Genomic DNA, 72,089 nt, shown 5'->3' with positions numbered 1-72,089 from the left:
GGTCCAATTCCATGCTGATTACTGTCCATCTACTGTTGTTTTTGCCTCCGTAAATCTCTCTATGTGGCTTTACCCACGACCACACGCCATGGAGCATTTACAAGCAGAAACACTCCTATTAAGGCTGATTTATTCTTTTGAAATTGCAAAGCTCTCAGTGGATTACTGTGCACCATGCATTAAGGCTTGTGTGTGGCCATGTGTCTGTGCTAGGGCATCTGCAGTTGACTGTGACCTTGCCTATAAAGGCCACAGCCCTCAGCGTCTGGGGGGAGTTCCACTGCACATGCCTTAACCAATTATCTCCTGACAACATGGAAACAGCAAGGGGACATTTTCACCAAACCACTCTCTCCCTCTTCTCCCTCCCTCGCTCTCTCACACGGATGTTTTCAGAAAACCTCCCCTGACAACATGAGAGAAAAAAACACACACCTCACTTGTTTCTTCTCGCATCTCCCCTTCACAGAGAGAATATAGTAGGGTGAGTCACGGGCACAGCCCAACAAGAGTAGCAGGAGGAAACAGAGAGGTTTACCGGAGAACTGGTCTTGATTCTGTCCTGAGCTGCTGGAGGGGTATTGACACAGGAACTGACAGACACAGGCTTCTCTGGAGGAAAATGAGCAGCCCAAACAAGATGAGGACTCATACAGTAAAGTCATTGGTTGACAGAATGATGAAGTGGAACGCAGAACAGGTTTTTATGCACCCAGGCAGGTTAATGGACTTATTTTTTATTTTTATTATTACAACAACCTGACAGGGGTAAGCAGGATCGGTGAGGTGGCGATGGGATGACAAGGGTGGTTCCCATCGCTGCTATGCAGTCCTTGAATGCCCCTGGAGGGGCTGGGCCTTTCTCCCAGTGGCCTCCACCTCCATGGTTATTATTCCCCATCAAACCCTAGACTTGACACACTGTCTTGGCTGAGTCTGGGCTGCGTCTGGGCTGCGTCTGGGGCGGTTGTACCGTTGAGGTCTAGAGGGTCCGTCCAACAGAGCTCTGACAATTGTAGAGCTCTGTCTACTGCATGCAAACCATGGATTTCCATGTCATTTTCATTGTCAGCTAATTTTCCAGAAATGTTCTGACTGTTAGGCCTAGTCTATTTTATTATTTAACTTATCTCACATGTTATTATTTTTCATTTATTATTTAACTTGTCTGACATGATGGCTAAAAGGGGAAGGATCCCCTATGGTGGGATTACATTCCAACAGCTTTATGGATTTTCCATCATTCATTAATTTAATTTAATACAAACATAATACATCATAATCTAATTTCATTCTAATCCACCCACTGTTTGTACATCTCCACCTCCAACCCTTACCTCATCAGGAAGACATTGACATTGAAGCCCACATGCAAATATCCCAGCAGGCCTTTTGCATAACCAACACTGGCCACAGAGGAAATGCCTTGCCCAAGGAACAGAAAGAGAGGTGCGTGAAAAGTAGCCACGCGTGGAGGATATGCTGTTCGGGACTGTCTAACCTATCAGTCAAAGTTACATTGGTATGACAGAAAAATAATGTGATACCGCCAAATCATCACAATGAACTCTTGTAAGACCATAAAAGGTATGTTTTCCTTATGCAGTATCATAGTTTGTGACCAAACCAAAAGATTAAAGCCATTGATCCTGTAATGCAGCCGCTCACATGTTTAATCCTATGGACATCTGGACCCACAACACACAGCTGTTCAACATATGCATGTTCACATTCACCCACACACACACACACACACACACACACACTCATAGTGCACACAAAACTCAATACTTGCTCACAGAACAGCTTTACATGGGTTAAGCAGACTCACTTATGTGACTCACGTATGTGATCTGTCATCTGTGTGGCAAGGCTGCCATTGAGATAATGAAAAAAGTCTGCCATTGCGACAATACATGTACATCTCATCAGATTATCCCCTAAACAGAGCATAGGAGACCAAACACTAGGAACGGGAATGAGGACTTGATTAATGCTAATAAGATATTGTAAGGACAAGCCCCAACAAGAATTCCAATGTATCTATACCAGTACTGGTTAAATATGGCAAAATAAATGTTCTATTCATTTTTACACTTCTATGATGTGCAAACAGATGGGACACATTCATCACACAGAGCATCAGACAAAAGTAATTGAAACTAGAAATGGTGCTCAGAGAATACAGACCCTTGCCTCTGAATGCATTTCATGGCATGACAAAATTGAATGGGTGCTAAATTGGCCCATGCTACACCCCTGGTCTGGTAGTTTTTTTGTGTGTAATCCTAGTCCAAATAATTAATGGAGGTGAATGGCTGTGAGGGCAGTGTTTGGGCGCCACGTGATTCGCTGGGATGGAGCTAAAAATGACTAGACATAAATGGGTGGCTGTATTTGGCCTGTTCTGTGTCACCCCCCTCAGGTCACAGCCAGCAGGGAGCAATGCGGTGCACTCCGGGCTTTCCCCCGCACACCCCAGTACAAACCCCATGTCACCCCCACACAGGGAGCTTACTACGTTCTAAGTTTTGTTCTTATTTGTGGACCTGGCCCTCATGTGCTCTAAAATGTAATGGGTTCTAAGGTGGCCGATGATACACCCCTCCACTGAGTTTCATAATATTTAATAAATGGTTTGGTAGTTTTGCGTAATCATAGTCCAAAAAATGAATGGAGGTGAATGGCCATTCTGGCTGTGTTTGGGCAGCCCGTGGACCCAACTCATGATTGGGATCTGCTCCAAAGGGGTTGTATGTTGGACCATGCTACACACTTCCAAGTTTAGTGTAAATCGGTCCAGTAGTTTTTGCGTAATCCTGATAACAGTCATGCTTCTATTAACCCTGTCTCCCTCTCTCCTCCCTAGTGTCTCTCCCTCTTGACCCCCCCCCCCTACCCCCCCCCACACACACACCCCCGTTCCCGGTTAAGGTCCTTCTGAAGTCCCCATGGTTCCCGGAGAGGCCCCCTGCTATCCACATGTCCAGTTCCATCCCACTGTCACCAGCTGTCCCAATCAAGTCTTCACCCCCTTCCCCCCTTTGCTCTCTGCGGTATGTTACTCACTTCTGCTTAGCTGCTATAGCTAGTTTATAAAGTTAGTTAGTTAGCTAGTTTATTATAAAATATTTTCTAGGAGCCTGTTTGCTAAGTGCTTACTGTGTTTTATTATGTAATACTGTACATATATCCTGAATCAAACTACAGAGATAGCTAACATATAGTGGCCTGTCTAGTGTTAGTTTCTTATAATGAAGTAATAATGCCATGGTTAATGCTCTGCAAAAAAAACATTTTCCAGGAGCTCGCTTGATCATCTAGTTGAGAGAAGTCAGGCAAATAAGGAAAATAAGGGCTAAGATCTCTGTAGACTACACCCCCCCCCCCTTTTCTTTTCTCTCTGTAAAGCGCATGTCTATGAAATGTGCTATATAAATAAAGTTGGATTTGATTGCATTCTGAGAGTGTAAGGCTTTTAGAGCATAATTTGAATTGTGTCTGACATGGTACTGAGTTGTTATTTTGTATGATGTCTTGCTCTGTCTTCTTCACATAATAGAGGGTGTACTATTCTAATTCAATGGTCCCCTATCCTGTGTGTCACCCTGGGTCAGGTCAATTCAAACACACACACACACACATGCACAAACACACAGAGCACAGTGACATTTCATGCCTATGGACAGACAACTGGTGGTAACTCCACACATCTGGGCCGGATAGGGTCATCTTCTGTCCAGGCATGTCCACATCTGTGATAATTAAAACTGTCCACATCTGTGGGAGGAAAACCTAGCTAGTCCAGACACACAGGAGCAAAAGTCAACTGTATCAAGATACTCCCTCCAGTGACAATATAAGCTGCTGGTATTGTATGATTTTGTGAAGCCCTACTGGTACAAGATTGAAAATGGAAAATGAACATCAGACTAGAACCGGAGTAGCCTATTTTCTGTTGACGTTGTCATTTAGAATACCACACGATCAGTCTTAAACCGAACAATGATTAACTTGTTAAACTTATAACCCCCGCCTTCCCCCATTCCTCAGATAGCTTACAACAACGCGCAGGTAGAGTTCCCCTAGACAGGGAATTTCAAGGAAATAGCCTCTGGGCTACAAGAAACAGATTCGGCTTCATGGACAAAGTCGAATCCACCTTCGAACTATTCATCGGTGAGTTGAATAGGCCTACTTTTATCTTTTGATGGCGTTTTTAATGTATGGTTTTCGTTGAAAACACACTATCAAAGCAGCATGATTTTATACTGTAGGCCATTTCAATCGATTGTAATTCCTACAATAAAGTTAGTTGAGTTCCAAATATGAGATACGTTGCTGTCGTAGGTGGTTGCGTTTAGCCCAGACACGAGACGCTTTTCCTAAGAAAAAAGTTTACCACAGAGCATTGATAATTGATTCACCCATATCCGCAGGTATGAAGGCGGAAGTAGGCTATCGGTCGGTCACTGACCAAGGTGAAGTTGGTTTGAAGTTGGATATTCAACGTCTCGCCGACCCATTCCCGCTTTGTCGCGGGGACCTCAAATAGACCTTAAGTCGTATTGTCTCATTCCCTCTTCCCTACTTCAACCCGAGGTTTAGCACGACGCTGAAGTTAGAACCCGTTTCTCAGAACCCGTTTGGAATCATCCGGTCCACCTTAAAAAACGGTTCAAATCGGGATTGAATCAAGATTAAAAGAAAACTACCCAAGATGCCACGGGTTCTATGCTACACAGTGGTAGTAGACCTCCTCACAGTCGGACTCGTGGAGTGTCATGGAGCGATATTATTTTGCCTCGTAACTTTTGTCAAACCCCCTGGTTCCAGTCAATTGGATTATATAGGCAACTTTCATTTACAATGACTACCTTATGAACACAAATAACTTAACCTATAGGCCTACATAAACACAATAGCCTAAAACCATGTTTATTTACAATGTATTTTCTTTCATTGACAGCATGCCAAGAGTTAGGCCTGATTCATAGTCGACGTAAACAACACAAGCTATGTTGTGAACGCAAGCTCCAACATGACTCGAGAGCTTGCGTTCTGTGTTTTGTTTTGTGGAAACGCAAGGAATTGCACTATTGCTTGCGTCAAGTGACACATTTCGGCATGACACACGCAAGGACGCAACGAACTAGCGTTGCTTACGCTTATGTAGTTTGCGTCGACTATGAATCCGGCCTTAGTCTCTTTAGCCCTGAGACCATCAGGCAGGCAGCTCAGGAGGTCGTTGAAGGCTATATATTATTATGATATTATGTCTAATAATACATTCGTTGAAAGTAAAGAGAATTACATGCCAAAAAACCCCAGAGAGGACACACTTTGCAGCAGTGCGACTTTTGCCCCTCTCCTATGAGACTTTTGTCCCGCTCGACAGGGACAAAAGTCGCATTGCGCTCGGTCCGTTCTCGCCCTATTTATGTTAAACTCTTATATCCTAGCACGAACATTACAGTTGATAATAGTGAAGGACATGTGCAAGTTGTGTGTCATAAAATGTGGAATCTCTATCTCTATTAATTTCGGAGTAAATCGAATCAAACCAAAAAATGTGAGAAAAAAAGTCTGCGTGCTGTGCGCATGCGTGCTGGAGCAAGTGGGGAAGCTATTTCGTTTCTAAAGACGTTTCTAAAGATCATATTACAGAGGCATGTGAAAAACCACAACAAGCCCTCGCTCTATGTAAGCACAACTAGCGATTCATAAAGAAAACAACCGTTTCGTGGCAGAAAACAACAAGCGCAAGTACAACATGCGAATCAGAGGCGCTGCCCTGACTGACTGACTGATTGAGCGACCGTCTTTTTGGCTGGCTGAACCAAAAGTTTAACGACGTTAGCTTGCGTTAATGTTTCTCCAGCCACCTAAAAGTGCCAGTCAAAGCAACAGCAAATGCAATGAAATATCAGTTAAACGTAGGCTAATCTAGCCTATTATTTATGTAAGCCATGTAAAAAAGGCAGTGATTGTGGTAGAAGACAGGACCAGCAGAGTTGAGGGACAGGTGAGAGAGGAGAGGATAGAGGTTGTTGTGAGGAGAGCAGAAGAGAGAGGAGAAGGAAGGGGACAGGGCAGGATGAGAGATTAGAAAGAGTGATGGAATGAGTTTGCAGTTAAGCATCAATGGGCATCAAACTTTTTTTTTTTTTTTATTAAATAAAACATTCTATCTATTATTCTCACCCCATAACTCAAAATTAAAGAAAGCATATTTAATGTAGGCTAAACATGCTGTTTGAGTATACTTTTCAATTATATGTCTCACCATTTTGTTATTTTCATTCTTTAAAAGTCATATACATACAGGAATACAGGAACCTATAGGTCTCTGAAACTTTTTGGGGGGAGGACGCCCAGACCCCCGCTTTGGTATATAAATCCTCCTTATTTTGGCTGTCTTCAGCTTGGCACCACCACACCAAGAGATCAATTCCACAGGAAACACTGGTTCCTTGTTCAGATCATAGAGAAAAACCCAAACAAACGAGCAAAGGAAAAAGATGTTGAAATTATTAATGAAAAAGAAGATAACCCAAATCATGAAGACACCGCAAAATCAAAAGCCGGGAAAAACTAAAATGCTTGTCTGAAAACATTATTATGTTATTATGTGTTATTATGTTATTATTTCATATTGTATATGTGCAGTAACATCCCTTTCACGGTGGTTTTAAGTGATGAACTGCATAACTTGTGTTCAGTAGAGGTGATAATGGACATTTTATACCTGTGCTACAACTTTCTGGCTTTGTGCTACAGAACTATCAACCCCTGTAGCACCAGTGCTATGTGATAAAGAAGTTAATGTACAGCCCTGGGATGTCCCACGTCACTGTTGAGGGCACCGCAACCGCAGAATCTCTCAGGTAGACTAGGCAGCACTGGCACCCCGAGGGACACCGCCAGCTCTACGTTGAGTCGCTGTGTAGTCATCTCTTTCTTCTTACTTCTCAGTCTTCTTGCGAGCTGAAAGTTTCTAGGAGCAGATGTGCGTGCAGGTGCAGCCCACTTATACAGTGGTGCCCCGGACCTAGTTGGGTAGAGGTCTGTGTATGTTTTTTTTCTTCAGTCAATGTAGCTGGCTAGGGCTTCTCAAGCCAATAGGAGCTTGCCCTGTGGGGCGGAGCTCCACGAAATAGAACTCACAGTTCCTTTTCGTTTCCCAAGGGGCATTACCAATGGGCATAGATTAAATTGCCTCTGAACACAATTAGATTTACAACCAGCCGGAAGTACAATATAAACACATCTTTCTTGTCAACAAAAGCTTTAAGTGTAGTTGTTTGTTCTTCTTTTAGAAAAAATACACCATTCAGTTTGTTTAATATGCTCGTGATTGCGGATTCAACATCATCTGCAGCCATCTTGGTTGTTGAGTGGATTGATCTGGTTATTCACCACCCCATTAGGAAGGACCACCCTAAAGACTTTGGATTTGTTGTGCAATGCAGGCTTTTTTCAATCTCTTAAATTGTGTCCACCCACTTATAGCAAACAAATCTGGATACATGTCTTTAGTTGAGCGCAGCATTTAGAGGCTGACTCATGAGTCTAAACTCATACTATTTTATATGAGTATTTGTATGGTGGTGTTACCCGATCAGTAGACTGATATAGTATATAAACCTGGCCGTATCTTCTCAGCATCCTTAGGTGCAACCCTTGTGTAACACAGGGTGCATGCTTGTGTAACACATGCATACATGTGTTAAACAATGAATTTTACATAAAAATCTTAATATAAAATAGAAGAAGCCCTAAAATCCAATATAACGCTGTGTGCACACTGCAGATATTTTATGTAGCGGATAAGTTACCCAAGTTACAAGTTATCCATTTTGTGTTGAAAAAGAGATGCGGCTCTCGCGAAGTGTATTTCGTTTCCATAACAAAAGTCTTGACTCTACCCAAGTTCAATACATTACAGTACAGTACAATACAGTACCTACGTTTTATCTTGTAGCCAACCGTTACATTATTTACTTGCACTTCGCAACTTTTTGGCTTTTACTGTCATGTCAAAAAGTAGAAAGATTGCTCTGGCTGTAGCCTATTTAGAGGCTGAGGAGGAGAGACTTGGTCGGACTCGATTATGGGTTCACAATATCCTCCGTGCCTGCTATCCCACCTCCGTCATGATTGGTTGTCTGATAAAAATACGCTCCACGTCATAGCGGATTTCTCAAAAAGTTGAACTATTTTCAACTTCAGGAATCCACTCTGGCCAGCGCACAGCGCAAATGCGCCGCGCATTTCAATATCCGCCCACATGTTGATCTTTTCCCATAGCTTTGAATGGAAAATAAGCTGCCGAAATACGCAGCGCATTTTAAAAATACCCATAGTGTGCACGCAGCCTAAAGAGCTATGTCCTATTTCTCCAGTGTGGTAATTGTGCTGCATTCCTTTTGTATCAGAGTTCCGGATTTGGCGCCCAGGGTGACAGCATATCCCAGTGGAATGAGTTCCAGAAACAAAAGGCGAAAAAACGCACAAAAAAACTAATCTCTGTCTAGCCAAGTTATTGTCATTATTAGCTCTACCAGTTGATGACAACAAACTATGCTATTTTGTATATGAACACCGTAGCAACATTGTCCACTGATAGAAGCTGGACAGTACTGTGTGTACGGCTGATTTAATGAGACACAAATAAGACTAAAGCATGGATAAACAGCTTATTACAGCTTTCACTTATTGTTGAAGTGCAGAGTAGCCATCTTGATTGACGTTGATGAAGTCAGGGTTGATTTTTTACCCCGAATAAAATGGCGGAAAACACATTTCATTTGATGACGATTATGAAGTTGAACTCGGGAATCCAGATGTTCCCAATACAAAAGGAACACAGCATACAATTGGTATTGATTTGGAGTCACTGGATCACATGATATGGAAGCTATTTTTAAAAATGCAATTATTTTCTATTTAAACATTTATGTCATATACGGTAAATTAATTACTCAATTGCAATCAAAATAGGTGTGCTACATGAGACCAATTGAGTAACTTTTTCAATGATAATTTTCACTAATATGAGCAAGTTAGCATGATGGTATTGAAAATGACAATGGTTTTGTGTCATTCAAACTTTTATTTATTGATGGTCCCTAAGTGAAAGCCTGCTCTGCGGTGAGCTGCAAACTGAGTAAGAAGAAGCTGGTGGATCCGGAGTGAATGTCTGTCGAATATTCAACTTAAAACCAACTTCACCACGGTGTATCACCAGTCACTGGAAAGGAAAAGAGAGGATTTTTTGATTGAAGTGAGTTTCATCTTTAAGTGTAATTTTCCTCATAACGTAACATCAAAAAGAGTTCATGTGGTATCACATGCTTCTCATTAGGGAGCAGTGCAGCACCAGTAACATTTCCTACAACGGTATGAAATCAGTTTTTTATGTTGATAGACACAATCTGTACAGTAGCTGTTTACAGTGTTGAATATGGTTGATTTTCAGAGAAATGCCTTTTAATATGATCCTGTTAACTATTTCCTAATTATGATGATTGACCTCTGAGTATGGCTGTCGGCTTGAGTTTTCGGTAAGAAACGGTGTCCCTCTTCCATAGACTTATGAGATAAAGACATTCCAGGGCTGGTACACTCTGTGCCAAACACCATTGTTGTGGTTAGAGATAAAGGCCTGGGCGCCGAGGCGGCGTAGGTTAACGTGTCAAAACAAGGCCACAGAAGAGACCAGAGAGACAGTCTTATCGGAGAAGAGACGAGGGAGGGGGGACACTCAAACCACATAAGAACGTTGCAACGAGACCAATGCTTTGATTTAGGTTCAGCCAGCATCCAGACAGGTCATCTGTGCATTAGACATTGCCATGTTCTTTTGTATGTTATACCTTCTGGAATAAACCGCTTTTGCTTGAGACTCAAATCCCGTGTTGCAGAGATTCATTTGGAATACACCTGAAAAGGAGACACTGGACTGTGTGGTATTGTGTGAGATTGGGGCCGTCTTTTATTGAAATCAAAACACAACGCAGAGCTTATCAAAGACAATAATAAAAGACAACGAAAGTCATCAACAGTGGTCTTCAACTGTTGCCTTATCTGATACTAGTTACTGTGTATTCTGTTATATTCTGTCAGGATCAGGATGGGTTAATGTCCACCACAACACACCCTGGCTGTCTAGATGGCATGTTGTCAGTAAACAAAACCCCTGTCCCTGTTTCTGTTGACTAATGCCACAGTAAACCAAAAACAATTCAATGCACAAGCCCCTCCTTGGCCAACTGATTTTTCCAGAGGACTTTCTAGTCTCATCACTTGCATTCTGTGTTACCAGGGAGGTTTGAGTGTTGACGGGATGGCAGAGACGGGTGATTCGGAAGAGATGAAGGAAGCTCCCTGCCTGGAGGAGGACAGGCGGTCCCTCAGGCCAGCCAAGCAGGCGAAAGGGAGTTCCCAGCCTGACGGTCCTGTGAAGGAGAAGAAACCAGGGGTGCTCAAATCATTCAGGGAGAGTTTCAAACGAGCAGGAGAGAAGAGTCCTCGGACACCTAAGGTCAAAGGTGCAATGGAGAGACCCGGGACAGGTATGGAAGGACACAATGTTGACCCTGAAATGACCTCTCCGACGGCGCTTCATCCACCCCCTTCACCGAGTGAGTCCTCTTTAAGTTTTTTTCCCCCACCTCAGCCTGAATATGTTATGACATGAGTTCAGGAAGTGACTTCCCAAGGTCATGGGATGAGGAAGCTTCAAGCCACTGAATTGCAGCGTGAATGAAAGAGAGAATTTTCCAGACTATATCGGAGAACTACAAGGTACTTATTATTTTCACTTGAGGGCGGGGCTGAACCAAACTGACCTTGTGGTTTGTCATCATTACTTGCTAACATTCCAATCTTGATAGATTTTTTGTGGTAAATGTAGAGAACAGCAACAGCTTACAGTCAGACATTTCTGCAGGACAAACGCATGCTTTAATCACTGTTTAGAATAACAGTAATGTTATATGCAACATGTGGTACAATTATTATGACTACAACAGGTTTTGCAGGTGCAGCGGTAATGTGATTCCTGTAGCCACACTTGTATTTGTTTGCGTGTGTGTTTGTGTGAAAAGGAATCCCATTAGAACATTACATTACTGATACAGGGCAACGCCAAAGTGTCTCTCTCTCTCTCTCTCTCTCTCTCTTTCTCTTTTTCGCTCAGGTTTCAGTGCTGGGTCTCCTATGGCTTCCCCCCTGAAGAGTCTCGGTGGCCTCTTTCATAAGAAGGAGGAAGACGCACCAGCCCCCCCCCCAGCCCAGAAAATGTTGCTCTCCAGAACACGCTCAGGTACAGTGGGCTTTTCCACCTACTTCGCAACTTGTTCAGCATTAATCAGGGAGAACAATCTAAACCATAGTACAATTTGGGCAAGTATAAAGGTTCAAAACCTGCGCAAACTATATCATCACCTTAAACAAGCTCACGTTTTCCATTGATTTTGTGCTGGTTGTCCACAGACCCCACCATAACCCTTGGACAATCTCTTATGAAAAAGGGGGAATCCATCCGGCGGAGCTTCCGGCCTGGTAAGAAAGAAAAAAACGCCAAACAGGAGCAGCTCAAATCTGTCGCTGAGGCCAGTGTGGACAAGCAGAATGAAAGGGAGGAGGAGGAGAGGGTAGATGTCAGAGAGTCATACACCCTCCCAGAGATACCCCCCACACCCCTGTCTGGTGAGGCCGCCTCTCATATGCCTGGATCTCATTTTCGAATCTCTCCATCTTTCCTTCTTAATCTTTGATACCCATTTTAGTCCCTCTCTCTCTCTTTCTCTCTCTCTCTCTCTCTCTCTCTCTCTCTCTCTCATGTTCATGTCTATATTTGCCTGGTCTGACAATGTAGATCAACAGAGATTGTATTACTGATGTAATCATCTATGATTTCAGTATCGTGTGTGCGCCTAAAAAGCATTCCGTATATTTGCCTGAAGAACAACAAGCTTACGGGGCTTCCTCTCTTTCCCCTCCTCCTCCTCCTCCTCAGTCATGCAGATCAACACGCTGATAAAGATGGAGGTGCTGGAGGAGGCCCACCTCAACCTGCTGTCCCTGCGCCTGGAGTTCCAGCAGGAGCTGGAGCAGTGCGCAGAGGAGGCCTCCCCTCTGGAGCTAGCCAAGATGGGGAAGGACCTGAGACTCCTGTATGCCGCCATGCGGGACAAGGTGAAGGACATAGTGCGCAACTCCAGTGCCTTTCCATCCCGCAACAAGGAGCTCCTGGTGCACGTGGCCCGTATTATCCAGGAGGAGGAGAAGAGGGGAGGGGAACCTGGTGGCATAATGGGGCCCGGGGGCTGGCGGGGAGCCTGGAGGGAGGCAGTCGGCGAGGGGGTACAGGCCAAGCTAGAGAGTGTCCACCTGGACGGGCGGGAGCGGAATATCTCCTGGCTGGCCGTGCACCTAGGTCTGCTGGGCAAGGCCATAGTAGAGGACCTGGAGAACGTGAGGAAGGACCTCCAGGGTTCATACCCGCCCAGCTTCAGCGTCTTCAGCACGTATGTGAGCTGTTACCACATCGCTGTGGGCAAACACCTTGGGAACCTCGTGCAGCAGATCACAAACCTGAAGGACTACTACGCCCTACTGGACTGGATCATCCACCGCTATGAGAGGTAGGCCTTCTCACCATTCAGCTGTGAGGGAAAATATGTAGTCAGATATTAGCCTTGATAGGTGCCGATTAAGGGCTAATAGAATGAGTATCAGTATTGTTTTGTATAGTACACTTGTAAGATAGATAAGATACTTTAATAAATACTTTGGGGTTTCGGCAGTGGAAAAAGTACAGCAGCAGTGGGGAAATAGATATAATTAAAGCTACATGAGATAACTCGGCACTTTGGCGGCCCCTCTGGTCGTGATAAAATCGGCACTGCGTTTTAAGAACCACATTTCCCACAGTCCCCCACTCACTCACTGTAGTTATGGGAAAAAAATATGATAAACGCATGGAGCAGACTGGATTGGAAGATTGTAGCTACTTGTAGCTGGAAAGATGGCTTCAATGCAGGTAAATACCTGTCTTCTTTCTTTTATGTGCATGTAGTTTCGTTTCGCGGGGGGCAGTGTTTGTTGTCTTCCTGATATTGTGGCACGCAAAACAACTTGTAAAAGTAAAAAGCAACTTGTTTCCACCACAAGATTTCCCGCCAGTGTACTAGTCAGTACATTAAAATTCTAAAATAATAAATTCACAGGGTCTCAAGCAGTCTCATGTCACGAAAAGGATTTTTGGGCTCTTGCTAAGGCCAATTCATAAACTAATATAGCAAGTAAAGGTGAATATTTACCTATTAAAAGTTATCTCATTGAGCTTTAAAATAATAGGTAGATATAATTAAATTACAAGAAAATTACAAGAAAAAAATACAATATGCACAAGTGATATATACATCTGTACAAATCTTATCTGTATAATGAACATGTCTGTATAATAATACTCCAATATAGATACATACAAGCACACATCCACAACACTCAGGAACACACAGGGAGCCATTATGATGAAATGTTTGTTTGTAAACATCTTAGGATAACATGGCAAATTGACTGCAATTATATAGCACCTTTCGACCTTACCGAACAAAGCACTTTACAATGGCCACTAGGAAGTACATTTCCTGGAGAAAATGTGAGGTGGGCTAGCTGCTGCAGCTGTATGTAACAGCTACTGCTAGAACTACTACGGACTGGGCAATCTCCATGCACCCACCGGCGAAGACCGTGCGTCTCTAGCCCACTCAGCGGCTGAATTGTGGGGTCCGTGGTGTTGACAGTGGCGTGGTGGCGAGACTCCGCCCCCTCAGGTCAGAGCTGGTTGGGGACAGTGTACCCCTCTCCGGGCCACCTGCCCACCCGCACCGGTGAAGACCATGTGTCTCTAGCCCACTCGGGCTGAGTTGTGGGGCCCGTGATGTGGATAGTAGCGTGGTGGTGAGACTCCACCCCCTCAGGTCAGAGCCAGTCGGGGACAGTGTAACCCTCTCCGGGCCACCTACCTGACTGCACCGGTGAAGACCGTGTGTCTCTAGCCCACTCAGGGGCTGAGTTGTGGGGCCCGTGGCGTGGATAGTGGCGTGCTGGTTAGGCTCCGCCCCTTTGGGTCACAGATGGTAAATGGTAAATGGACTGCACTTATATAGCGCTTTTATCCAAAGCGCTTTACAATGGCCTCTCATTCACCCATTCACACACACATTCACACACCAATGGCGGCAGATGCCATGCAAGGTGCTAACCTGCTCATTGGGAGCAATTTGGGGTTCAGTGTCTTGCCCAAGGACACTTCGACATGTGGACAGGAGGAGGCGGAATTCAAACCGCCGACCCTTCGATCATTGGACGACCCGCTCTACCACTGAGCCACAGCCGCCCCATAAGGGCTGTGTTCACAGCTAGTCGGGGACAGTACAGTGACCTCCGGGCAATTTCCATGCATCCACCATTGAAGACTGTGTGTCTCTAGCCCACTCAGGGGCTGAAAAGTGGGTTCTGTGGCGTGGATAGTGGCGTGGTGGTGATACTCCGCCCCCTCAGGTCAGAGCCAGTCGGGGACAGTGTACCCCTCTCCGGGCCCCCTACCTGACTCCACCGGTTAAGACCGTGTGTCTCTAGCCCACTCAGGGGCTGAGTTGTGGGGCCTGTGGCATGGATAGTGGCGTGCTGGTTAGACTCCGCCCCCTTAGGTCACAGCTAGTCGGGGACAGTACAGTGACCTCCGGGCAATTTACATGCATCCACCATTGAAGACTGTGTGTCTCTAGCCCACTCAGGGGCTGAAAAGTGGGTTCTGTGGCGTGAATAGTGGCGTGGTAACGAGGCTCCGCCCCTTTCAGTCATAGCCAGTCAGGGACGTAGTACTCCTCTCCAGGCTACCCACCGGCCCCCACCAGTGAAGATCATGTGTCTCTTCCACTTTGGCTGAGTTCTGTGCTACCACATTAGTTATAAAAGGATGCCTGTACCTTTAAGAGAGGCTGCACATGCACACAAATTCAAAAAAAAGTAACAGCTGCCACCACTCTAATCCCAACTGACACTCCGTGACACCACTTCAGACAGCTCTATCACTATAAATGTTATAGCTTATAAATTGACACCATAGGAATCCTGAGAACTTGCAGAACATTTCTATGTATAATATGTCCGTATAGCTTAAACACTGTAGGCATGGCGACAAGTTAGAAAAAGGGTAAAAATGCAAAATTAGCAGCTCAAAAGTTAGTGCGGCACCATATGTTTCAATGGGGAGCGCAGTTGCCAAACAAATCGTCATACCTCAAAAACGGTAAGTCACACAGCTTAGATACTTACATTGTACGAATCAGCACAGTTGTGTGAACATTTTGATATATAATATGTGTGTGAGCTGTCAAAATTGTAGGAGTGCCAGCAGTTTACATAATGTGTGAATATTTTCAAAGCAACTGCTGCCACTACTCTAAAAACATAAAGTTTCTGAACATTCCAAAAGCAGTTTCAAGCAGTTTCAATTCCAAAAGCAGTTTCAAGCAGTTTCAATGGGACAAAAAATAGTTTTAAAAGTTAAATTAAAAAAAATATATATATAAAAATTATAAAAAATCTGAATGGATCCGTTAAAGAACTAAACATTATGAACATTTTAAAGTTTGAATGAAGTTTCTAGACAAAGTATGAAGAAGTAGTTAAGGAGACAAAAACTGGGGAGAACTAGAATAAGAAAGAAAGAAAGAAAGAAAGAAAGAAAGAAAGAAAGAAAGAAAGAAAGAAAGAAAGAAAGAAAGAAAGAAAAATTGTGGGAATATCACAAGTTGGGCTAGCTTCTGCAAGCTAGCCCACCTAATTACACATCTTATGAGAGTTGTAATGTATATGATGTGTCTGATTGTGTCTGATTGACTCTTCATCTCTCCACCAGTGAGAAGATTATGGGGAGCCCCTCGCTGCTTCCGGAGATGGAGGCTGAGAACACAGCCCTGTGTCTGGAGGATGACTTCCTGGACCAACTCAAGGGCAAATACTGCAAAAGAGTACAGGTGAGGGACTTGACTGCACTGCCCTGTACAGAGAGGTCATTATTATTTTACTTAGTCTTTATTCAACCAAGGTAGCAGCCGGACCAGGGGAGACTCATAGGTCATGACGCTTCGCTCAACTAGACACTGAGGACTTTCATCCAGAACCAATCCGTGGAAACAATTTAAGAGTTAAAAAAAACTGCAGTACAGAACCAATCCAAGAGAGTTGGAAAAAAAAACTGCATTGCAGAATCAATCCAAAGTCTTCAGGGCGTAGGTTTTTTCAGGTTTGAACCAATCCAAAGCAGTCTTGTTACCGGCTGTTCTAGCGACAATTTGAATGTAGATACCTCCAGACGTTCGGTAGGCGGAGATCTCTGATTGTCTGGTATCGCAAGACTAGGGTATAGGGTTGCAGGAATTCATATTCAAATCACATGGGGTTTTGGCCTGAGGAGGCAATTCTCGTTGTAACAAAGTCAGCCCATACAGAGATGAAAGGCTGTGAGTCATCTGCTTCACTTGGTGCAGATCATATACACTGTATCACCACAGATCATCTACAGTACTGTACACTGTATCACCACATCATCTACACTGTATCGTCACAGATCATCTACACTATATCACCACAGATCATCTACAGTACTGTACACTGTATCACCACAGATCATCTACACTGTATCATCACAGATCATCTTTGACCTTTTGTCTTTCTGTTAGGAGGACATGAAAGCTTCACTGGATAGGATACTGATACTTGAATACGAGGACATGTGGAAAGAGAGGAAGGCCCCAGAGGCCGATGACTTACACCTAATTTCTGACATTCACATGGATATCTGGATGGTACTGTTTTGTTCACTGATACATAATGACCTTTTCCATGTAAACCATTAACCACAAGGGGGCAGTAGTGGACCAATCTTAATGTCACTCATTATCCTTTCAACTGATATTGTTAACTGTTAAATTCTCTGCAGAAAGTGCAGAGCAATGCTGTGCACTCCAGGAAGATTGATGTCCAGCTGGAGAGAAGAGTAGTGTGCGCCTGCTTGGAGGAGTTAAAACACTTTCCTAAACGGTACGCACAGCAACGAAGAATCAGGAAGTAACCCAGTGACTTACAATTATTGGCTGGTGCTAAGTGCCTGGCTCAAGGGCCCAACAGTAGGCAGTTATTGATGAGAAATCCCTTGCCATTGTTATTAACCTGGCCCGGACTCAAACCAGAGGCTCTAACCAACTGTCTAACTGAGCTCTAACCAACCATCTAACTGGGCTACAGTACTGTACCTACTGCTGAAGAATGATCTGATTTGTTGTTATCAGAACACAACTAACACCAAACACACAAACAGGATATTGCATCTTGTTTTTCAGCTACCATATGCTGCTGGTTTCATTATTATGAAAGTCTTACTTCTTCTATCTAATGGTGACTCACACGGTTGGCTGAATTATGTGGCCATCAGTCTCTAGTAGTAATGTACATTAAGGTATTCTGGCATTTCTGTCCTACATTAACTTTTCCTACTCAAATGTTCATCTCTCCCCATAGATTTGAATCAGAGTTTGAAAAAGTCTGCATCAGTCTGAGGGATGCCACACTGTGTGCTGATTATCAGATAACCTACGTCAACAGCTTCTCCGCTCTAAAGTAAGTCTGGGAAATCATCAGATTGACTCTCATTCCCATATCTCTGACATCACTACACTTCAGTGGAACAGTTCAGTGGCTGGATCAATTTAGACGGCTGGGTGGGTCGGGGGTTGGAGGTCCTGGACTTTCCAGAAACAGGAAGTCGAAGTTAAATCACTAATGATGGTTTCCTCTCAGGGTTTTGTCTCTTTTAAAAGAGAGAAAGTGTGATTGTGTACTGTATTAACGGTAAAAGATCAATCAATCAATCAATCAAAGCTTTATTTATATAGCGCATTTCATACCCAGAGGCAACACAATGCACTTTACAGAGAGCAAGGGAGGTGGGCAGACATCCCACCCCTACATATTCCAGAGGGAAGCAAAAAAACAGTAATCACCCGGGGGCCAGATAAGTGAGCTGTAAAAATTCTTCCCTGACCCCTCTCAATGAGGCGATCGAGCAAGCTCCTGGAGTATGTTTGTCTACCGGCTAAGAACATTTATAGAGCAATAAATAACATTAAATTACATTTTCAGAGTAAGAGAGGCTAATAACATCATAGGAGAGACATGGCAAACATTGGTGTATGTCTGTGTGTGCATAAATGTGCCTGGGCCCAGATAGAGGCAGGGTCAGGGGTAGGATCGGGGTAGGAAAAGGATACGGATGACATCTTTCACATGCTTAGCTGTGAAAGCTTTACATACAAGGTCAGTTTAGACTTGGTTGAAATTAACATTTGTAAAACAAGTCAAGTAGGCTACAGTATTGTAATGCTGCGTTCTAGTTACCTCAGGAACTCCATGTTGTCTAGCTTTTTCTTTACTTTCCCCAGCTCCAAATTCTGACTTCCGCAGAAGCCGAAAGGCAGCATTACACAGACATGCACACTGATGTTCACACATATGTAGTGTTAAGTTAAACATATAAGTTAAAGCCAGTATGGGCCAATTCTGGAGTGTGTTTTTGTCAAGACTTGACAGGCACACCACGTGGTTTCAGGGAACCCAGGCAGCATACGAGAACTACCCCAGTGGGGCCCAACTGGTGTGAAAGTATTCATCCCGTTCTGCCTTGGGGTTGTGTGCCAAAACATTGCTAGATTTCTAGAGACTGAAAAACCTCTTTCAACTATTGTGATTAGCTAACTACTTTGGTTCAAGTCTACATACAGAGTCCATAACGTCATACTGTATGAATCTAGACTACATCCATTGTGGTATTTCTTTATATAGCCCAGCCTGCCTATTAATTGTTTCTCAATAAACAGTTATGTCCTCCTCATCCTCTGAGTCAGAATACGTAGGCTATGATTTGACCGGCAGCTCTAAATGCCTACCCAGTCAATGAGACATGGTTATAAAAATGACGTTTTATTGATGAAAAGGGTAAAACTGGAAAACATGGAAAGAGAAAACTCACACTACTGTCGTTAGTACCAAACAAACAGACTTGCGTAATGTGGAGTCATGGCATTGATCGATGCAGTCCGTTCAAATAGACATCAAAAGATAAAGTAGGCCTATGTAAAATGACAAATTACATCTTCAAATCCAATTCATGCCATAAACATCTTAAAGTCGCACTGAAACGGACGTTCGAGATCATCTAACTTCCGTAGTTTGACGTATTTCCGACGCAAACAAGCTATGAGGGTGGGACATGCGTTTAGAGGAATTTGATTGAAACATTGTCAAGTGGACGGGTTTTAAGAACTTTAGACAGATTCGATAGAAGGATAGCGTTGATTGACGGGTGGATGTCGTGAGATTATTGGCCTAAAATCTAAGGTACCTGTTGTCGTCATTGCACGTGACCTACTGTTTTCCAGGAAGTAAGAAATTATATACTTTGATATAAGATAACAACAAAAGTAGAATTTTGTAATTTTTTTGGCATACATCGTTGAATAGGTGAACACTATGACCAATTATGTGAACCAAAATGGGACAGAATGCTTTTTTCATTTAAGTGCGACTTGCGGCCTACAGCCGTTATTCAAAGTAGCAAAGGTGACAAAATGAAGTGAAAGGCTGTCCAGTGGCGCTTGTGCAGTCCCAGACATGTAGGCTATAGGGCATGCGAATCATGAAAGCCTAAGCTTATAGATAACAAAAGAGTATCGTATACCAAGGTATTCTTGTGAGGTGCTGATCACTGGAAGAACTGGTCATAAGAAAGAAGAAAAAGTGTTGCACATTCTGGCTCCATATGCAGTTATTTTATTTTGACATTTCGGCCTGTTGGCCTGATTCTGAAGAAGGCCAACAGGCCGAAACGTCAAAATAAAGTGAAATTTTCCCGGACACATGGACCGGCACTGATATTTTCGGAAATGCTGCCTCTGAGGAAACCAAAAGGCAGCATTACACATACATGCACAGACATGCACACTGACGTTCACACACAAGCGCACAGAAGTTGGCCAATTCTGGAGTGTGTCTTTGCCAAGACTTGACAGGCATACCATGTGGTTTCTGGGCACCCAGGAAGCATACGAGAACTATCCCAGTGGGGCCCAACTGCCTGTGAAAGTATTCATCCCATTCTGCCTTGGGGTTGTGTACCAAAACATTGCTAGATTTATAGAGACTCCAGTGAAAAATCTCCTTCATACTATTGTGATTAGCTAACTACTTTGGTTCAAGTCTACATACAGAGTCCATAACGTCCCTGACATTACACTGATATTGCAATTGTTAAATGCTCTGCAGAATGTACAGAGCAATGCTGTAAATTCCAGGAAAATTAGGTCAAGCTGGAGGGAAGAGTAATGCACCACGTGGTTTCTGAGAAGCTATCCAGCATAGGAGAACTACCCCAGTTAGTCCCAGCTGTCTGAGAAAGAATTCATCCCTCTCTCACTTGGGGTTGTGTACCAAAACATTTCCATGTGTAATCTCTCTCTCTCTTTCTCTCTCTCTCTGATTTATATAGACTCCAGTGAAAAGTGTCTTTCATACTATTGTGATCAGCTAACCACTCTAGTTCACATCTAGACTACATACAGTCCATAACATCCCCAACATTATACTCTGCGCTTCACTATCGTAATGCTACTTCTCTCCTTTATATTAAAATCATTGGTGTGTTCCAGTAGCTTCACCCCTATAGTAAGTACAGCACTTGTCTTTACTTTCCCCAGCTCCAAATTCTGACTTCCGCAGAAACCGAAAGGCAGCATTACACAGACATGCCCACTGACGTTCACACATATGCGCACAGAAGTTAAAGCCAGTATGGGCCAATTCTGGAGTGTGTTTTTGTCAAGACTTGACAGGCACACCACATGGTTTCAGGGAACCCAGGCAGCATACGAGAACTACCCCAGTGGGGCCCAACTGGTGTGAAAGTATTCATCCCATTCTGCCTTGGGGTTGTGTGCCAAAACATTGCTAGATTTCTAGAGACTGAAAAACCTCTTTCAACTATTGTGATTAGCTAACTACTTTGGTTCAAGTCTACATACAGAGTCCATAACGTCATATGAATCAAGACTACATGTTAAATGCATGTAGTCATTTACATTATACTCTGCGCTTCACTATCGTAATGCTATTTCTCTCCTTTATATTAAAATCATTGGTGTGTTCCAGTAGCTTCACCCCTATAGTAAGTACAGCACATGCTATGTTTTCTCAGAACCCATAACAAGCAGACTTGACTTTGTGCCCTCCTCTAGGGAGCACATGGAGGGCTACAGGGACAGCTGCCCCACAGAGGTGAACCATCTCAGCAAAGAAGTGATTGGCCTGGTCCAAAGACTTCTGAAGGATCTGGAGGTCCAGTTCAAGAATGACACCAGGGTAGGCAAAAGAGGGTTTATTACAACTGATCATTGCCTAGCTCCACAATGCATCTGGGCCGAGGGCTCAGCAGAGACATAATTTGATACTATTTACTTGGATGTGGCAGGCTTGAAGCCAATGCTTTACATTACATTACAGTATTTTTGCTGATGCCAAAGTGACTTACAAAAATTGCAGTGCAGCTTATGTAACACTGCTTTCTTCATGCATGTCTTCACATTCTCAGTCCTTATCGCTTTCAATGTTAAAGATAGGGGTGAATGGTTGTGTGACATAGCGGGCCATGCCTTGTGCATACCAGGCTTTTTAAAACATTGCTGGGAGAAAGAAGACACTCAATTGACACACCTGAGACAACCACAAACAATTAACTGAATGGTTTGGGACTGATAGGAGCGCTATAATTAAGTTTAAATGACGAATGGAATGGCACAATACATACAAATAACACCTCAAAATAAGACAGATACTAAAACGAGTCCAGTGTCACAGATTGGTAAATTGGTCAAATGTGAGTGGATTAATATGTGGTTATTGTTTCTTCCAGCCTTTTCTGAGGAGGATGATGACCAGGAAGTGGCTCTCCACAGACGAGGACTTCAAAAAGCTGTACAGTCGGACCGAGAAGCTATCCCAACAATGTGCTCAAATGAGAACTCCATATGCGCAGGTGTGTGTGTGTGTGTGTGTGTGTCTGTGTGTGTGTGTGTTTTAGAACTCAATTAGGGAAATGCTCATTGTTCCCCATGACTCAAAGGTAACTGCTAGGGGGTACAGGAAAGTATTGTAGCCTATTGTACTGTATTTTTCCCGGATTTCATTCGTGGAAAACAGAGTCACCCGGGTTAATGGCAGGAAGAGGGGAGCATGGGTGTCTCTCAGGTAATCCGGTGGATGTCAGTCATGTGAAAGGGAAAGCAAAAATCAATCTCTAGAGACTTGAGTCTTTAAGTTAATCTTTTTCCAACTCACAATAACTTCCCTTCATGTGTCTGTCCTTGTATCAGACATTGGCAAGCAACTTGCACTACCACATGGTGAAAGAGTTTGTTTCTCAGCTGATGAAAAACAACTACTCCTGTAAAAACAGGAAGCACGAGATAGCAGCCAAGAAGATACGGAAACAGTGGTCTGACCTTAGGGAAGTGTTCCAGGATATGGTAACACACTCTCTTCTACCTAACCATTTGTCTCCATTGCTGCTAGTGATGTGAATAATTCTTAAAAATGTATTTTTTACATAACAGTTAATTATGAATAACCTCATAAAAAGGATCACTTTGTAACATTTCAATATTGTCTGAATGCACCTATAATACTGCCATTGGTATGAGGCACAGCTAGGGTTGCAAAATCCAAGGAATATTCACAAACTTTCCATGGAATTTAATGGGAATGTATGGGAATTAATGGAAATTCTCAGAATTTGCAAACCCTAAGCACAGCAGTTAAACTTAAAACATCACAACTGAATTTTCTCTTGGAGCAGACTGAGCATGAATGGCTACACCCACTAGGAGATTACCTGAGTGACATCATCGGACAGAAAAACAAGAAGGACATTAAGAACCACCTCCAGCCTCTAGTGAAAGACTACCCCGACATCAGGTAACACCAGTGCTATGTCCTGAAGTCTCCCTTTGTATATTGAAAGTTCACAAATAGTGAACAGAACTCACAGGGAGTAGGTTTAGTATTGTTTACATAAATATATAGATATCAGGACCTATTTCCCCTGAAGATTTATAGAGAGAGAGGGGGGGGGGGTGGGGGGGAGTAGATTATTGGGTTGGTCTGGCTGCGGCAGGGACAACAGAGCTGTATTTTATTTGTGAGGGTGGATGGAGGGAGTCCCTGGCTTACTATTTTGTAACATGTAAAATTATTCAAGAATAATTTTTTAGATAAAAAAAAAAAAAAAAATCTGATTGCTTTTGTTATTGTTGTTGTTTAAACATTTGACATGCTTTCTCCTCTCCCATCCATGGCAGTAAGAAGCATCTGGCCGCGGTGTTGTACTTCAGGGGGCTGGTGCGAGGTAGGGAGAGACAGGTGATCCTGCAACGCTTCACAGAGCTTAAGAAGAACCAGAACAACACCAGAGATCAGAGCAGAGCCCTTTTCATGGACATGCAGGTCACTGTCAACACGGACTGCCTGGCTGGCATGCCTATCTCCTGCCTCCCCTTCGGCTGATCTGACACTCTGGAACACAGATGATAATTGTAAATGAATCCCATGGCTAATATGATTATTCTATACTACTGTATATATGCTCAGTCATGGACAGGGGTGTAGTGGTAAATCCAGAGGTAGGTAAACACTGTCGAATGCAGACTTGAGTTTACTCACTTTGTATCCCCTCATTCAGGGCCGGCGCATGCACTTGGCATACAAGGCAATTGCCTAGGGCGCCGAGGCACTAGGGGCACACAAATCTCTGCTACCCCCCCCCCCCCCTCTCAACAACTTGTCGGGGGCACACTGTCGTTATTTTGCCTAGGGCGGCCAATCGCCTTCCGCCGGGCCTGCCCTCATTGATTAATATAATTGATCAGAACATAGGTGTCTCTCAGCCTCATTTTAAAGAGGTGGGAACACTGAGTTTACTTGGGTTTCCCCTCCACTACAACCCTGGTCTTGGATAGTAATTATAAACCATTACCAAATAATGGAGTGTACAAATAAAGATGAAGTGAAACTGCATGCACCCCTTTTGTACATGTTATGAAAAGAATCCCCTAATCCCACTTCTTCATGTCTTAGAGAAAAGTTTGCTCCTTTTAACAATTTCTTTCTACTGTATTCAAAGACTAATTTCAAAAACACGTACGCTTCAATCCATTGCCTATTGGCATACACAATGTAATAATACATGTCACTAACAAAGCACACAACAGAGGGATATACCATTTGTAACAATAAAAGAACCCTCTGAAAATCGGTTCCATATCTCAACAGTTTCAGCTCCACATGGTGCTATATGGAAGTTCTGTGGAATCTTTTTTCAGAGAGTTATTCTACTGGTTCTATAGACAGTTCTATATACCACCCTTTCTTTTAAACTGTATTGTAAAATTCTTAGTTATTAACGTGTAAATACTTACGCCGATTGACTATATTATTTTGAGTTACAGTAGTTCTGGGTGATGCTCATGTAGTCCAACCCATCGTGGCAAAACATTGAGATGATGTTTGGACATTTCCTTTGTGAAACTATACAACCTACAATGTCGCACCTTTTACAGGAAAGTAAAAACCTTAAGCAGAGAGGAAGTAAAGGTGCACCTCAGAAAATTAGAATATTGTGAAAAAGTCCATTATTTTCTGTAATTTAATTAAAACAGTGAAACTTTCATGTATTCTAGATCCATTACACAAAGTGAAATATTTCAAGCCTTTTTAATCTTTATGATTGTACAGTACGGTATGTTCAGTATGTTCATTTATACACTCAATACTCGGTGGGTGCTCCTTTTGCACAAATTGCTGCATCAACGTGGAACGTGGCATGGAGGCAATCAGCCTTGAAATATTTCACTACACTGTATTTCACTAACCCTACATGTGTAATGACTCTTCACTTTTTGAATTAAATTACGGAAAATAATGACCTTTCCACAATATTCTAATTTTCTGAGATGCACCTGTAGAGTTGACTTTTTGAAGTCCAAGTTTGAGCTTCAACTATAAATCTCTCTATCTTGTATGCTACAAGTAGGCAACACCGTATTTTTTAGGACCACTTTGTGTGCATCCGGAAAGCATCTACTGTAAATACCGACAATTGTCACAGCAGTATCAGATGCAAGGAGGAATCGCACTTCACATGCCAGCAGTCACAATGTAGAAGCATGGCCTTTGCGTGTTCGTGTTTCACCAAAAGAAGACTAAGGTATGAAGGTACAGTAAGAATTATATTAAGATGGGCTACTTGACGTTTTAAGATACACTATACATTTAATCATCACACTTTCATTTTTATTCATATAGCCCATTTCATACACAGAGGCAACACTGCACGTCACAAAGGGGGGAATAAAATGCATACTAATCCTGATTAAAGGAGTAGTAAAGGGAAAATGCATGTTTAGCCCTGTTTTAAGGTTACTTATGATCATATACAATGGTTCAGATCAAAACGTTGACAAAACTAGCACTTTTGAGAAAGTCTGATAATTGCTCTACCACCGTTTTGGTCATACAATGGATGTGAGTGGGCACTGAAAAATCCTTCAAAAAACATGTTAAACTCAATTTCAAAGACAAGAAACTCACTGAGGTGTTAGTTGGCGTTCTGACATATAATTCGCCATAAAGTAAGATTCTAGTTCATCTGGAAAGGCTTTTTTAAATATTTAGCATAGAACTATTTAGTCGCAGCACATACGTGTGTAAACTTCCGCAAACTAGGTAGCCTAGCAACATAAACAATAACAATAGCTACCGTAAGTAGTTCTGCTTCCTGAATCCCCTCTGCGGATTGATCTACATATCTACAACGGTCGCGTCAATACAAGTCAATGGCTTTCATAAAATTATCACTAAAACCCTACAGGATTCATACTTTGATGTCAGAACACCAACAGACACCAGTTACCCCCTCAGTGAGCTTCTTGTCTTTGAAATTGAGAGTTTAACATGTTTTTGAAAGATTTTCCAAGGTGCCCACCCACATCCATTGTATGACCAAAACGGTTGTAGAGCAATTGTCAGACTTTCTCAAAAGTGCTAGTTTTGTCAACGTTTTGATCTGAAACATTGTATATGATCATAAGTAACCTTAAAACAGGGCTAAACATGCATTTTCCCTTTACTACTCCTTTAAGTACAACATTCAAATCAAAATTTATTTATAGAGCACGTTTAAAACGACAGCAGTCAACCAAAGTCCTGTACAAAGGTGGGTCCTAGATAAAAACATTTCACAACAAAACAAGGAAATTACAGCAAACAATACAGACATTGAACATGAACAAGGCTTGAGCACAGACTGGTTAAAATGTCAAGGAGAAAAGGTAGGTTTTTAGGGAGATTTTAAAAACTCAAGGATCTGGGAGGATTGAATATGAAGGGGCAGGCTATTCCATAGCCTGTGGGCAGCCGCCGCGAAGGCCTTGTCGCCTCTAGATTTTAGTCTAGTTTTAGGCACCTCCAACAGCAGTTGGTCAGCAGACCTTAAGGCTCTGGCTGGGGTGTGGCGATGCAGGAGCTCAGAGAAGTACAGAGGGGCCAGGCCGTTTAGGGCTTTAAAAACCATTAGCAAGAGTTTCAAATGGATGCGAAAGCGGACCGGGAGGCCGTTGTCATTTGTGACTAGGCAAAGGAGTCACAGATGGTGCAAGGTCATAGTCTCATCACTCCAAAAAAAGAACATAGAACATTTGTAAGAATAGAAGAATCATCTGAAGAATATAGAGATATAAAGATTAAGAACTGCAAACGTCAAGGAGGGACCAAACGGGCTAAATGGTTCTCTGGCTCGAAAAGGGTTCTGGTGGAACCTATAGTCAGTAAGTAAGTAAGCTTTATTTATATAGCGCTCTTCACAGCACGGATGCACAGAGTGCTTTACAGTAATGAATTAAAATCAAAGGCAATACAACATGAGACAAAATTAAAACGACACAGAACAGAGAAAACAACATTGCGTTGCCTACAGTCCTGAGAAAAGTTGTATTTGGAAACTCAGTGGAGGGGTGTAGCATGGACAAACAAATAACCCATTAGCCTACAGTACATTTTGCAGCGGATCCACATCACAGGGCGGATCCATAAATTGTTTTTCACTTTTGTTAACACTGCCAGATAGACCAGACCGGTATTTTACATATGGGTAGGCTATTAGGCCTAGGTCTACTTTTAATATTTTAGTAGGCTACTTTGGTAAATGGACTGCACTTGTATAGCACTTTTACCAAAAGCGCTTTACAATGAAGGCCCTTCATTACATTACATTGCATTACAGTCATTTAGCTGACGCTTTTATCCAAAGTGACTTACAATAATTGCATTTAATGTGCAATAATGGAGAATCCCCGACGGGGGGGAGAGGGGAGGGGGTGTCCTGATTCCCGCTGGTGGTGAGGGAGAGTGAAGGGTCCGCTGTCCACGCGGGGTGAAGCGACGGTGGGAGCAAAGCAGGCAGTTCACTAGCGAGGATGGGGGGGGGGCACTGTCACTAGAGAGGGAGGTGTGGGGGATTGTCCGAGTACAACGGGATTCAGTCGCGAGCGAGGAAGGGGGCTAACGTGGGTAACGTAGCCACTAATGCTAGTTAGCCTGTTTAGCTAGCTAGCAAACTCCGACCGAAACACTACAGGCAAGGTAGCACAATCTTCCGAACTGTCCTCTTCTCAGGCGACGGCACTTCCTGGGATAGATAGTCGTCGACTACCAATCTATAAACTAAACGTATCCTTCATTAACTAGCGATATCCTCTTACAGTCTGTGAGAACAGTTCACCGTCAACCACTTCTGTCAGTTGCTTCTTTCACTCTCACAAGCCCAAGCACGGACACACATACACACATTCCAATCTCCAGGCGCGAGGGCACAATAAGAACCAATCGCATTCATGCACTGTCCATCTCACATCTCACGAGCGCTACATCAAACACACAGGCAAACGGAATACAGCAGAGTGCGAGCCCAACTATGCATGCACACATTAGACACAGCAGGAAGGCAATAGAAATACACTCTATGAACGACTATGCAATCGCAACCAGCCAAAGCATCCACATGCATAGATATAGAAAATAACAGACATGAACAGAATTAGCCTAAACCTAAAGAGAGGGGATCTAGCGGGGCGGGGCCAGGGGGCCTAAAACTATCTAGCTCTTTCTCATTAACTTGCTTAGAAAACCTATGTACACAGTGCTACTGCCCAACACTGACCGCCAGTATATATTTTTTTTACATTTGTCTAGTCTTAGTAAGGCTGTCAGTAGTCTACCCTAATGTCACTGCACATGCTGACAACAGTCCTCATGGGCGGAGGTTTGTGTTTTCTGAGTGCCCAGTTAGGCTAGCCTACGTGGTTGCCCTATAGCCTACACTGTACAGCTTTTTCACTCATACACGAAATATATATAAACCTGTACTTCTCGTTTAATTAAATAGGCCTATGTGCATTCTGCAATTGTCGTGGGGTTGGCAAATGTCTATGTCTAGAGCGGATGTAGTTCTGGAGGGGAGGGGGAAGAGGGGGATATGGAAAGTCCTCTCAACCCCCTTGATTTATTTAATGTAAAAAGAAAACGCCCCGCAAACGCCATGGGCTGTTAAAAGTGCTGGATAGTTAAGACTTCATCGACCTACCCAGGAGGCTGTCTCATAAGTCCAACTGCGGTGAGTAGCCTATAGCCTACTGTGCCTGTAGTTTTTCGACTGAAACAAACGTTGAGTGTGTTTCAAACATAGATGTATTAGGGTCATTGACGGATAAGACTTTTGAATAGGCCAATTTTAAAACACTAAAAATAAGGATATATTTGGCCTTTGTTCAAACATTTGGAATGTAATGTACACATGCATTTATGCAAAAACCCCAAATTAAGAGATTTTAGTGTTTTTAAAGTTGAATTAATAGCACACGGCTTAAAAAAAAGTCATTTGGGGCGACCGTAATTTATCTCAAAATTAACATATTTCCTTAACATTACTAATATTTTAACAAGTATCAGTAATTAAATAAACAGTTTAAGAAAGACAGGCTTGTGTATCCTTTCATTTTTTGTAAACCATGATTTTATAAGTTTATTCTATAGTGGCAATGAATGCAAAACATGTTTGAAATTATGCCAAATAGGGCAAGGGATATATTTAAATCAATTTAAAGTGATTTTAAACCGGTTGTCCAAATAGAAGTCAAGGCTGGACGGTCGCCCCACATGATGTTTTGATACTTCAGATAGCAGAAAAATGACCAATAACTAAAATGTTTGGAGAGGTTAGAGTGGGTATGTATATGGGGAAGGTATTAGAAATACATGTTATCTTTTTGAGTATTTTGATGTTTTTTTTAAGGTAAAAAATTAAGTTGGACAGAAAAAGTAGGCGTCGCGTCATTGACGTTTTGCCTCTGCGCGCGCGGCAGCCCAACTTCTGCGGCGTATGATTTATAAGCCACAGTGCTACTACTACTCATCTGAAAGATATCCAATATCACAAGCGACTCTTAAGATAATCGTTCCATTCAAGACCGGATCCTCTCCAAATCATTAGCGTGTAGTGGAAAGAATTTGAACTGTTGGCTACAGGAGATGCATAGCCTAAGTAGTAGCCTACAGCTAGCCTACACAAAAACATTTATAGGCTTTTAACGTTGGCAGATCTCTTCTGTTTCCACATCATGCAGGTGGTTATATGAAGACCAACACCTCAGGAACAGGGACCATGAAGGGGGACTCTCAGTCTGGCTCAAACTCAAAGCTATCAAAAGGAATTCAACTACTTGATAGGATAGTGCCCTTCTTTAAACGGAATCCCAAAAGTCCCAGTCCCACCACAGATGGATCTGTTGCTCTGACTTCTGACGGTGAGAATATTTTCTCTAAAACGTGTCTGTTTTTTAAATAGAAAAGTGTAAAGTGTATTTTAATTTCCTTTGTTTTGATGTAGTATGAATTAGTTAGTTAATGCAACTTTGTCACATCTTTCCTTAGAGGTCCTTACTGTTGAGCAGAACCTTGAGAGAGGCTTCCTCTCTGTTGCCAGCCAGCAGCTGATTGACAGAGAGGAGCACCTTTTTGGACAGATCTCAGATCAGCTGACCAGGGGGGATAGCAAAGAGGAAGAGGAGCATATCGCCAGAAAATATGAAGTCCTCCGCAGACACCTAGAACAAGCTTTGAAAGAATCTTTAAACCCAGAGCGAAATACAGATGTCCTGAAGTCTGCAGTGAAAGCTGTTCAGCAGGAGGAGAAGCAGGATAGGCAATGGGAGGAGCGGATGCGGACACCTTCAGCCTGGAGGCCGGGTCGCTTCAGAGAACTCCATGACTCTGTTCTCCAAAGCATTGTGGAGGAACGTCTGGACAATGGGGAGACATCTCCTCTGCAGGAGAAGGAGCAGGAGAGGCTGCCCTGCATACAGAAGGATGTCTGCAGGATGGCCAAGCGTATGAAGGAGGACCTGCTGATAGTGGTGAAGGTTGTGAAGGGCTGCTACCCAGACGAGATGAATATCTGCAACCTCTATGCTGAGATGTACCACCAAGCCTTCAGCAAGAGGCTGAGGAAGATTGCAGAGTATGTGCTATGTGTGAAGGACAGCTCTTACCTCCTGTGTTGGGTGAATGACCACTACCCAAGGTAAGTGATCTGTTACTTACATGATTCCCAATTCTATGTGGGGCATGCACCCTGTTACACTTTTTATTTGTATTTGTTACAGTAGGTCTCAATAGCTAAATTATGTATTCTGATAGCATTCCTTAATCTAATTTAGAATGATTTGTTAAGGAATAAACGCTAACCAACATGCAGTTATGAACTATTCATATGAACATATCTTATTAGTTGCAACTAATCAGTAGATTTAATATAAAACCAAGGGGTTGGTGCCAGAGCTAGGATGCTAGTTTTTATATTTACATCATTTTGCATGGCTCAAAAATACTGTAATCAATTGGCTGGGTAACATGACATTTTGGGTGGGACGTGGTCCAACCCTGCACTCCAATGGTACTGTATTATACAGTATAGCAGTCCCTGGCTGGTGCCTCAACAAAGCATTCTTGTTTATACATTCAACGTGTTAAGGTGTAGCCCCAAGGTGTTATAAGTATTGTTTTGCAATGAAAAGTGTGAGCATACCATGAATAAGCTATTTTTCTAATTGTCCATTGTGTTTTTCTCATGTGATCTGTTTCAGCCTTTTCTGATTAAGCCTTTAAGAAAGTATCAAACAGTGTTTGTCTAAAACTGTGATGTTGAGATTATATAAGCAGAGCCCGTTTTTAATTTATATATTTCATTTGAATGCCGAACTGAAACAAAGTCACAAAGTATTAAAGAGGATCACTTTCCGCTCTTAGTAACAAATATCAATCATCCATAGCTGTCAAATCTGAACCATTTCCTGTCCTGGTGCAAGATAGTGTGATAAGCTGATTTCACAAAATGAGGAGGGTGTTTGTTATGAAGGAATATTTACTGAGAAAAAATGATTAATTGTATCACATTTGTCAACTAGACTGCCATATTCACATAGATAGGGAAGGACATTTGTTTTGGGGACATACACAGAGAGTTTATAGAGACTAACTCCATAATTGTTGTGTTAGAATGCTTAAAGAACAGGAATTTATCAAGGAGATAAATCACGAGACCTTGGGAAAGCTGTTGCCTGAGGAGGTGACCAAGCCCCTGGAAGAGGAATATCTAACTCACATGCAGGTAAATATGGTGTAAATGTACACATTTACCCTGAATGCATCAACAGCTCTCTCACCAGCAGTCACTTAGAGGAAGGGTGAATTAGCCACATGTGACACATCTTAAATGAAGATTGAAAGCATCAGTTAGATGTTTTTGTGCATGGCTGTGAGCCAGCAAACCTAGGATAGCGTTTTTCCGGTTGTCACTCCCTCCCTCCGGTCAATGTTGACCTGCATTTCTCTATTGGCACCACAAGAGGCAGTAGTCCCAGTATACCAAAATAAAGAAGGACACCAAAACAACCTGCTAATCTCCACTGCACAAGTAGAGTAGCGGTGAAAGCATTAGGGGGGGGGGGTCGGGGTTCAAGGCCCCGGTGGAGATGACATTATGGGACTATACCCCAAACCTCCACATGTTCATCCTTTCACTCCGACCTTTACCCCTTGCCTTATAGGTTAGATCTTGTCCTGACCCCAACCCTTATTCTAACTCCAACCCACACCAGGGACTGGAAGAAGGACACCAAAACCAACCTACCGATCTCCACTGTACAAGTAGAGTAGTGGTTAGAGCATAGGACTCCCACCCAGGAGACCGGGGTTCAAGGCCTCGGTGGGGATGACTTTATGGGACTATACCCCAAACCTCCACACGTTCATCCTTTCACTCCAATCTTTTTATCCCTTACCTTTGTCCAGAAACAGAAGTTGAACCAATTGCAGCAAAATAGTTAACGTTACAGGAATCATCAGTGTAACTGCTTTAGTGGCTATCCTGCTCTTATTGTGCTGGATTCACATTGGAGGCAGTGGAACTGATGTGTCCAGGCGACAAGACCTATCTTAATTTATCAGACATTATTTCATGTCATTTCAATTTACAGCTATTTTAGTGGCATGACTAGCTTCCGTCCTACCAGTCCTGAACAGAAACAAGCCAGCCACACACATAAGCCAGGCTGAACCTGGCCTGGTTGTTTTTTTCTGTCCTGTTTGCAGGAAAAGGTGCAGACCTATACCGACCGCATACTGAAGGAGCAGGAGCAGGCCTGGGTGGATGGAGCTGAGCTTGAGCTCAGGGACGGCTGCTACCAGAGCTCCCTGGCCGTTGATGTTGTTCAGGTACACGCTCACTGCTTTCCTTTCAACAACTCTGTAGTGTTGCAATACTTGCTCCGCCACGAGGCGTGAAGTAGGTCGTTCACTGCTGTCTGTGGGTGGGTGGATGGGTGGGTGGGCTCAATTTATGGGGCAGATCCACAAATAATTTTTCTCTTGCATTATGAGTGTATAAGAGTTATCAATACTGCTGACCGACCACCCGAGGGCAGTAATGCCTGCCTCACTCCATTGCATGATTTCAAATTAAGCTTACACACATTTTGGAAAAGTCTGTTTTTGACTCCTCAGAAGCGTGCACTTGACAAACAGAGATGAACATTTAATATCCAGGAATTCACATTATGCACACTACCACTGACTACCCCTGTGACCAATTAGCCACAATTTCGCACACCACATGTCCAGCCATATATACTAGGTTTTTACATACCCCTTTCGACTATACCTGGAACACCAAATGGTTGTTTTCTCTTCTTTTGCCAATATGAAAGAGTTTACTTTTCTAACAACATGTCTATTGTATTCCTGTAGTGTATTGATAGTAACATCAAATCAGCAGAGGTCGTCCTAGGAGGCAGGGAGGCCGCCCAAGTGATTGTGTCCCTGCTGAAAGATTTCCTGAACAGGTATTTAACTTGCTTTGAGTTGCATAATGTTGCATACACATTTGCAATAATCAGGGGAAAACACATTGTTTTCCATTGGAAATGTAACATTTTTAGCATTTTTAGCTGACACATTTTAAAACACCCTTGCAGGTTCAAAGATTTCCTTGAAAAAGTTCGAACTAAAAGCAAGAACAAGGGAAACAGCAGAGCTGTAGTAATGGCAAACCTCATCTGTGTTGAACAATTCAGGTATGTTTTACTTACTGTATGTGTTTGTGATAATAAAAGATAATAGAATAAAAGTGTAAAAAAATTATAGTAATAAATGTGATGTCTATGTTTCCACACAGGGACTATATTGAGAAAAAGACAGATCTCTTCCCAGGAGATGTGAAGGAATGTTGTTTGTCCATAGTTACGGCTGTGAAAACCTCAAGCTATAGATTTATATTAAGTCCCATACACATGGAGCTCAAGGTAATGCACACACATCCAATTTAATCTCCAGTGCTTTTTGTCGCTGCCCTATGAAGTTAGACTTGATAAAACCAGTTCAGTGGTTATCTCTCCATTAGTACTGACTTGTTCTTGGCATACAGAACATGTGGCACCTGCTAATTATTGTGCTGATCTGTGTTTGTGTCTCCCTTCTCACCCAACAGCCTCAATACTGCAATCTGGGAACAGAGAACTGGTTGAAGAAGGAATCTGTGTTTGAGGAGCTGTTGGGGGGAATTCAGAAACACATAGAGGATCTCAGGGGCCTAAGTGACTCCTGCCATCAGGTACTGATTGTCAGGTGTCTGACAGACAGGTCAATTGGCAGTTAGAGAGGCTGATTGATTGGTTTATTGACAGATTGAGAGGTTGATTGATTGGTTGGATTCCCATGCAGGAGCTGATGGGTGAGTTCCACCAGGATGTGACAGTGGAGTATGTGAGGAGGCTGCTGAAGGGAAACATCAAACTGAAGAACAAGAAGAAGCAGGAGCAGGCAGCTGAGGTCGTGTGTGACAATGGTCAGGGACTGCACAAACTCTTTATCAAAGAGGTGAGAATACCAACACACATTCTGCTTGAAACATAATAACTGATAACATTGATTCATGATGAATAGACTGTTCTCTTCGATGTAGAAATAAAGGTGTGTAGTGAAAGCCTAACCCATTTGTTTTCACAGGGCTCAAGTAAAGAATGGCTGACTGAGATCTTGACCTGGATCGCTGAGGTACTGAAGCTCCAGGATGTGTCCTCCTTGCAGTTGGTGATGGGCAGTGTGGCCTACCCTGATCTCAGGTATGTGGTCCAGCAATCCAGTATAAATAGTTTGCAGTATACAGCAATTAAATTAATATTTACCACAGAATTCTTACCTTTATTGATACTGAAGACTTACTCAAGGCTCACAGTTCAAATACAGATGGACTGTTTGCCATGATGGTCTCACATGATGACCTTTACTGTATATGCTTCCCTCTGGCCCACAGTGACAAACATGTTGCTGCTCTGCTGAAGCTCAAGTCTAACCTCAGTAATGCTGACAAGACCAAGGTGAAAAATGCCTTCCTGGATTATAAGCAGGAGTCCAGGTCCGATGGGGAAAGAGCCTTTTTCTCCAAAGTAGTGGTCAGATGAGAGCTGAACCCAAATGAGTGAAATCTACAGTATTCAATATCAGTATTTGCTTTTGTCATATGGTATGAACTTACTCCCATTGCTGTATCTCTAGTATTAAAAGCTAGAGTACTGGTGTTTTAAAATTGAAAAATGCAGCCGCAGTACTGTATGTTTAATGTGTATTGTGTATATGTGTATACTATATATAACATATTAAATAAGTAATATCACATTTACAGAAAAATAATAAAACATTCTAGTCAGTTATGGTGCTGCCTATTATGCACAGCTCTGAGAGCACTCAACTTTAAATAAATTGCTCATCATTTATGTAGTACCCATGAAGCTTTTTCACCATGTTCTGATGATGATAATATACTGTAACATAATTCATGTATTATATATTTTAAGTGATCTCCATCAAAGACTAACACAGGCTACATTTCTTGCTCAGAATCAGGATGTGTTCACACCTTTTCCCTTTACAATCAAGGATATCCTGAATAGAATCCTCTTGATCAATAACTGAGGTGAACAATTCCATAATCTTGTTGCTACACTAGTTGAGGAAATTTGGTGGAGGTATTTGTCTGATTTGTTTTGCCTGTAATAATAATAATAAAAATGTATTTTTATAAAAAAATTGGTCTGAACAGAATTTTAAAGCACAGAGTGCTTCACATGAAAATAGACAAAATGAACAAAAAGCAGGAAAATAAAGATGGAACACAAAAGATAAAATAAGATCCAGTGAAATACAACTTTTTTTTTTTAATCTTGCCAATCTCCAACAAAGCACCAAAATTACACAAATTTGTAGTCTCTTCACCCCACAGGTTATGCAATAATATAATTGGCAATGGTTCCAAACCTATTAAAAAAGTTAAATTTGCCCTGGACTTCGAGAACATTTAACACAATACCCATCCACGTGTCAAGATTTCTTCTCAATCTTGATTAGGTGTGACCCAGTGTGCACCTTCCCATCAGACTTGTAATTAGAATATTTAACTTATTTCCCTTAATTGTCCAAAATACCATACATTTGTTGTCTCTTCAGGTCACACAATAATACAACTGATCAATAACTTTGATATGATATTGATGATATTTGTTACTGTCAGATATTGGGAAAGTTATTTATCTAAGCAGTAATAAATATCATTTTTATTGATTTCTTCAATTTTTATAAATTCCTAATCAATTACTCCTGAAAACCAAAGGTTGTCATAGATAGATAGATATACATACTCCTAGAATGTAAAATTGGTTTGAGATGTTTCTGTCAGATATTGGCAAGTTATTGATTTATTTTCTGATCATGATTGTACTTTTACCTCAGTCCCTAAAATTCTGAATGTGAATGTCTTTTTAATGTCCAATATGAAACCCACTTTACCTAGGTTGATATCTATAGGTATTGTGCTCCATAGCTTTGGGCTAAAATTGACAAAGGCTGCACTCCCAATCTTCTTCCAACTGTTGCTGGGAACTTCTAGTAAACCAGCAGTGGATGATCGCAGTGGTCTTAAAGGCACATAGTTGACAAGAGAGTTAGCAATGTAGCTTTGCCTGCCCATTAAGGGCTTTGTGAGGACTAATGTGCTCCCTCCTCTTGGTTCTGGTTAATAGTCAAGCTGCAGAGTTTTGAATGAGCTGAAGTTTCTCAGTGTTTTTTGGAAGGAGGCCATTGAAGAGTGCATTACAGTAGTTGAATCGGCTTGAAATAAAAGCATTCATCCATTTTTCTGCATCGGTTTGATTTATAAATGGTCATACTTTAGCCATGTTTTGAAGGTAGAAAAATTAGGTTTTCGTCACCTTGTTAATATGGGACTTGAAGCTTAGATCTGAATCTAGACTTGTAACCTCAAGTTTAATCCAGGATGTCAGTTTCCCCAGATTTTTAAACAGCATTTCTTTTTGTTTTAGGGCCAATCAGTAGGATTTCAGTTTTGCCCTCAGTTTTGCCCTCATTTAGCTTTAAGAAGTTATTGCTCATCCTTTTATTTATTGCTAGAAGACAGGTAGTAATGGAGTTTATAGCTGCAGCATCATTTGGTTCAGCAGAGATGTACAGTTGCGTATCATCTGCATAACTATGGAAACATACTTGGTGCTCTCCAATGATATCCCCGAGTGGCAGCCTGTACTGTATAGTGAGAATAGTAATGGACCAAGGCAGCTCCCTCGTGCAACCCTAAAGCAGGTGTCATGTTTCTCAGACACACGATCTCCAAGCCTCACGTAGAACTTCCTTCCTTTGATGTATGTTCTGAACCAGTTTAACACACAGTCAGAGAGACCAACCAGCCTTTCAAGATGATTGATTAGGATATCATGGTCGATCATATCAAACACTGCACTTTGGTCTAATAAGAATTGAGACCTTTGCATCAGAATTTAGTCTGATGTCTGATGCATCGAGGTGAAAAAGAACAACATGACAGTGGTGCTATGCTTTATTGATTTCAAAAAGGCATTTGACTCAATACACAGATGTGTCATGATGAAAATCCTTAAGGACTATGGTGTGCCCCCCAATTTACTTCCGGCCATAGGGACCATGTATTCAAACACAAGGGCAAGGGTTGTGACGCCAGACGGCAACAGCGAGGATTTTGACATCATGGCGGGAGTGTTACGAGGGCACATCCTCGCACCCTTTCTCTTTATAATAGTCCTGGACTACGCACTGAGGCAGGCAATCCAGGGGAGAGAGGAGGATCTCGGCTTCACTATAACACCTAGGAGGTCAAGAAGGTAACCCGCTGTAGTCCTAACAGACCTGGACTACGGGGACAACATCAGCCTGATATTTAACCACGTGAGGCAAGTACAAGAGATCTTGACCAGAGTGGAAAAGGAATGTGCCAAGGTAGGTCTTGGTCTGAACGCCAAGAAAACATAAGTCATCACCTATAACACCCCGGAACATCTGCCCCTAATGACAGCTGAAGATACTTCTCTGAAGGAGGTTGAAGACTTCAAATACCTGGGCTCTTGGGTCAACTCAATGGAGCAGGACCTCAAAGTAAGGAAGGCGCTCACGTGGAGAACACTAAACGGCTAAGCTCCACTTCTTCAACGCCACTGTGGCCGTTCTCCTGTATGGCTGTGAGTGCTGGATCCTGAGCCACCCTCTGCAGAGTGGATGACCTAATGGTTAGTCTGAGGTCACTGATTATTTTAGTAAGAGCAGGGAGCTGGGCGCTGTTCCAGGATATACAGTAGTAATACACCCTCTTCTTCCTAGCCATTTGTCTATTTGCAGCGCATCCATTGCTGCCAGTGATGTGAATAATTATAATTCATTAAAATGAAAAATAACGTCATAAGTATAATTTTGTAACATTTTGATATTGTCGGAATGCCCCTATAATACTGGCCATTGGTACTGTATGAGGCACAGCAGATCAAACTTAAACATCACAAACATTAACAGAATTTTCTCTTGGAGCAGACTGGCTGGCTTGTTTCTGTTCAGGACTGGTAGGACAGAAGCTAGTCTGAAATAGCTGTGAATTGAAATGACATGAAATAATGTCTGATAAATTAAGATAGGTCTTGTCGCCTGGACACACCAATTCCAAAACTTAAACAACAGCATTTGTTTAGCTACATATAGACTAGAGGAGTTTCGCTCAGCATAGACAGTAATCTCTGAGAATGTCCCGCGTGGGAGTCCAATGCTCTGACCACTACTCTACTTGTGAAATTTAGGTAAGGGATAAAAATGTTGGAGTGAAAGGATGAATGTGTGGAGGTTTGGGGTATAGTCCCATAAAGTCATCCCCACCGGGTCTTGAACCCTGGTCTCCCGGGAGGGAGTCCAATGCTCTGACCACTTCTCTACTTGTGCAGTGGAGATCGGCGAATTGGTTTTGGTGTCCTTCTTCCAGTCCCTAGTGTGGGTTGTGGTTCGAATAACGGTTGGGGTTGGGACAGGATCTGACCTATAAGGCAAGGGGTAAAGGTTGGAGTGAAAGGATGAACATGTGGAGATTTGGGGTATAGTCCCATAAAGTTAAAGTCATCCCCACCGGGAAACCCGGTCTCCCGGGTGGGAGTCCAATGCTCTGACCTCTACTCTACTTGTGCAGTGGATATCAGCAGGTTGATTTTGGTGTCCTTCTTGATTTTGGTGTGCTGGAACAACTGCCTCTTGTGGTGCCAACAGAGATATGCAGGCTAGTGTTGTCACAATACCAATATTTGACCTGCGATACTATACCAGCCAAAGTATCACAATACCAAGTAGTATCACGATACTGCAGCATTTACATTTTTATTTTATTTTTATGAACGTGCAATGTATTTACAGTACATTACAGTACAGTGTAAGCACTTTATACGAGTGGTGCATGAATAGCATGCATTTAATGCATTACATTGTAACTCTACAGGTAAGTAAAAATATATTATGCATATTATTAATTATTAATATTAAATATTTAAAATGCATATCTAACAACAACAACAGAATCAGCCATGTATACACACAAGTGTAGTATCACCAACCACCAGTAAAGGTCAGTGGATGTGGAGGTGGATATCATTGATTATCATTGGATTCGTCTCAGCCTTCATACTAGCTCACATTATTTTAAGGAGTTTGGAGTTGGAATGAGAGGACGACAAATTTCATTCAACAGCTGTGCATGACGACATGACAGCAGCTAGGCTAACGTTACTTCATTAGCTAGCCAGCTGGCTAGCCCTTTTCAGTCCTGTTGTCGCATGCTTGCTCATGCCAACAGTCCTTTCACCCTCCATTCACTTCGCCGTCAAAATAAATCGGTGTCGGCCTATTGAGGATATGAGGAGGCGCTTATATTTACAAGTGTCAGATAAACATGAAACTTCACTTACCTAAGCAAAAGGGTCTATTTAAACAAATGCTGGGGTTTGAAGCCTCGGCGCTACCATTAAATAACTTATTTAGACGCGTTCTGTCCGAGAGAAATGATTTTTCAGAGGTAGTCTTCTTCTGTGGGGGTGGCGGTAAGTAATTTAATGGTAGCGCCGAGGCTTCAAAAGTGTTAAGTTAATTAATAGAAATTCATATAGAGTTGATTTCTTTTTAAAACCTTTACGTCCTGCTACAGAATCAGCTGTGGCCTTGTCTGGCCTAGACACCCACCCGCAGCACCCAGAAGATGCTTTAGATGGTGAGTGAGTGAGGTAGACACTGGTTGGCTAGTTAAAATTATTACTGAACTACTGTACTGAATAGCAACATGTAGATGTAATCCAGGTTAAGATAGCCTACATATGAAACAGTTACATTACATAAAGACATTCATGGTTAATCAATAAATAAATAGTGTTGTTAATTCATAGAAATTCATATAGAGTTGATTTCAGTTTAAATGCTGATTTGTTCAGTTCATTTTTGTTATTTTAGAGGGTATTTGCTCTTGAAATAAGAGAGGCATTTAATAGCCAATCAACAGCCGCCTAGCCAGCTTCCTGTAAACTCTACAGTGCTACATAGATTTATTCCCAAGTCTTAAGAATACACTGTTCTGTTCTTACTGTCTACAAGGTCCTAGCCAGTTAGAAACAGAGAGTGAAGGGAGTGAAGAGGCTCATAGTAGTTCCAGTCATGAAACTGCTACAGACAGAGACGGTCCAAGCACAGGAAGTACACAAGTAAATGTCTATGGAGAGGTTAAAGGAAAATGCTCGTTTTTGACAACCTGGACCTTATTTACGACATATTATAAGAAGTTTGACTCACCCAGATCACTTTTGTGTTGTTCGGAGGCCTGTAGAAGAAATTTAAAATCCAGCGCGAGCCAGTATATCCATGTAATGGCGGCGCACGGGGCAAAGGGAATGCAGTTTCTCAAAATCCATTTTCGGCCGCTAAACGGTTGTTTTCATCAATCAGATTGCATGAATCGACAGTAGAGATTCCTCTACGCGAGCCATTCTTTCGGTTTTCAAATACGTGGTCTGTAGCCTCTGTAATATGATCTTTACACTGGCTATTCTCCCTCACATTCTCTGCGCTACGATCGGATTGTTGCTGACGAATGACGACGACAATATTCTCGGCACCAACTACGATCGTAGCGCAGAGAATGTGAGGGAGAATATCCAGTCTGCGCGCTGGCCTGTGCGCATGCGTGCTGGAGCAAGTGGGGGAGAGGCGTGTAAAGATCATGACAGCCTGATTATACTAACCTCCTGCTGCTCACCTCTACACCTATACTGTAGTCTAGGGCCTGGCTTAGATATGTATGCACTTAATTTAGGAGATAATCTCAACTGTTATAGACTAAGGGGAGACACTACAGGTGAATAGGATTATTTTTTCCGGAAAAATATACTCGTGAATTTCTACCAGTTTAATCAGTTTAAACTCGATTAATTTTGCCATTGGGAGTCAGGGGCTCTTTACTTTGCGTGTCCGAACAATCTGCCGGTGCGTGAGCAGGTTGTAGTATTTTTTCCATCATGTTATATACAGTAGCCCCCAGAAAAAAAAATATTTTTAACAAATGGCCACTGTCCGCCTTTCATCTTCCTTGAATTGAGTCAGATATGACAATTCTACAATTCTAGAAGTTTGACCATACTGTAACAGATTGTCTCACAATGAAACTATGACATCATAATTGAACACATTGATATGACAACCACATTCTATTTCATAGTTAGATTTTGCTCCTTCAGTGGTCAGTGACATTTCAAAGTGGTTGGTTTATGCGATGCAATCCAGTGCTCCTAATATTTCCATGGCCTCCCTGTATGTCGGGAATCTGCACCCTGACATGACAGAGGCCATGTTGTACGATTTATTTAGCCCCATAGGGACACTCCATTCTATCCGAGTCTGTCGAAACAGGATCACCAGGCGCTCCTTACGGTATGCATATGTCAACTTCCAGCAGCCAGCTCATGCCAAACATGCTCTTGACACCATGAGCTATGACATTGTCATGGGCCGACAGCTCCGGATCATGTGGTCTCAGCGCGACCGCACCCTGAGGGACAATGGAATTGGCAACATCTTCCTGAAGGGTTTGGAGAAGTCCATCGACAGCCAGGCCCTGTATGACACCTTCTCTGCCTTCGGCAACATCCTCTCTTGTAAAGTGGAGAGTGATGAGAATGGCTCCAAGGGCTACGGCTTTGTGCATTTTGAGGCTCCGGAGGATGCTGAGAGGGCCATCAAGAGAATGAATGGCATGCTTCTCAATGACGAAAAGGTATTTGTTGGCCCTTTTAAATCCAGCAAAGAACGAGGGGCCGAGCTGATGGGCCGAACCAAAGCGTTTACTGGCATCCATCTCTATATAAAGAACTTGGAGGAAGAGATCGATGACATGCAACTGAGGAAGGAGTTTTCACCCTTTGGTACCATCATCAGTGCCAAAGTCATGATGGAGCGCGGTCGCAGCAAGGGCTTTGGATTTGTGTCTCTGTCCTCCGCTGAAGAGGCCACCAAGGCCATTGCAGCGATGAACGGACGTATCCTGGCCACCAAGCCCCTGTACGTGGCCCTGGTTTCGCCCAAGGAACATCGACGGGCGTACCTAGCCAACAGGTCCATGCAGCGAAAGGCCGTCATGCGTGCTATGCCCAACACGGAGATCAACCTGCCTGCACTGCCCTCTGGATCCTCCATGGCTGCCATCTCTCAAGCGTCCATCCAATGTGTTTCCGCCCAGACCACGGGCCTTCGTCCAACCTCTGCTCCTGCAGCCCCTGTGCATCCCGGTATCCACCTGCTGAGCCAGGAGTCTCGGACAACCTCCACTCTGTCTGCCATTCCACTACAGCAACGGAAGCAGATGCTGGGTGAGTGTAGTGGTCTGGTGGACTGTTCACTGTTAATTGTTTGGTTCACCGTCAATTGCCTGCCCCAAAACTTAAAGCCCCTGTAAAGATTGTGCCCCCAGTTAACTTTAATTAACCATCCAATTTCCCCCTCAAGAATTTAACATGGATTCTTGGACTAGCCAACACAAGACCATTTCTGGTTACCAAAAGGTAAGTGATCCCCCTAAAAGTTTATATTTCATATACCATGTAAGCATGATCAGTCAAGTTTATCTGGTATCTGGTTTATCTGGTGTACAGGCTTGGACATACTGTAGACCCACCCTATATTAAGATCAGACAACTCTTTATTGCCAGGCCACTGTAAAGGTTCTCAAGGTTAATATTCATACTCAATTTCAGACAATAACTGAGCTTAAGAGGGAGAACCTCAAGGTCAAGCTCAGGATTTACTTACATAACATGACCAATGAGCAAAGAAATTATTATGGATTAGGATTAGCTTCAGTGACTTCCTTTTCATTAAAACAGAAAACTCCACCTCTGATGGCCTCTCCAACAATTGAGGATGAAGTCAATGATCTAGCGCTGCAGCTGGAGGCCGAGCTGAGCCCCCCTCGCCTCAGGGAGAGTGGGAGGAAAGGATTTTGGCCTTGTGATGCCCCTGAACCAACTCCACTTATTGGCCTGGCACTGGAGGCAGAGGGCAAGCCTTTGAGGATGGAGAGACAGACAGGGCTCTCCTGTTCTTATATCCGTGCTCCTCTGAGTGCCCATAAACTCGCTCCACCTCTGATTGCCTCTCCGACAATTGAAGATGATGTCAACGGCTTGGCACTGCAGCTTGAGGCCAAGCTCATATTGAGCTCCCCTCTTCTCAGGGGGCAGGCTGGGGCTAACCCCACTGTCAGGGCACCTGCCGGCACAATGCCTGACACCATTGGTGCCATTAAACCCGCTCCACCTGTGATGGCCTCCCCAACCATCGAGGATGAGGTCAATGACCTAGCAGAGCAGCTGGAGACCAAGCTGAGCCCCCCTCGCCTCAGGGAGAGTGGGAAAACAGGTTTTTGGCCTTGTGTTTCTCCTGCATCAACTCCAACTATGGGCCTGACACTGAAGGCAGAAGACAAGCCTCTGAGGAAGGAGAGACAGACAGGGCTGTCCTGCTCCTCAAAACGTGCTCTGAAAGGCTCGGGACGACTTACTCATGAACAAGAATGGGGTGAGGTCAAAACAGCCTGGACAGCAATTTTTTTATTTTATTTTTAATGCTCTCCAGTAGTAGCTGTGTAGGTTAAACAATGTTAATTTTGTGATTTCAGATCTGAAGGACATCAACTTCCATCTGAACCCTGCATTAGTGAGCTCGAGCTTCACTATTCAGCTGGGTGCTGCTGCCCCTTCAGCCGAGAAAGAGCTGGTAAAGTCTCTCTTTAGAATCTGATATAAGGTTCTGCGCTGAATTATACTTTCAGTGAGGACGATCCACTGAAAATGTTACTATTGTCTGTTTTCACAGATTTGACAGATCCAGTTCCGGATGCGTGCCTGACAGTCAGTTATAGATTGTGTGTGCACAACAACAACAACAACAACAACACACACCCTCACATACTATGTACACACAAACACACACACACACACACACAATAGCTAAACCTATTTATTTGAATGGAGCAAAATAAATAGAAACTCTTCCTCAATATTTTAAAGGTGTTTTAGTATGCCACTAAGAGCTGACATTTTGATTTTGGGACTGTTGTGTTTGTGACAACTATATATATTAAAATTAACAGGCGGACTCAGAGCTTCAGTTACTGCACTTTACTGAAGTATAAGAAGGACAACTACAAAATCAATGCGCATACTCTATTTAGGATCACCTATCAACCATTGATCAGTTAGTAATTTGGGAGTGTTTGATTTGTACACACACACACACACACATATATATATATATATATATAATAAAGTGTTTTTCCCTCACTTTTATTTTTTTAGAACTTATATCTTATATCTTATATCTATGCCGAGTAGTAGTACACTGACTACCTACGTTAAATGCAATAAGTCGCTTTGGATAAAAGTGTCTGCAAAATGTCGGGAGGGAGGGAGTGATAACGCGACAAACACTATACTAGCTGCGCGGCTGGCCAGTCACGCACAAAAACAAGGACATTAAGTATCACCTCCAGCCTCTAGTGGAAGACAAACCCCGACATCAGGTAACACCAATGCTATGTCCTGAAGTCTCCCTTTGTATACAGAAAGTTCACAAATAGTGAACAGAACTCAAGAGAGGGAGTAGGTTTAGTATTGCTTACATAAATATATGGATATCAGGTCTACAAGTTTGCAGTGTGCCTACAGGCCCTAGCTAGGCCTGTAGCTCAGGGCAGCTGTAGCTCTGGAGGTAGAGCGGGTCATCCAATGATCGTAGGATCTGCGGTTCGAATCCCGGCTCCTCACTTCCTTGTTGAAGTGTCCTTGGGCAAGACGCTAAACCCCAAATTGCTCCCAATGAGCAGGCTAGCACCTTGCATGGCAGCTGCTGCCATTGGTGTGTGTACTGTATGTGTGTGTGAATGGGTGAATGAGAGGCCTTCATTGTAAAGCGCTTTGGTTAAAAAGTGCTATAAAAGTGCAGTCCACAGTCCTGAAGATTTAGAGAGTGAGAGGGGAGAGTAGGTTATGGGGTTGAGCTGGCTGCGACAGGGACAGCACGGATGAGGGAGTTGACTTGCCAAGAAAGGAGTGACTGCCAGACTGGGAGTGTTCCAGATGTGAGGTGTAGTAGTTGCTCCGCAATAGCAACTGTCAGGATGTAGGTAGAGAATGAACAGAGCTGTACGTGTGAGGGAGGATGGAGTCCCTGACTCCCTGGCTTACTATTCTATAACACTAGTAATTCAAATTATTCAATAAAGATTTTAAAAACCACCCTGATTGCTTTTGTGTTGTTTGTTGTTGTTTAAACATTTTACATGCTTGCTCCTCTTCTGTCCATGGCAGTAAGAATTATCTGTCCGCGGTGTTGTACTTCAGGGGGCTGGTGCGAGGTAGGGAGAGACAGGTGATCCTGCAATGCTTCACAGAGCTGAAGAAGAACCAGAACAACACCAGAGAGGGGGCGCAAGTTCGAAACAGCTGGTGGGAGTGTTTTACATCTACAGTACGATCCCTCCTCTCTCTCCTGAGCTTGTGAGGAAGGGGCGGAAAACTCGGGCTCCTCCTTTAACCTCTCGTCATTTCTGTCCTCATCTGACAGCATTGTCAGTCCCACCCCCCTCGAGTGGGACGGGCTCACTTAGGTAAGATGAGACAGACCTCGGCCCGTCATTGATGGGTGTTCTATTCTCCTCCTCCGACTCCCTTCCCTAAGCCTACTCTGCTCTCTGATAGTCAAGCGACTGGCTTACTGTAGTTTGGCTCTGTGGCTGTGTAGGGGAGGGGCTGAGTCGGTGAGTGAGAAGGACGGCTCCAGCACTCCGCTGGAGCAGATAAGGTTTTGGGTCACACAGTATGATTTTATCACAGTGACCTAACCAACAACACGCTTCCCTAGACTGTATATATATACACACAGACCTTATGCATACATACATACACATCTAGCTTCCAACCCCCAAGGGTCTTCTCAAAGGCAATTCGGTGTCCCGCACAGGTTTACCTTTAACACTAACACAACACCGATCTCTCGGGCCTTCTTAAGGAGCCGCCTGGTCCTTAGAAGAGAACCACCCACCGATCAAGTTGTGTGGGCGTGCAACCCCAGGATGTGGAACCCCTGTTGGTCTACCTTAAGAAAGTCTTAAAGGGCATCCTCCACAGTCTCCCAAGTGGAAGGATTCCCAGGATGTAAATCCTGTGGGTCTACCTTAAGAAAGCCTTAAGGGGCATCCTCCACAGTCTCATGTGGAAGGATCCCCAGGATGTGGAAATCCTGCGGGTCTAACTACTGGCGTGCGCACACCATACATATAGGGAAATGCTTCCCAAGACAAAACAATGCATTGCGTATAGACATTCAAACATAAGACATACATTTACATCCAGCACTGGTAGTTTTACTTGTTGAGAGACTATGTGTGGTATAGTTGAGATCTATTGATTAATTTTTATGATCGGGATACCGAACCCACTCACCCAGTTGGGTCTGATTCTCTGTCCGGGGTCGTTCAGATCACAGCTGCACTGCCAGGCGTCTCCCGTGGCTGTAGCTGTCTGCTTTGGCTGATGACCAGTCTTGGACTTTCTCAGGGTTCTATGTCCGATCCGGGTCACGGCACCAATTGTTGACTTTCGTTGTCTTTTATCATTGTCCTTATTAAGCTCTGCGTTGTGTTTTGATGACAATAAAAGACGGCCCCCAATCTCACAAAATACCACACAGTCCAGTGTCTCCTTTCTCAGGTGTATTCCAAATGAATCTCTCCAACACGGGATTTGAGCCTCAAGCAAAAGCGGTTAATTACAGAAGGTTTAACATACAAAAGACAATGGCATGGTCTAATGCACAGATGACCTGTCTGTATGCTGTCTGGACCCAAATCAAAGCATTGGTCTCGTTGCAACGTTCTTATGTGGTTTGAGTGTCCCCCCTCCCTCGTCTCTTCTTCGATAAGACTGTCTTTCTGGTCTCTTCTGTGGCCTTGTTTGGTCAAGTTAACCTACGCCGCCTCGGCGCCCAGGCCTTTATCTCTAACCACGACAATGGTGTTTGGCACAGAGTGTACCAGCCATGGAATGTCATTATCTCATAAGTCTATGGAAGACTGCGCTTGTTGTTGGCTGGTTGGCGGTTGGTTTCCTAGGGCTTATATGCAGGCTATGTTGCACTCCTCCCTCCATCCCTAGTCTACCATCTGAGGGAGGTTGTAACATAATGGGGGCTCGTCCGGGATTATTTCCTGTGAGCTTGGCTATAGGTTTTAGTTGGCTAGTTAATTGTATTGTGGGTGTGGTGTTTTCTTTGGTTTGTATTTTTATATTTCAGGTTTTTGGCATTTAGGGACATGGCGGCGTCCGTAGTGCAGTTGTTCATTGAGTCTCCCTCTCTGGAGCTTTTGGACCAGTGTCGGGTAGTGGATTTGAGTGCTTTAGCTGAGCATTACGTCATACCTTCACCTAAGAATGTGGTTAAGGCGGAGTTGAAGCACGTCGTTTATGAGTGGCTGGTAGAGTTGGGTGTCCTGCCTGTACTGCTAGCTCCCCCTGTTGCTGGCTCGCCTGCAGCTGCAGAGCGAGGCCCGGAGGAAAATGGTGAGGAGATCTGGGGTGGACCTGGCCCCGCGGCAAAGGCAGAGGCCGGCGCCGTGGTGGCAGAGACGCACCCCGGTGGTATCATGCCGTTGTATGACCCACAGTTGACTCCTCCGGGATCGCCTGGGTCAGGTAGTAAGGAAGCTCGAGTGCGCCTCTGAGTGGCTCGTCTTGAGTTGGAGAAACAGGAGAGAGAGCGTGAGCGTGACAGGCAGTCGGATTACAACTGCCGGATAGAGATCCGGAGGATGGAACTCGATGCGGAAATTCAGCTGCGGCGACATGAGCTGGAGGAGAAAGTGGCTCTGGTGAAGGCTCAGCAGTCATTTGCACCCCTGTTCCCCATCTCCCGGCAGTCTCCATCCCCCCCTGATCTGACAGACAGATTTGACGTTCGCAAGAATATCTCTCTAGTTCCGCCTTTTAGAGAGGCTGAGATCGACTCTTATTTTGACGTGTTCGAACGCATAGCAGGTTCCCTAAAATGGCCTAAAGAGATGTAGGCCCTATTGCTTAAATGCAAACTGGTCAGGAAGGCCCAAGAGGCTGTGGCTGCTTTGTCCCTCGACGATAGCCTAAAATATGATTGTGTGAAGGCAGCTGTGCTCCGTGCATACGAGTTCGTCCCAGAAGCATATCGTCAAAGGTTTTGAACCCATAAGAAGAGTTCAAACAGGACATTTGTTGAGTTTGCAGGGAAAAAAGAAACTATGTTTGACCGGTGGTGTGCTGCCAGTAAGTGTACTAACTTTGAGTCTTTACGTGAGCTAGTGATGCTAGAGGAGTTCAAGAATAGCCTACCTGAGCGGTTGGTTGTTTACTTGAATGAACAGAAGGTGACAACATTGTCCCATGCAGCAGTGTTTGCTGATGAATTTATGCTCACGCATAAGTCAACGTTTGTGGCACCCCGCATAGAACCACGGAGAGGTTCGCCAGTGCGTGATTCTGTGCCTAATCGCCCTTCTGTGGTGCCTAGCTCCAAGGCCAAGGAGGATCGTGAATGTTTTTATTGTCACCGCCCTGGGCATCTAATAGCTGATTGTAGGAAGCGGCAATTTCACCAAGAGCAGACTTCTGCTTCTCCGTCCAAACCTAAACCAATGGGATTGGTAACTATGCCGCCTAGTGTGTTAGAGCAGCTTTCTGATGTTCCTTGTCCGTTGTCTGATCCTAGTTATGATCCCTTCATTTTCTCTGGGTCTGTCTCTCTAACAGACCATGACCAGGAGTATGCTTCAGTTCGTATCCTGAGAGACACCGGAGCCGCCCAGTCCATGATTCTCTCAAGTGTGTTGCCTTGGTCTGATGAGTCGTCCTGTGGCTACAGTGTCCTGTTACAAGGTATTGAGATGGGGTATGTGTCAGCGCCTTTGCACTCTGTTTACCTGCGTTCTGACTTGATAAGTGGTCAGTTGAAGGTCGCTCTACAGCCTTCACTCCCTGTGACTGGCGTCACCTTGATCATGGGAAATGATATTGCAGGAGGTTTAGTGCGACCAGTTTTGGAGATACTCCGCACTCCTGAACTCCCTTCTGCGGCACAAGAGACAGAAAAAGGTCTGTCTGTCTTCCCAGCCTGTGTGGTGACGTGGGCCCAATCTCGCCGACTGGGGGAGGGAGTGGGTTTATCAGACACAGTATTAGTCCCAGTATTTAGTACTGATGAGATGCCCAGCTTGCCTTCTGAGTGTTCAGATCCTGTTAGTGACAAGGTAACTGCTGCTGTCCCAATTACTTGTGGTGTGGTGAGGAATTGATTGCTGCTCAAAAGGAAGATCAGAGTTTAACTAAGTGTTTTTCTGATGTCGTAGCTCGTGAAGAAGTCCACAGCTTATTTTTGTGAGGATAGGCTGTTGTTGCGCAAGTGGATGTCCCGTAATGGGTCGGAGGGAGCTTGGGGGGCAGTGTTCCAGATCGTCATCCCAAAGCCATTCCGAGCCCAAGTGTTGTCGTTAGCTCATGACATCCCATGGTCCGGTCATCTAGGTGTGACGAAAACGTATGACCGTGTCCTGCAACATTTCTTCTGGCCTGGATTAAAGAGTGATGTAGCTGGGTACTGTAGAACCTGCCATACCTGTCAGATCACAAGGAAACCTAACCAGGTCATTCCTCCAGCTCCTCTTTACCCAATCCCTGTGATGGGGGAGCCATTTGAAAGGGTCATAGTGGATTGTGTGGGTCCCCTACCTAAAATAAAAGTCAGGTCATCAGTTCCTTCTCACTATCATGTGTGCAGCGACACGTTATCCAGAGGCTATTCCTCTGAGGAAAATAACTTCCAAGGCAGTTTTATCAGTTTTAACAAAGTTTTTTGCAACCTTTGGGATGCCTAAAGTGGTACAGACCGACCAAGGTTTCAATTTCTTATCAAAGCTGTTCGCTCAGGTCCTTAAGACCCTCAGCATAAAGCACAAAGTCTCCAGTGCTTACCATCCCCAGAGTCAGGGTGCATTGGAGCGATGGCATCACTCTAAAGTCCATGCTCCGCAAGTACTGCATGGACACCAGCAAGGATTGGGATGAGGGAGTGCCTTTTGTCCTCTTTGCAATTCGTGAGACAGTTCAAGAGTCTTTGAAGTTCAGTCCAGCCGAGCTGGTATTTGGCCACACTGTGCCGGGCCCGTTAAAGGTTTTAAAAGATCAGATGATGTCCACTAGCTCTGGTCCCAGAAATGTGCTGGACTATGTGAGTAAGGTAAGACAACGCTTACATGATGCGTGCACGTTGGCGAGGGAAGCCCTCGGCTCAGCTCAACAGTCCATGAAGTCCCACTTTGATAGAAAGGCTGTCCAGAGGCATCTCCAGCCAGGGGACAAGGTTTTGGTCTTGTTGCCCTTACCAGTTTCTTCTCTTTCTGCTCGATTCTCAGGTCCGTATGTGATAGAGAAGAAACTGAGTGATACGGATTATGTGGTCCAGACTCCTGATCGTAGACGGCAGTCTCGGGTTTGTCATGTGAACATGCTGAAGCTATACCATCAGCGAGAAGTTACTCTCCCTGCTGCTGTCTCCGTTGCCCCAGGGGTTAACTTCACCTCCGTGTTTAGGGAGGATATGGATGAGGATGGTTTTGTGTTGCGTAACCTGCCCCAGCAGTGCGCCCGGTTCGGTAATTCAGAGATGTTGAGTTCCCTGCCATCTCATCTCTCTCATTTAGATCAGGCACAACAAGCCGACATTGTGAATTTAGTACAGGCCTTTCCAAGTCTGTTCTCTGATGTGCCCTCACAAACTTCGGTTTTACAGCATGGCATCGATGTTAGAGATGCTACTCCAATTAAACAGCACGCCTACCGGGTGAACATGACCAAACGACAGGCGATGAAGGATGAGGTTTCTTACCTGTTGGAGAACCACCTTGCCACCCGTAGTTCTAGCCCTTGGAGTTCACCCTGCCTGTTAATTCCCAAACCAGACGGGACCTTTAGATTCTGCACAGATTATCGTAGAGTGAATGCCATTACTGTGCCGGACTCATTCCCTCTACCCCGCATTGATGACTGTGTGGACACTATTGGTGCTGCTGGGTCATTGACGGATAAGACTTTTGAATAGGCCAATTTTAAAATACAAAAAATAAGGATATATTTGGCCATTGTTCAAACATTTGGAATGTAGTGTAGAACATGCATTTATGCAAAGACCCCAAATTAAGAGATTTTAGTGTTTTTAAAGTTGAATTAATAGCACACGGCTTAAAAAAAAGTCATTTGGGGCAACCGTAATTTATCTCAAAATTAACATATTTCCTTAACATTACTAATATTTTAACAAGTATCAGTAATTAAATTAACAGTTTAAGAAAGACAGGCTTGTGTATCCTTTCATTTTTTGTAAACCATGATTTTATAAGTTCTATAGTGGCAGTGTCTCCCTCGTAATGCAGTTACAATACCAATTTTTACTCTAAAAGCCATAAAACTGATTTAAAATGTGTACAGATAGTATCTACTTAAGCATAGTATACCATTGATTAATATTTGAGTTTAAACTGATGGATATTCTATTTTGAATTTAGTACAGATATTGCCAATCGCTGGTTACCCTGTTGAAACTGTGTAAATGATTGATCAACATGTAGGGCGCGCCTGTTGTAGGTTCCCCATTTCACAGCAGAAAGTTACCAAGTTCCTATTTCACTGGAAACCACCTGGCAGCCCAGACGGGGAGGTGAAGGGGGGTCATGACATGAAGTAATCTTAACTGGAAATCATGTGATATGTTGTTGACTTGTAACTTATAAGCTTGTGATGTATGGTTTAAGGCCCCATGGGCCCATGGGGCCGTCTCAGTCAGGAAGAGAGGCCAGCCTCTCTGACCCTGACCCCGAGACGGCCACAACCCCACATGACAGATGGTCGCCCCAAATGATGAGAAAACCGCAGGTAGTTAAAAGTCTATTTAAAATGTACACCATACAGTTCAGACAAATTAAAACTGAACAAAGCTTTTATTACAATATTTCCAAGTGGTCAAGTCAAAAATATTCTTCAATTCATTCAAATATCACAAAAGTAAAAAAAAAAAAAAATGTGAAACGCACGGTAGGTTACAAGCTTCGTCAGGAACATTCAAATATCACAAATGTTAATGGAGTAGTAAAGGGAAAATGAATGTTTAGCCCTGTTTTAAGGTTACTTTTGATCATATACAATGGTTCAGATCAAAACGTTGACAAAACTAGCACTTTTGAGAAAGTCCGATAATTGCTTTACCACCGTTTTAGTCATACAATGGATGTGGGTGGGCACCGTGAAAAATCATCCAAAAAACATGTTAAACTCTCAATTTCAAAGACAAGAAACTCACCAAGGTGTTAGTTGGCGTTCTGACATACTGTAATATTCGCCATAAAGTAAGATTCTAGTTCATCTGGAAAGGCTTTTTAAAATATTTAGCATAGAACTATTTAGTCGCAGCACATACGTGTGTAAACTTCCGCAAACTAGGTAGCCTAGCAATATAAACAATAACAATAGCTACCGTAAGTAGTTCCGCTTCCTGAATCCCCTGTGCGGATTAATCTACACATCTACAACGGTCGCTTCAATACAAGTCAATGGATTTCATAAAATGATCAATAAAACCCTACAGGATTCATACTTTGCGGCGAATTTGATGTCAGAACACCAACGGACACCAATTACCCCCTCGGTGAGCTTCTTGTCTTTGAAATCGAGAGTTTAACATGTTTTTGAAAGATTTTTCAAGGTGCCCACCCACATCCATTGTATGACCAAAACGGTGGTAGAGCAATTATCAGACTTTCTTAAAAGTGCTAGTTTTGTCAACGTTTTGATCTGAACCATTGTATATGATCATAAGTAACCTTAAAACAGGGCTAAACATGCATTTTCTCTTTACTACTCCTTTAAAAACATTAAACATTTCAAAAGTTAAAGTGTAATGCACATTACATGCTTCAAGAACAAACATGTCACAAAGGTCCATTTTCGTGTCCTTATCATATCATCATTGGTTTTGTCAATGTATGAGAAAGAGAAGGAGGGTTAAGCCCAGCGGTCCATGTAGCCTACTCTAACCATACAGTACATTTCCATCTCAGTTTACATTACATGACTGGTGCGCATTCCCCTTGTTATGCTTAAATTATGCTAGCCAGCAAGTTCACAAGCAGGACTGGCTTTATCCAAAGTGACTGTAATACCACTCTACTCACTACTACTAATAGCACGAGTGCACCTCCTTTCTAAACAAATTCCCTACATTCTTTCGATTGGGAATTAGGGAAATTATCAGATTAGAAATTCATTAGAAATTAGAAAATCATTATTTTTGATAATTGACTTAACAAATCAATTCGTTGTTCAATTATTATACAGATCTGATAATAGGCCTAAATCATGTTTGCCCATATCTGCGGTTAGGTTTAAAATAGTAAGCCTATTTATCTCTTGAAGGTGACAGAGTGAAAACATACGGGACGGGGACATCCTATTTATTCACAAGTAGGCCTACAAACTTCTGCGTCATTACTGAAACCTGTTCAATACGTCTCGTCATATTCAAGTCTCGTTATAATATGGGAGCTATAGCCTAACGTAAGGGAATGGATGAAGGACTTAAAACGAACTGATTATAAGGACTATATATTGGAACATTTGGCTTGAATTAGATTATTGAATTAATAATATTATTAAAAAAGAAAAGGGCAGATGCCCGGAAATTCAGGAATGTGAAATGGACCCCTACTCAACAGTAGCAGGCTATTTGGTAGTAGTACTAGTGCACTACTGATACACGTTTGGCTTTGTTTTGTGTATCTATTTTGATGGGTGTATAGTCTTTTTTTGCAAATACAAAAACACAACATTGACCAACGGCATCTTATTTCAAAATATTGTGCCTGTATCATTGTATTGCCTCTGTGTCTGAAATGAATGAATGAATAAAGCTGGTCAGTTCACCCTGACAAGAATAGCCAGGCGAAGGACAGAAATTAAACCACTAAGGTTACTGCTGGACTTAAAACAATTGTGCTAGCCTCGTTCCATATGAGAACACTCCTGTGTCCAATTTGTACAGTAGATCAGCCTGTGTCCACATAGTTGTTAGCTAACTGGTACAGTTAGCTAGCTAGCTGACCCCTGACGTCTGACCCCTGTGTCACGTGGATGGTGTTTGTGTACGTTGCATGTCTAGCAGGAAAAGACGTCCCATGGATGGGACCTTAATTCGGAAAAAATATGTACGGTAGTCAATGGCGATAAACAAATAATTTCTTGATTTCTTGATGTATAATGTGATACTGATTCTGGTGGCCTAACTTACATACAAACTTAAGTTCAAGATATTACAGAAAAGGTCATTCCTAATCCTACTAACATGACAGTTGGAAATACAACTGAAAAAAATTCCCACAATTGTGTTTTCTTGATGGTCGCCCCCGATGATATTTCATAAAGTGAACATATTCGGACAACATTCGTTTGTATATTATGATGGAAATATATGTGCAAATGCTTCATAATTTTGTCAATGTGATTGCGCCATTGACCAGTCTGCTGAGCCCTAAAGTGATGTTCATTTGGTCTGCTGAGTGTCAGAGTGCCTTTGAATCAGCTAAGGCTTTACTGTGCAGCTCACCTGTTCTTTCCGCCCCAAACTTTGAGAAGGCCTTCAAGTTGGAGGTGGATGCTAGTGCTGTTGGTGCGGGGGCTGTGCTGATACAGGAGGATGTGGATGGAGTTGATCATCCCATCTGCTATTTCTCCCGTAAGTTCCATCCAGCCCAGACCCGGTACTCGACCATTGAGCAGGAGACATTAGCCTAACTGTTAGCCTTACAACACTTTGAGGTTTATGTGGGGTCCAGTACCTACCCCGTGGAGGTATACACGGACCATAACCCTCTGGTTTTTCTAGACCGTATGTACAACCATAATCACCGCCTTATGCGTTGGGCCTTGCTGGTACAAGGTTTCAACTTGGTGGTGCGCCATAAGAAAGGGTCAGAAAATGTTATGGCTGATGCACTTTCTCGTGCTTAAATGCATTAATGCATAACTGTCTGGCAGACCGTTAGCCTGTGTACCTAAATACATATAGACATATGTAGTACCTTTTTGTTTGGATTGTGGTTCTTGTTTGAGTTTCTTTTCTCTGAATTATGCTTTTCATTTCACAAATGTATGTGACCTGGGGTGTTTCATTTGGTGGCTTAATGATTGTGGGTTAATGATGTTGGGTAAGTGCACTACCCATGTTGGCCTTTGATATTACAAACCCTGGGTTTGCTCTTTATGGGTGGGAGTGTTACATCCCTGTGTGTTGCTCTGTGTTTGTCTGTCTCTCCCCCCCTCCCAGGTGTTCGTGATCCGTCAATCTGGCCCCACTAATCATCTGTCAATCAAGTCCACCTGTGTCCCGTTGTGACCCTGGTCCGGTCGTCCAATCACCTGTCTGCCTGTCTCCTATATATGTGGCTGTTTGTTACATGTGTGGGTTAGAGGGAAAAGGGGTCATGTTTTGATTCTTTTACCTTATAGTTTTGTTCATTGTTTAGTCTGTTACACTTTGTTTTAACCTAGTGTTTTAGTTTGGTGTTTGTACATGACGTTTGTGGTCCCCGGTTGTTGCCTCGTCTAGAGAGAAGGCTAGTTAAGATACCCTGGGGTTTACACTACATCACGTAGGTAACCATTCTGTATATATACACTAGGTTAGAAGCGAGCGGGTGTCATCCTTTTTTTTTTTGTAGCAGATAGGCTAGGTTCCGGGTAGATTAGGTAGCTAGTGTGCAAATTAGTAGATATGCTAGGTTAGAGGTGTAGGGAAGAATACTGTAGGGCTGTGTTTTTTGGTTGTGACCCCGTTCGCACAGCCTTCTCCCTCCCTTCTCCTACCCTCTGTTAGTCCCCGGTTTAGTTGGTGTTTTCCCCCTGTTTCATGTTTGTTGCCGTTATTGTCTGTCATTGGATGTTGGATGTTGTAAATAAATACGTTATAGTTTAAGGGTTCTTTGGTGGTTAGTTTGGCATTTGTTTTCACACCACACCTGTACTGCGGTTGGTTTCCTAGGGCTTATATGCAGGCTATGTTGCACTCCTCCCTCCATCCCTAGTCTACCATCTGAGGGAGGTTGTAACACAGTTCTATATAGCACCCTTTTTTAAACTGTATTGTGAAATTCTTATGTGTAAATACTTACGCTGATTGACTATGTTGACTACGTTATTTTGAGTTAGGTCTTGGTGATGCTCATGTAGTCCAACCCATCGTGGCAAAACATCGAGCTGATGTTTGGACATTTCCTTTGAAACTATACAACCTACAATGCCGCACCTTTTACAGGAAAGTAAAAACATTAAGCAGAGGGGAAGTAGAGTTGACTTTTTGAAGTCCAAGTTTGAGAGGTATAGCTGAAAATCAGTGGCTCACCACTGAGAAACCTTCCAACCTTTGGCATTGGGACTGCATTGTGTTGAACAATCTCTAATCTGTAAATATACTGTAAACTTCAGTCTACAATCTATCAGCTTCAAAATATAAATCTCTATCTTGTACGCTACAAGTACGCCTGTTTTTTTAGGACCACTTTGGGTGCATCCGGAAAGCATCTAAACACAACACCTGTCACAGCAGTATCGGATGCAAGGAGGAATCACACTTCACACGCCAGCAGTCACACTGTAGAAGAATGTTCAGAAAGTCTTCAAGAAAGATAAGCGATGAAGGTAAGAATGATATTAAGATACCTGATATTTTAAGCTACAGTATGAGTTTAATCATCACTTTCACACTTTTTTTTTAGCATTTCATAAACGGAGGCAACACAATGCACTTCACAGAAAACAGGAAATAAAATGCATACAGTATACTAATCCTGATTAATTACAACATTGTCATTTGTGACTGTGACTCAGCAAAGGATTCACAGATGGCGCAAGATCATAGTCTTATCACTCAAAAAAAAAGGGTGCTAGAACATTTGAAAGAATAGAAGAACCATCTGAAGAAAAGGTTCCAGCCTTCTCTCTGGAACCTTTTTCAGGGGTCCTATAGTGTTTTCAGAGGGTTCCTCTATCATAGACAAGCCTCTATTTTTACAGAGATATAACCTTAAATGATAAAGAACTGCAATGTCAATGGTGGACCAAACAGGCTAAATGGTTCTCTGGCCTGAAAAGGATTCTGGGTGGAACCTATAGGCCTACAGTCCTGAGAAGTGTTCTATTTGGAACCTTTTTTCAGTAGGTTATTGTTACCTCCGCCCAGGTCGAAATCCGGGGAGGAGGTTATGTTTTCGGTGGAGTGTGTTAGTCAGCATGATTACACAAACACTACCAGACCGATTTGGCTAGCAGGTGTAGCCGCTGACCTTTTATTTAAAAGCAACATTTTGCACTTAAATAGCACATATCCACCGATGTTCACATAAGGAACTATTATGATATCCACTAGCCTGGCTTCACAACCCTTATCACATGATCTCACATGCTGCCAACTTAACATTGGCAGATCTCTTCTGTTTCCACATTATACAGGTTGTGATATGACCAAGACCAACACCTCAGGAACAGAGACCATGAAGGTGGACTCTAAGTCTGGCTCAAATTCAAAGCCACCAAAAGGAAAACTACTTGATAGAGTGTCCTCCTTTTTGAAACGGAATCCCAAAGGCCCCAATCCCACCACAGATGAATCTGTTGCTCAGACTGTTGCTGCTCAGACTGTTGATGGTGAGAATATTTTCTGTAAAACATCTCTATTTTTTGTCCTGGCAAATATTTTGTTGGTACATTTTTTTAAACAGATGGGTGTATTTTCATTTTCCTTTGTTTTGATGTAGTATAAATACAGGTATGTATAAAATCAAGTTAATGTTGCTTGTCACATCCTTCCTTAGAGGTCCTTACTTTTGAGCAGTACCTTGAGAGAGGCTTCCTCTCTGTTGCCAGCCAGCAGCTGATTGACAGAGAGGAACACCTGTTTGGACAGATCTCAGATCACTGACCAGGGGAGATAACAAAGAGGAAGAAGAGCATATCGCCAGAAAGTATGAAGTCCTCCGCAGACACCTAGAACAAGCTTTGAAAGAATCTTTAAACCCAGAGCGAAATACAGATGTCCTGAAGTCTGCAGTGAAAGCTGTTCAGCAGGAGGAGAAGCAGGATAGGCAATGGGAGGAGCGGATGCGGACACCTTCAGCCTGGAGGCCGGGTCGCTTCAGAGAACTCCACGACTCTGTTCTCCAAAGCATTGTGGAGGAACGTCTGGACAATGGGGAGACATCTCCTCTGCAGGAGAAGGAGCAGGAGCAGCTGTCCTGCATACAGAAGGATGTCTGCAGGATGGCCAAGCGTATGAAGGAGGACCTGCTGATAGTGGTGAAGGTTGTGAAGGGCTGCTACCCAGACGAGATGAATATCTGCAACCTCTATGCTGAGATGTACCACCAAGCCTTCAGCAAGAGGCTGGGGAAGATTGCAGAGGATGAGCTATGTGTGAAGGACAGCTCTTACCTCCTGTGTTGGGTGAATGACCTCTACCCAAGGTAAGTGACATGTTACTTACATGATTCCCAATTCTATGTGGAGTATATATATATATTTATTTTTTTACAGTAGGTCTCAATATCTAAATTCTGTATTCTAATAGAATTCCTCAACCTAATTTAGAATGATGTGTTATTGGAGGGGTTGGTGCCAAAGCTAGGATGCTAGTTTTTAGATATTACATCATTTTGCATGGCTCAAAAATATTATAATCAATTGGATGGGTAACATGACAGTTTGAGGGGGATGTGGTCCAACTCTGCACTCCAATATAGCCTACAGGAGCAGGCCCTGGCTGGTGCTGATAAGAATGTATCCAGAACATATAACAGCTAGCAGTCTATAAGGAACAAATTCAGCAACAAAACATTGTTGTTTATACATCCAAAGTGTTAAGGTCTAGCCTTGAGGTGTTATAAGTATTTTCTTTCCAATTAAATTGTGGTCAGTAGGCTATTTTTCTAATTGTCCATTATGTTTTTCTCATGTGATCTGTTTCAGCCCTTACTGATTAGTGAAAAAAAAAATATTAATTGTATCACTTATGTGAATTAGACTGTCAGTTAGACTGTCATATTCACTTAGATAAGAAAAACATTTTGGCTTACACAGAGTTCATTGATACTAAATACATAATTTCTGTGTTAGAATGCTTAAAGAACAGGAATTTATCAAGGAGATAAATCACGAGACCTTGGGAAAGCTGTTGCCTGAGGAGGTGACCAAGCCCCTGGAAGAGGAATATCTAACTCACATGCAGGTAAATATGGTGTAAATGTACACATTTACCCTGAATGCATCAACAGCTCTCTCACCAGCAGTCACATAGAGGAAGGGTGAATTAGCCACATGTGACACATCTTAAATGAAGATTGAAAGCATCAGTTAGATGTTTTTGTGCATGGCTGTGAGCCAGCAAACCTAGGATAGCGTTTGTCCGGTTGTCACTCCCTCCCTCCGGTCAATGTTGACCTGCATTTCTCTATTGGCACCACAAGAGGCAGTAGTCCCAGTATACCAAAATAAAGAAGGAAACCAAAACAACCTGCTGATCTCCACTGCACAAGTAGAGTAGCGGTGAAAGCATTGGGGGGGGGGATCGGGGTTCAAGGCCCCGGTGGTGATGACATTATGGGACTATACCCCAAACCTCCACATGTTCATCCTTTCACTCCGACCTTTACCCCTTGCCTTATAGGTTAGATCTTGTCCTGACCCCAACCCTTATTCTAACTCCAACCCACACTAGGGACTGGAAGAAGGACACCAAAACCAACCTACCGATCTCCACTGCACAAGTAGAGTAGTGGTTAGAGCATAGGACTCCCACCCAGGAGACCGGGGTTCAAGGCCTCGGTGGGGATGACTTTATGGGACTATACCCCAAACCTCCACACGTTCATCCTTTCACTCCAATCTTTTTATCCCTTAACTTTGCCCAGAAACAGAAGTTGAACCAATTGCAGCAAAATAGCTAACGTTACAGGAATCATCAGTGTAACTGCTTTAGCCACTGACCGCTACCATTAATGATATGGAAGTTGCTGCTAGTTGTGGTGAGCTCATGAGCTAAGTGGCTATCCTGCTCTTATTGTGCTGGATTCACATTGGAAGCAGTGGAACTGATGTGTCCAGGCGACAAGACCTATCTTAAGGGGAGACACCCCAGGTGAATAGGAAAAAAAAAAATCCTGAATAGGTATCACCATCAAACTCCCCCAGTTTGTTAGGTACATTAAGGAGCATCTTTTTTGTATTACAAGTTTTCTGAAATCTTATGGATAAATATATATGTGTATATATATATATATACATATATATAAATATGCAAATTAGGCATTATATGCGCTAAATATGCGCTAATTTGCATAATTTCGGGACATCAATTTTTTAAACTGGTTCAAGCCAGATTCAAAATTATTGTTTCATTTTGTTCACATATCCCTATTCAAAACTTTGTTCAAGGGGGATTTTTGATATATCTTTTCTTCACTTCAGAAATCATAAAATACTGTCAACAGTCATAAAAAGACCAATTTTCGCCATGTTTTAGGGATAAACTGTTATATAAATCAGGCTATGAATGAAATTTAAAAAATCCCCCTTGGCCAAACCCTTCAGAATATGGATTGGAACAAAACTGGAAAGTTAGGTGTATGTAGGTGCTACTCAAGTGGTGGTTTTGATGTCCCTAAGATGAGAAATAACTCATTTTGAGAAAACGGGCTTTGAACATTTGTATTGTTAAAAACCATACATTTGCATTGTAAACCAATATTTACAAACACAGTATCCAATCACATCATTAGTAACAACATTACACAACATCTGAAAACACATAGAAACTGAAAACTGAATAACACAGCATGTTGTGGATTCAGAATAGTCCAGGAGTAGACATTTGTATAGAGAAGCAAGACCTGTTTAGTTGGAAGCCCACTCACCACATCAAGGTACAGGCCACGAGTGGGATGTTAGTAAGACAAGACTAGAGACGAGACGATGTTAGTAGGGAAGAGAACATTCCCTTTTAGAAAGCTTGTATTATTTTGTTAAACAGATCATGGACAAAGATAGACACATTTGACGAGGACATGCATGAGAAAACAGATTATCTAACTTTTTGTGTTTTTTTTAAGCGTTTTACATGGAGAAAACATGAATGAATGAATGAAGAGTAAGCTGATTCATAAATACACAGGACAAGATGTGGTAAACAATGCAGGGTAAACACCAATAGAAGCTAAATATAGATTGCCAAACAAACAAGTGATATAACCATCGTCAAAAGCAACACCATAGGAGACATCAAGCTACGCCGTCATAGGTCTACAGAGTCACTCCTCAGAGGGCACCACACTAGCTATCCACAAAACTGTTCTAGGCAGCTAGTTTGTAGAACCCACTCAGCTGCAGTCCACAAAACTGTCCTAAAACCACAATATGTTCCTGGTGCGCATGGGGTTGTCATCAGTGAAGCAGACTACCCCATATTGCCGCCTTCATGTTGTCCACTGAACGCTGGTTATTGAGAATTATTGTAATAATTCTCAATAACTGTAATAATTTTGTAACATTTTGCATTTATTGGCAGTCAGCTTACCTACCTCTGGGTCCACATCTGCATATGCCTGCCTAATCTGCTCTCTGCTTCTGTGCAAGGACTCCAGACATCTCTCTATTTCAGCAACTGAAATTAAAACAGTTTATTTGGTCAGTTTATGGATGCATGTAGAAATGCCACAGGTAGAGAGAGGGAGACTACTGTGCATATGTATAGGCTTCTGATATTGGCTAAAGAGAGAGAGAGAGAGAGAGAGAGACAGAGAGGGAACACGTTTCAATAGCCTACCTGTCACCCTCTTGTCATGTTTCTGATACGTTTTCAGATGAAGCCCTGGGATCCAACACTTTACTAATCTTTTGGAGAGCTGCATACCCCAACCCTAACTCGTGCGCTAAGAGGACCATTCTCACATTGACATCAAATGCAACATCATTCCTAGTTGTATCATGAAGCCGAGTCGATGTGTAGACACTTTTGCGATAGCCATTTCTCACAAAGACTGCACTCTAAGAGCAAAGTACTACAGAACCCACTATTCTGAGGATCTATGTTAATTTTAAGACCAGTCCCTGCACAATTAGGACAAATCAACCCAGTTATCAGCTCATTCAAACGCGCCGCATCTCTCTGCTGCTCACTGGACATGCTAACGCTAGCCTCATCTCCCTGCTGCTCACTGGACATGCTAGCACCGGCTAATGACAACTTGCGCGAATAGGCACTTTATATCTCATAAATGTAAAACTTTCCATTTAGTTTCTCTTGTTTTCTGTTCAACCTTGTGGGCAAACACTGTTGTCGTTGTTGCTTATTACATTTAGAACGCTTTACAGACAGCATTGTTTGGATTAGATATAAGGAAGTGGAAACATGTCACATGACGCGCTGAACCAATCACGTTCTCAGAAATCAACAACAGCCAATGAGATTTCACGGTTAGCATCAAACCCGCCTTTGTATTTCCACGATTGGTTGCCGATACAAATGAAACTATCAGGTTTGGTTGCGATAACATTGTGCACGAGAGCCAGATCTTTCAAACGATACCCGGCATGACCGGGTCCAAACGAAAGAAACGCTGCGAGACGTTCCGAAAAAAGACTAACTTTTGGTGATTTTAGGAAGAATCTACAGACGCAAACAGACTAAATGAAGTAAAATAAACATCTAAATGCGTATTTTTGATGTTTTATTTCCACTAGTATGAAAGAAGACATGTTATGGAAGCAAACTAGCACAAAAATCTCAAATTTGACCAGGGCGTTGAAAAACGATGTTTTCACCTACCGTGTCTCCCCTTAATTTATCAGATATTATTTCATGTCATTTCAATTTACAGCTATTTCAGTGGCATGATTAGCTTCCGTCCTACCAGTCCTGAACAGAAACAAGCCAGCCACACACATAAGCCAGGCTGAACCTGGCCTGGTTGTTTTTTTCTGTCCTGTTTGCAGGAAAAGGTGCAGACCTATACCGACCGCATACTGAAGGAGAAGGAGCAGGCCTGGGTGGATGGAGCTGAGCCTGAGCTCAGGGACGGCTGCTACCAGAGCCCCTTGGCCATCGATGTTGTTCAGGTACAGTACACGCTCACTGCTTTCCTTTCAGCAAAAGTAGTGTTACAGTACAAGTTGGCACCTCACAGGAGTGCAGTCTAGTTCTTTTGGCAATATGGAAGAGTTTACTATTCTAACAACATGTCTATTCTATTCCTGTAGTGTATAGATAGTAATGTCAAATCAGCAGAGGTCGTCCTAGGAGGCAGGGATTGTGTGATGTGTCCCTGCTCAAAGATTTTCTCAACAGGTATTTTAATTGCTTTGAGTTGCATAATGTTGCACACACATTTTCAATAATCAGGGGAACACACATTGTTTTCCATGGGAAATGTAACTTTTTTTTTTTTTGTTAGCATTTTAGCTGACACATTTTAAAACACCCTTGCAGGTTCAATGATTTCCTGGAAAAAGTTCTAACTAAAAGCAAGAACAAGGGAAACAGCAGAGCTGTAGTAATGGCAAACCTCATCTGTGTTGAACAATTCAGGTATGTTTTACTTTGTGATAATAAAAGATAATAGAATAAAATAAAATAATGTAAATTATAGTCATTAATGTGATATCCATGTTTCTAGGGACTATATTGAGAAAAAGACAGATCTCTTCCCAGGAGATGAAGGAATGTTGTTTGTCCATAGTTACGGCTGTGAAAACCTCAAGCTATAGATTTATATTAAGCCCCATACACATGGAGCTCAAGGTAATGCACACACATCCAATTTAATCTCCAGTGCTTTTTGTCGCTGCCCTATGAAGTTAGGCTTGATAAAACCAGTTCAGTGGTTATCTCTCCACTAGGACTGACTTGTTCTTGGCATACAGAACATGTGGCACCTGCTAATTATTGTGCTGATCTGTGTTTGTGTCTCCCTTCTCACCCAACAGCCTCAGTACTGCAATCTGGGAACAGAGAACTGGTTGAAGAAGGAATCTGTGTTTGAGGAGCTGTTGGGGGGAATTCAGAAACACATAGAGGATCTCAGGGGCCTAAGTGACTCCTGCCATCAGGTACTGATTGTCAGGTGTCTGACAAACAGGTCGATTGGCAGTTAGAGAGGCTGATTGATAGAGAATCCAGCATAAATAGTTTGCAGTATACAGCAATTAAATTAATATCTACCAACGAATGCTTACCTTTATTGATACTGAAGACTTACTCAAGGCTCACAGTTCAAATACAGATGGACTGTTTGCCATGATAGCCTCACATGATGACCTTTACTGTATATGCTTCCCTCTGGCCCACAGTGACAAACATGTTGCTGCTCTGCTGAAGCTCAAGTCTAACCTCAGTAACGCTGACAAGACCAAGGTGAAAAATGCCTTCCTGGATTATAAGCAGGAGTCCAGGTCCGATGGGGAAAGAGCCTTTTTCTCCAAAGTAGTGGTCAGATGGGAGCTGAACCCAGCTTACTCTCATTGCTGTATCTCTAGTATTAAAAGCTAGAGTAGCCTACTGGTGTTTTAAAATTGAAAAATGCAGCCGCAGTACTGTATGTTTAATGTGTATTGTGTATATGTGTATACTATATAAACATATTAAATAAGTAATATTACATTTACAGAAAACAAATATATATTTCTACAGTCAGTTATGGTGCTGCCTATTATGCACAGCTCTGAGAGCACTCAACTTTAAATAAATTGGTCATCATTTATGTAGTACCCATGAAGCTCTTTCACCATGTTCTGATGATGATAATATACTGTAACATAATTTATGTAATTATATATTTTAAGTGATCTCCATCAAAGACTAACACAGGCTACATTTCTTGCTCAGAATCAGGATGTGTTCACACCTTTTCCCTTTACAATCAAGGATATCCTGAATAGAATCCTCTTGATCAATAACTGAGGTGAACAATTCCATAATCTTGTTGCTACACTAGTTGAGGAAATTTGGTGGAGGTATTTGTCTGATTTGTTTGCCTGTAATAATAATAATAAAAATAATAATAATAATTTATTTGTATAGCACCTTTCATACAAATAAATGCAGCTCAAAATGCTTTACAATAGAATTTTAAAGCACAGTGCTTCACATAAAAATAGACAAAATGAACAAAAAGCAGGAAAATTAAGATAGAAGATAGAACACAAAATATAAAATAAGGTCCAGTGAAATACAACTTTTTTTTTTTAATCTTGCCAATTCAATATCACAAAGCACCAAAATTACACAAATTTGTAGTCTCTTCGCCCCACAGGTTACACAATAATATAATTGGCAATGGTTCCAAACCTAGTAAAAAAGCAAAATTCGCCCTGGACTTCGAGAACATTTAACACAATACCCATCGACGTGTCAATATTTCTTCTCAATCTTGGTTAGGTGTGACCCAGTCTGCACCTTCCTATCAGACTTGTAATTAGAATATTTAACTTATTTCCCTTAATTGTCCAAAATACCTTAAATTTGTTGTCTCTTCAGGTCACACAATAATACAACTGATCAATAACTTTGATATGATATTGATGATATTTGTTACTGTCAGATATTGGGAAAGTTATTGATCTAAACCGTAATAAATATCATTTTTATTGATTTCTTCAATTTTTATAAATTCCTAATCAATTACTCCTGAAAACCAAAGGTTGTCATAGATAGATATACATACTCCTAGAATGTAAAATTGGTTTGAGATGTTTCTCTCAGTTATTGATTTATTTCCTGATCATGATTGTACTTTTACCGCAGTCCCTAAAATTCTGAATGTGAATGTCTTTTTAATGTCCAATATGAAACCAACTTTACCTCGGTTGATATCTATAGGTATTGTGTTCCATAGCTTTGGGCCAAAATTGACAAAGGCTGCACTCCCGATCTTCTTCCAACTGTTGCTGGGAACTTCTAGTAAACCAGCAGTGGATGATCGCAGTGTTCTTAAAGGCACATAGTTGACAAGAGAGTTAGCAATGTAGCTTTGCCTGCCCTTGGTTCTGGTTAATAGTCAAGCTGCAGAGTTTTGAATGAGCTGAAGCCCCTCAGTGTTTTTTGGAAGGAGACCATTGAAGAGTGCATTACAGTAGTTGAGTCGGCTTGAAATAAAAGCATTCATCCATTTTTCTGCATCGGTTTGATTTATAAATGGTCATACTTTAGCTATGTTTTGAAGGTAGAAAAATTAGGTTTTTGTCACCTTGTTAATATCGGACTTGAAGCTTAGATCTGAATCTACTGTAGACTTGTAACCTCAAGTTTAATCCAGGATGTCCAGATTTTTAAACAGCATTTCTCTTTTTGTTTTATCAAAAAGGGCCAATCAGTAGGATTTCAGTTTTGCCCTCAGTTTTGCCCTCGTTTAGCTTTAAGAAGTTATTGCTCATCCTTTTATTTATTGCTAGAAGACAGGTAGTAATGGAGTTTATAGCTGCAGCATCATTTGGTTCAGCAGAGATGTACAGTTGCGTCTCATCTGCATAACTATGGAAACATACTTGGTGCTCTCTAATGATATCCCCGAGTGGCAGCCTGTACTGTATAGTGAGAATAGTAATGGACCAAGGCAGCTCCCTCGTGCAACCCTAAAGCTGGTTTAACACACAGTCAGAGAGACCAACCAGCCTTTCAAGATGATTGATTAGGATATCATGGTCGATCATATCAAACACTGCACTTTGGTCTAATAAGAATTGAGACCTTTGCATCAGAATTTAGTCTGATGTCTGATGCATCGAGGTGAAAAAGAACAACATGACAGTGGTGCTATGCTTTATTGATTTCAAAAAGGCATTTGACTCAATACACATGTGTCATGATGAAAATCCTTAAGGACTATGGTGTGCCCCCCAATTTACTTCCGGCCATAGGGAACATGTATTCAAACACAAGGGCAAGGGTTGTGATGCCAGACGGCAACAGCGAGGATTTTGACATCATGGCGGGAGTGTTACGAGGGCACTGCACCCTTCCTCTTTATAATAGTCCAGCCATATAAGCCCGTCGAGGATGTCTTGAAAGGCCAGGAGAAAATACTTTAATGATGATAGGCAATGATGATAGCAAAATGACCACTGATTTAGTTATCATACAAACAAAGGTATAATGCCCATATAAATTGCCCCTGTGGCAGTAGCATTCTCACGTTAGAATTCGCGCGGATACGATGACTAATTGAATCTATCAGGCACCGGTGTTGGCACATGTGGCCTATAAAAAAAACAAGGGTAACTGCACATATTGAGCGACATGGCAGATATGAAGAGGAAGCGTGTGATAGCGTTCACCAAAGAATAACTAGTGATCATGCTGGACGAGGTGGAGCAACCGAAGGCCGTCCTGTTTGGCGGCTACCAGTAGGGCCTATGCACAACTCCAGTAGACTACTTCCTGAAATTAGACATGCTTCTCTATTTCCTGTCCTACACTTTGGATGAAATGATTATTCAGGAATTCCTGAATAATCATTTCATCCAATAGTGTAAGACAGGAAATAAAGAAGCATGTCTAATTTCAGGAAGTAGCCTACTGGAGTTGTGCATATAGCCCATTGAAGAAGGCTGCATGGGCGAGCATTGCAGCGCTTATGGCTGCTTCCACTCCTGGGCCACCCAGGGAGTTGACAGTCGTCCGCAAGAAATGGCAGGACTTCGCCAGTCAGGCCAAAAGCCGGGGGGCGGCAGTGCGCCGAGAGGCAGAGCACCGTGCCTTCCCTCACCCCGGAGGAGGAGAAGGCCCTATCGATCATCAGCCTCACAGCCTCCCAAGGCATCACTGGTGGCCTTGATTTGGAGTCTGGAGAGGGCCCCTCCAACATCCAGCCCTCAGCTGAATCACCCCAAGCCTCCCAGCCCTCAGCTGAATTACCCCAAGCCTCCCAGTCCTCTGGAGAGGAGACCCCAGCGCAGTCAGACTGCTCCACCCCGTCGACACGCTCTCCCCCCACCCCCCACGCACCCCATGACGTCCCCCCCCCGCCCCCCGTGAGAGGCAGCTGAACACCACAGATGAGAGGTGCGACTGCAGCGAGGAGCTCCTGGAGGTGGGGAGGCAGAGGCTGGGTGTGCAGCGTGAGAGGCTGGACCTGCAGAACAGGCAGCAGGCCCTAGCGGAGGCACAGTTTGTGTGGCCCTCCATATCAGTGCCCATCATTCTGCCAACTCCAGGTAGGCTAAGTGTGTATTTTGTATACTCTGTCTATTCCCACACTGCATGCATTCCATTCAATGTCGCTAATTGAATTTTCCCCCCTTGCAGATGATGCAGATGCCTGAGACACACTGCACACACTCACCACACACACTACATACACTTACCACACACTGCCCACCCACTACAGTACACTGCGCGCACACACTACATACACTCACCACACCACTCATCCTTCCTACGTGTTGCTACCTTGTCGTGGTGGGAAGGCTTGTGTGCCTCCATGACCATGAAGGCTATATTGGTGGGGGGTCACCCCCCAGCAGGTTCAACCATGCCGGGCAGGTTCAGGGTAGAGGCCAGACGAAAAGCAACACCTGGCCCTCCAGGTTGGGGGCTGGGCATGGGTCTAACAACCCCACCCCGGAAAAAGACAGCCTGTTACAGGACAAAAGTCTTAAGAACAAACCTGGCCATGTTTTTTCCCAACCAATATTAAACAAGTTCCCTTTATCCTGTATATTTGTCGTTTCTTGCCACATTACAACAGTAGAGGTTTTGAAGAAGGCACACAATATAACAAACAGCATTTGTAAGATCACTAAATACCGTGAATCTGTTAGCAAAGTACACTATAAGGACAACAGTATTGGGCCACCTACACATTACAACTTTCATGACATCCCATTCTAAATGAATAGGCATCATATGGAGTTGGTCCCCCCTGTGCAGCTATAACAGCCTCCACTGTTCTGGGAAGGCTTTCTACAATATTCTGGAGCATTTGTGAGGATATTTGACTATTCATCTAGATGGCCTCATTGGATTAATCAATTCGCCAGAATATCTGTCTGACAATATATAAAGACAGCCAGAAAAGTCATGTCATCAAATTAGCCCTTTACATAAGAAAATGTTGTTGTTGTTCACAAAGTGGATTATATTAGGCTATGGATAGTCCGTATATGTTGCTTGGCTCAATAAAAAAACAACATTCCCATGATGTGTTCTGTAGGCTCCATAACATTATTTTCATCATTCAAGTTAATTGTATTTTGTGTACACTAATGATGTGAATCGCGCAGGTAGGATAGATAGATGTGCGCTGTATTGCAACTCTCCTTTTTAAAAGTGTAATTTTGCTCTAATCGAGCTAAAACTATAACGTGATGAACGGAGCGCATCGCCAAGGGACAGCTTACGATGGGGTCCGACCGCCCTTCGTAACGTATCCCTTGGCTGTGGCATACCTTGGCTAAGAAGGCTCTGGGAAACAGCGCTTCGGCTCCAAGGGAGGCTAACGATGTATCTTCGGAAGGTACATCGTAAGGGCGATTTACGATGTACCTTGGGTGGAGCTGTTTCCCAGAGCCTTCGTAGCCAAGGTATACCTTGGCTTAAGAAGGTTCTGGGAAACGAATCGCCACCTAGAGGTGGACCTAACGACGTTCTTAAGAAGCACGTAGCGCTACGATGCCTTAACGATGCCTCTGGGAAACGCGGCCCTGGGCTCTTGGGTCAACTCAATGGAGCAGGGCCTCAAAGGCGCTCACGTGGAGAACACTAAACGGCTAAGCTCCACTTCTTCAACGCCACTGTGGCCGTTCTCCTGTATGGCTGTGAGTGCTGGATCCTGAGCCACCCTCTGCAGAGTGGATGACCTAATGATTAGTCTGAGGTCACTGATTATTTTAGTAAGAGCAGGGAGCTGGGCGCTGTTCCAGGATATACAGTAGTAATACACCCTCTTCTTCCTAGCCATTTGTCTATTTGCAGCGCATCCATTGCTGCCAGTGATGTGAATAATTATAATTCATTAAAATGAAAAATAACGTCATAAGTATAATTTTGTAACATTTTGATATTGTCGGAATGCCCCTATAATACTGGCCATTGGTACTGTATGAGGCACAGCAGATCAAACTTAAACATCACAAACATTAACTGAATTTTCTCTTGGAGCAGACTGGCTGGCTTGTTTCTGTTCAGGACTGGTAGGACAGAAGCTAGTCTGAAATAGCTGTGAATTGAAATGACATGAAATAATGTCTGATAAATTAAGATAGGTCTTGTTGCCTGGACACACCAGTTCCAAAACGTAAACAACAGCGTTTGTTTAGCTACATATAGACTAGAGGAGTTTCGCTCAGCATAGACGGTAATCTCTGAGAATGTCCCACGTGGGAGTCCAATGCTCTGACCACTACTCTACTTGTGGAATTTAGGTAAGGCATAGAAATGTTGGAGTGAAAGGATGAATGTGTGGAGGTTTGGAGTATAGTCCCATAAAGTCATCCCCACCGGGTCTTGAACCCTGGTCTCCCGGGAGGGAGTCCAATGCTCTGACCACTACTCTACTTGTGCAGTGGAGATCGGCAAATTGGTTTTGGTGTCCTTCTTCCAGTCCCTAGTGTGGGTTGTGGTTAGAATAATGGTTGGGGTTGGGACATGATCTGACCTATAAGGCTGGAGTGAAAGGATGAACATGTGGAGGTTTGGGGTATAGTCCCATAAAGTTAAAGTCATCCCCACCGGGAAAAGCGCCTACCACCTGGTCCGGATTCGTGACGGCGATGAGTGGAAGACGGCGTTCAAGACCCCCCGTGGCCACTATGAATACTTGGTGATGCCCTTTGGCCTGACCAACGCCCCCTCGGTCTTCCAGGCTCTCATGAACAATGTGCTGAGGGACATGCTGGACATCTTCGTGGTCATCTACCTCGACGACATCCTGGTGTTCTCCAGGAGCGCTGAGGAGCACGTCCAGCATGTCCGCCTTGTCATCCAGTGTCTCCTGGAGAACCGCCTTTTTATCAAGGCCGAGAAGTGCACCTTCCACGCCCCCTCTGTGGAGTTCCTGGGGCTCATCGTGGAGGGTGGACGGACTCGGCCTGACCCCCGGAAGGTCAAAGTTGTCGTCGAGTGGAGCCAACCCACTACCCGGAAGCAGCTGCAGTCCTTCCTCGGCTTCGCAAACTTCTATCGGCGATTCATTCTGGACTACAGCCGGGTGGCCACGCCCCTCATCGCCCTCACCTCTTCTCTGCGCTCTT

General features: G+C 43.0%; 2 protein-coding genes across 5 annotated transcripts; both read left to right on the top strand.

Annotated features, from left to right (window-relative positions):
* Positions 1-4,067: 4,067 nt before the first annotated feature.
* Positions 4,068-24,251, top strand: exoc3l4 (exocyst complex component 3-like 4). Of its 4 annotated transcripts, none has more exons than XM_084439187.1 (14): positions 4,068-4,179; positions 10,328-10,646; positions 11,204-11,329; positions 11,500-11,715; positions 12,026-12,653; positions 15,941-16,058; positions 16,764-16,889; positions 17,024-17,124; positions 17,602-17,700; positions 21,369-21,492; positions 22,043-22,165; positions 22,503-22,655; positions 22,985-23,103; positions 23,487-24,251. In XM_084439187.1, exons 2-14 carry the CDS (start codon positions 10,349-10,351, stop codon positions 23,689-23,691), a joined length of 2,436 nt encoding a protein of 811 aa, XP_084295313.1. In that variant the 5' UTR covers positions 4,068-4,179; positions 10,328-10,348; the 3' UTR covers positions 23,692-24,251. The 4 variants fall into 4 exon arrangements, with proteins under 4 accessions (XP_084295313.1, XP_084295312.1, XP_084295314.1 ...); XM_084439186.1 differs by having other exon boundaries at positions 22,982-23,103; XM_084439188.1 differs by lacking the exon at positions 23,487-24,251 and having other exon boundaries at positions 22,586-22,655.
* A 5,615-nt stretch (positions 24,252-29,866) lies between these two features.
* On the top strand, positions 29,867-66,233 carry LOC311309258 (tumor necrosis factor alpha-induced protein 2-like; the record flags this gene model as incomplete). Its single annotated transcript, XM_084438441.1, has 12 exons — positions 29,867-30,041; positions 30,169-30,817; positions 31,792-31,903; positions 32,887-33,009; positions 33,541-33,635; positions 33,768-33,866; positions 33,968-34,094; positions 34,280-34,402; positions 34,513-34,668; positions 34,798-34,913; positions 65,193-65,294; positions 66,155-66,233. Exons 1-12 carry the CDS (start codon positions 29,870-29,872, stop codon positions 66,231-66,233), a joined length of 1,953 nt encoding a protein of 650 aa, XP_084294567.1. The 5' UTR covers positions 29,867-29,869.
* Positions 66,234-72,089: the final 5,856 nt, after the last annotated feature.

This window comes from Borostomias antarcticus, assembly GCF_949987555.1.
Source record: "Borostomias antarcticus genome assembly, chromosome: 5".
Taxonomy (NCBI): domain Eukaryota; kingdom Metazoa; phylum Chordata; class Actinopteri; order Stomiiformes; family Stomiidae; genus Borostomias; species Borostomias antarcticus.
Note: the sequence above shows the minus strand (reverse complement) of the source record. Positions and strands in the feature narration are given on the sequence as shown.

Excerpts from the sequence above, each read along its gene's own strand:
- exoc3l4 (XM_084439186.1), top strand. The coding sequence starts at position 10,349 with ATGGCAGAGACGGGTGATTCGGAAGAGATGAAGGAAGCTCCCTGCCTG. Across the intron at positions 17,125-17,601 it reads TTAAAACACTTTCCTAAACG|ATTTGAATCAGAGTTTGAAA; the intron begins GTACGCACAGCA and ends CTCTCCCCATAG. Across the intron at positions 17,701-21,368 it reads AACAGCTTCTCCGCTCTAAA|GGAGCACATGGAGGGCTACA; the intron begins GTAAGTCTGGGA and ends GCCCTCCTCTAG.